The sequence below is a fragment of the Miscanthus floridulus genome, chromosome 6, assembly GCF_019320115.1.
Source record: "Miscanthus floridulus cultivar M001 chromosome 6, ASM1932011v1, whole genome shotgun sequence".
NCBI lineage: Eukaryota > Viridiplantae > Streptophyta > Magnoliopsida > Poales > Poaceae > Miscanthus > Miscanthus floridulus.
The window spans coordinates 116,941,871-117,011,023 of record NC_089585.1 but is presented as its reverse complement, the minus strand read 5'-3'; the positions used below and the strand labels follow the sequence as shown (position 1 = coordinate 117,011,023).

Genomic DNA, 69,153 nt, shown 5'->3' with positions numbered 1-69,153 from the left:
ATGGTTGTACTCTGCTCTGTCTCATATGTGTACACGGAAGAGTTCCGGACTATGAAAACTCTTCGTATTCTAAGAATTGAACATCGCACCGTTTTTGGATACGCTACTCTAACTCGTAGGGATGGAGAGAGATTGGATCAGTCAGATCCTCATCGGGCGGTTCTTCTGACAATGATGGACCAAGAAACCTTCCTCTCTTTAATATTAGAGAAGAGGAGAGTAGAGAAGAGAAGCAGAGTTGAGAAATAGAGGGCCAGGATCACTTCATACATATATATCATAATATAAATTATATTTATATTATATAATACAAGTAAATGCAACGCATACAACTTATTTACGAGACAGTCTGACATACAGACCAAGTCTCTTGGCCGAAGGTACAGAGGATGTACACAGCACTTGTTCAGGTAGGAACGAAATAGCACCGATGTTCGTCATAGTGGATCAATACACGAGCATTAAGCAAGCGCACCAGGAACGTGATAGCCTTAAAAAAAAACAAGCACAGCAATCTCAAGTCAGATGTGGTATATAACTATATAAGCTTTTTACTGTCACACACAGTAGGCTACTTACTTCCGCACTGGGCGCCAGGCTTGAGGGGCCTCTTGCAGTAGCTGGCGACGTAGACGACCTTGTCCATGCAGACGATCGTCTCCACCGTCGGGGTGACCTTGGAGCAGAGGCACGGTATGTTCACCCTCTGGACCACGCCGCAGCAGGCCGCCGACGGCGGGATCTTGGGATCAGCCGGGAAGCGGACGTAGTCCTGGCAGTTGGTTATCAGGTCCTGCAGGTCCTGGTCGCAGCTGCCCGTCGGCGGGTCTCCGGCCGTCGTCGTCGTCGCCGGCCTCGCCGCCGCTGCGGACATTGCAAGGCCAAGCAGAACCATGCACGCGAGGAACAGCCTTGCCATGCTTCTCGTTGCTACGGGCCGGCGCTGCTGCTGCTACCGCGCTAGTGTCAGCTTGTAACTGTTAGCCTGCACTAGCTTGGTGTGTGGTTTTTGCCGAATGGGTGACTGGGCTTAGGCATCATCGTATAACAAGACAAAGTACAATGGTGTTTGCGTCGCATATGCCTTTGATTTACAGCAAGTTCAGCCGTTCTGCCACGGCAAAGCACGGATCGGAGGTATATAGAAAAATTCTCAGAGCCGATGATCACTCTTGACTCGAGTCTGGACGCTATATACTGCCTTGGTATATCCTCCATCATGCATGCTAGTGCGGTAATGCCATTGAGGCATATGACTAAACTAATTCCATGGCTCCAGCTATACGATATTCTGAAATATAGATATAGAGTGTTCCGTTCTCTCAGAAAGTGAAGAGTTATTGAATTATCCACCATTCACAGAAAACTAATTAACACGTCATCTGTCCAAATTAAATTCCAGAAATTGACACACTAACTTGTCGTTGCAACTCCGAACAGAAAAAAGAAAACTAAATGGCGTCCAGATGATGGAAGATCTGCTATATTTACAAGGCGTATGTCGATTCCTCCACTGAATTCAGTTCAGCTTCATTTTCTTTGTCAGCGCAGCTGGACGACAGTCGAACTGTGTTGGCGTATATTATGCAGAGCTTAGATGTTGCCGTAATGGTTTAGCATACTTGATGTCGAAACAAATTTTAGTTCCCTATACTCTCGATGATTCCAAAATCCTCTTATGTCAAATGAAATATTTGTAATTTGCTAATTCACCAAACATCATGCTGATTCCAGAAACCTCTTATGTCAAATGAAATATTTGTAAATCAAAGGCACGTCGAGAATGAAATGCAGTTACGATCAAATCAAAGGGACTTCTATAAGAACTTTGCTAGTAACAGTTGGGTTTAGAGGGAGAATGGCGGCGAGCGCCGAGCGGTGTTAGTCGCAGGACGGCAGTGACGCGGCACAGATTTAAGATGTACCAAGATGTCGGTTTCTTTTCCCGTATGTTCTCTTCAATTGTGTATACAGTGCCAATATTTACAACGGCTAACCTTCAAAGTTTTGTTTAGGACTTGTTTGGAATGCTGGTTTTAATTCCTGTACTTTCAGAAATTCAGAAGTAACAAAACTGTAGATTAAAACTTAAAAGTTCAGGAGCCCATGTTACGCTGCTAGCTACAACTACAGTATGGCACTTGTGGATCAATATCCTCCACAGAGGGAGATGGAACTATATCGATGTAGAGATGTCATGAAAAAACATACACTACACAGATAGCTATAGAACTTAATTAGACAATGCCCTTATGTGTAATTCAGCGCTATTTTTCTATAGCATAACAAAAATATAAGTAGCTCCAGTTCCATCTTCTTTTCCATAAACTGCAGCTACGGTTGAACTGGCTGGTTCCGTAGCCTCCTTGCCGGATCTGGCTTCACAATTTTAAATTGGTCCCGAACCTCCATCGTACTTGAGCTTACAAACTGAAGAAAACAGAGAAACAATTGTTCAGAGAGAAATGCCAAAATGGTGCTCTTTCGGAATTTTCTGGAATTTTCGTTATTCAATGCCACTTTAATCTCTGAAGTACTATTTCAATCAAACATGTGAGAAGATAGAAAACATTGAGAAAAGGAAAGGAAATACAAAAACTGACCTGAACCAGCATATCAGCTCTTGTGGCATGCACCCTGGCATAGCCGAACTCTGAAACTCTTGATAAGCTCCACTTGTCCAACTGATTATTTGGAAATCAAGGCAAGATTGTTAACAAGCATGTATAGTATTGGATATCAATTTATAGTTATAAACTTAAAATTATCTCCCAAATCTTAATGTTCACTGGATAGTTATTACAAGAAATCTCATGTATATCATACTTCTTCAAGATCATGCACTACTTGCGTTGGACAACAAAAGACTTGTTACTATAATTCTTACCACAATCTTAGGGAACTTGTCCAAGCTAAACCCTCCAGCTCCAACAATGGCATGAACAGGCGCAGTATATTTGCTGTTGTCATAAGTATCAATTCCACTTGCATCCTTCTTTGGCTTGCCTTTGCATATGCCCCGGTATACTGCACAAGTCCTCTCATAGTTGTGTACATGGCCAAAGAAAACCAAATCCACCTACACACCCAAAAACCAAAACATGCTACTATGGTTAGCGTATTCAGATCAGCTGGTCATTTCTTTTCATACCAGCCTGATGTAGTTAAGAATCTAAAAAAAAGCCTGATGTAGTTAAGTTTCAGTTTTCAAGTGTGATTTCTTACCTGGTACTTGAGCAAGAGTGGCTCAACAGAGGCCACAAAAATTGGATCTACATTAACTGGTATTCCGACATGGGAAGAATACATCGGTCTATGCCTGCATTTTTCATTGAAGTATGGTGATTCTGTTTTTTGTATCTGAATAGCACATATTACAGATTCAAGATAAACAAAGTACAAAATGAAAGGACTTAAGTTTGTAATTTTACTGGGCCAGCATGATCTGTCCGTAGCCAAGCTACTTCAAAACAAACATGTTTGTGTAACGAAACTCACCCAATGAAAATTACCCATGGTGTCCTCGATCTATTGACTGATGACAAATCTTGATTCATCCATTTGTACTATTCAAACAATAAACTTTTCAGAGAGACAATACATATATTTCTAAGTCTGAACAATACATGAAAAGTTCCAATTGATTGTATACCTGCTCTGACGTCTCTGACCACTTATGCTCAGTTGACATCACGACAAAGTGAACACTCCCTTGCTCAATTGAATACCATGGCTTATCCTTACTGACAGCTGGCATGTGGAAATATGACTCATATGCAACTCCACATTCGCCGCCTGAATCTGGGGTCACATATACAGAACCAGACTCTGCATAATCCCTGAGGAAGACAACTCAAGTTCATGCTCAACGATGGTGCATTTCACGACGCAAATCAACTGTTCAGATTACACTGCAAACATAAGATTTTAAAAGTAGCAGTTACCTTTCGTGATTGCCAATAGCGGTCATGTAGGGAACTCGAGAAGCGACTGGTGCTATGAGGTTTAGGAAGAAGTCCCATTCAACCAGAAAGCCCGTAGCATAGCTTATGTCTCCTATGTGGAAGACTGAATCGACCTTTCCTATCTGGATTTCTTTAGCCACTGCCTTGGCCACAGAAATCGATCCAGGCTGCAAAGGCATGCCGTGAGAATTACTACTTAAATAAATTCGTAATTTTGGAATTAATGCAACAAGAACACCGCAGAAGGAAAGTTACAATCTGAATACAAAACCCACAGTTAAGCGATTTTGTTGCTCAAGGCAACAATTTGGTCTACCTGAATATAGTGTTCCACTGATGGGTCCAGCGGAGCCTTCCCCATATCACCATAGATCACAAATGATGTCTCGGGTGAGCCCGCAGCTGGTGGCATTCTGAATTTGTTTGTGTCACTCCAACCCACAGAATCACTGCACAAGCACAAACTCAGCGTGAACACATGAAACATCCATCTCCTTTGGTTGCCAGAATGTTACTGCAGAACTGGCTGACATTTTAAAGTCAGAAACCTTACTAACACCCATGGCATTTTCTAATTCTGAAGCGTTGCGGATCAGTAGTTTTGCTTGCAAGGATCTTAGTCACAAGAGGACTTTACCTTCCGTAACGGTAGGTGTAGGCCTGAGAAGGCTGCAGCCCGGTCATGACGGCCGTGTGAATGTAGCCAGGGTCATGCCACCCGAAATCCTTGGCAGGGCTTGGTAACAAGGGGCTACCTGCACGAAGATAAGTTTGCCGAAGCAATTCCAGAATCAAACACTGTCACATTTCCCTCAGTAACGTCTGCTCTCTCATAAACGGACGATCACAACTTACAGCACATATCATTCTGCGTGAATGTTGCCACTTGAGAAGTAGCAGACTTGCCTACTCCGTACTGAGCCTGCTGCGGCCTCCGGTCGCCGCTCACCCAGGTAAGCCTCATCTGGCAACACCCAATGCATGCTTCCAGCGCTCAGATACAGTTGCCGTAAAGCTGTTGCTTTTGCAGAAAATCGCCGTAGAATGAACGAAGAAACAACGGTGGGACTGCTCGTGCTCACCGATGTGGCCGTGGAGTCGGTGCTGGAGAGGTGGCCGTAGAGCGGGCTGGCAGGGTTGGCGAACCGGAGCGCGCCGGACCGCTGGAGGACGCACGGCGTCCGGAAGCCGCCGGAGAAGAGCACGAACTCGACATCGGTGCGGAAGTTGACGACGTGGAAGGTGACGGTGGCGGCGCAGGTGCGGACGCTGCAGGCGCCCGACGCGTCGCGCTTCTGGCATGCCGCGGTCTTGCAGCCCAGGTAGCCAGGGTCGCGCGTCAAGTACTGGGCCTGCACAACCCCCCGGTAAGAGGACCGCGTCAAATAAGATCAAGCTCAATTCGGCCCGAAACATGGCGTCTTTAGCAGCCCATATATAATTTGGCCCATTATTTGAGACGGCCTTGAAGGTGCGCGAGAGCATGTCTTTACACGCTGCCAACTAGTACTAGAGTGCTTTCTAAGCTCCAACTACACACCTTGCCCATTTGAACCATGCAACGCACGTCATGCATGTGACAATATACCATACCATACGGACGACCAATGTTTGCACGCTAGCTTAGGCTTTGCTTCATATTCATCATGGATGCCCATTCTTGTGAGACATGTTGCATTGGGCCGCCGGTACCGAAAAATGTCGCTATGATCAAATACTTAACCACCTAGACTAGAGATGCCTTTTCGTAAACTCAGCAACCTCTTAATGAAGAGAACGACTTGAACATGACAGAACGAAATTTGTATAGCAATTCGTGGCAACTAGTACCCTTAGAAGAACGAACCAGCGAAAAAAACAGAAGGGTGAAGCAAGCAGCTAGCCGTGCATACAATGCGAAACTTGCCTTGACAGGGTAGTGGCACAGAAGCGGGAGATGCGCTAGATCGCCGGTCTGGACGTAGTTAGCACCACTCAAAGGGCATCCGGAGACACTGCGCATGCACCAATTCACGGAGAGACGACGGCGATCCGTTATCAAAAATGAATAAACGATCGAAACAGCTAGCAGTCAATCAAAAATGTTGCTAACTTGTTTCTAAATTTACCTGGAGTAGTTGGAAGGCGTGATCATGGCGACCCAGTCATCGGCGTCGGGCCTGAGGACGCCGGCCACGGTCACCCTGAGGAACGCCTCGTCGGGGAGCGGCGCCCCGCCGGTGCTCACGCTGATCGCCAGGTACGGGCTCGGGTTGGAGCACACGCCCAGCCTCCTCCGGTTCACCGTCCTGAACTCCGACTTCCCTGCGAAGCTCTCGTGCAGCATCTCCGGCGGAGGCGGCGGTGGCGGCGTCCAGCTCGACACGGCGGTGCAGAGGCCGAGGAACACAAGCAACGCGACGCCGGAGCCGGAGACACCCATCGTCGCAACGTACGCACGCGTGTGGCTACGGCCGCGCGCGCACAAAATGTGCCTCAAGCTAAGATATAAAGCACCGGGAGGAGCTGATCGATCGAGGCGGCGTTTAGGAGACTACTAGCGCCATACCAGCACTGGCAAGGATGTCTTCCACATCTCCCGTGTGGACAGTTAATTAAGACTATTATATTAGTGGGCATATAGCTTTGACTGAGGGCACGTTTGGTTACCCTTATTAAAGCTTAGCTACTAAACTACCAAACAAACTGACTAAAAATAGGCTAAAGTAGTTTAGTTACATTAGTCACCCAAAAATAGCTAAAAGTGGGTTAAAGTACCCAGTGAACAAGGGCTGCCTCTCATTATTACTGGTCCCCACCCTGATTTAGGCATTCATTAAGGATAGTTTGTTCTTTGTTGAACTGCTTTAATGGTATTTACTTACTTTTAGTCAATAGAAAGGGTGACTAAATTTTAGTCACTAGTTTTAGTAGCTAAATTTTAACCAAGAGGAACCAAACAGGCCCTGAATATAAAAAGAAAAAGATACTAGATGTTGTATCTTCATGTTTATAGCCTTGACTCGATATCCAGTAACAAACTGCTTAGTTTGCATTGAGTTGTATAACCCCATTCCAAAATAAATCAATTCCTGAGTCAAACTATCATAACATTGATCAACATTACATAAAAACTAACATCATTTATGATAATAAATAAATACATTATAAAAACCTATTAATGATATATCTAGTGATATATTAATTTAATGTCATAAATATTAGTTCTCTTTTGTATATTAGTCAAACTTAAAATAGTTTCACTGCAACAATTCTAGAAGTTGATTTATTTTGAGATGGGTGGAGCATGCATGTGGACAATTCTTTCACAAAGGCCACAAAAAATTATTAACTTTGGAAAGCAAGAAACAACAACATGATATTGCGCATTATATAATTTATTTCTATATATCAATTAAATGGTATCCATAGGGTTTTAGAAACGCACTTTTGATATTGGAGTGTGATATTAGGAGTACGTAGCTAATTTCCGAAGGGTCCATATATACACATCGGCATTTTACCCTCTCGACACTTAAATTGACCATTAGATCTCAATCCAATTGTTATTGTATTGTCATCTTCACTATCTCACCCTCTCCTATGCATGTCAAGCTAACAACATTTTTGACCATTACATCTGGATCCAATTGTTATTGTATTGTCATCTTCACTACCTCGCCCTGTCCTTTGTAGGTCAAGCTAACAACATGCTCGCCCCTGCTCCACCCATCTCACATTGTCTCGAACAGCACCCCTCCCCACACACACCGAGAGATCTACTACCTGGTAACCTATTGGAGCAAGTTGCCCCCGCCCCTGACCCTCCTTGTCAGCAATCCTCCCTCACCCAGACTTGTGGCGCTCTCGCACCACCGCTCCACCCACCTATAGATGATAATGGGTCCCGATCATTGGTTCTTCACAGAGAATTTCCCTATTAAGGGACGGGGATGGGACCGATTTAGTTCCCACGAGGATTTAAATGGAGAAAATAAATCCCCGTTGGGTTCCACATGGACGGGGATGGGGAACCACCCCAACCCCCATTCTCTACGCACCCGCGCCACAAAATGCTCTTACTCTGAATTACATCTTTGGCCTATTAAAATCCTACTATATCTTCCTAATTGTTAGGAATAGAGATTTTGGTGAAAAAATACCCTCCAATAACTTCTTACTTAGATATCCAAAGATAGCCATCTTCTATTATAGATGTAAGGAAAATGGGGCCTAGGCCCATTTACTTTGGATTTTGGTGTTTGATGACCAACACAACTAAATTGGACTAATGAATTTGCAAGTGATTGTTTTATAGTTCAATAGGGTGCAAGATGTGACTTTGACGAAGGCAACGTGATGATCCGATGATCAACACCATAAGCAAGACCTTAGAAGCACAAGAGAAGACCCAAGATATCAAGCAAAATCCAAGCATGAAGATAGGAACCAAGCTGTACACAAGATCATGAAGAAACGAGCTCACAGAAGTGACCGGACACCCCGATCAAGAGGCTTGGCAGCAGTAGTGACCGGACGCTAGACTGGACGCTGGCGGCAGATCGACCGGATGCAAAACAACAGAGTCCGGTCGAGTACAGAGAGGTTCCAGAGCGGCGAAAATGCGACCGGACGCTGATAGCGTCCGATCAGTTGATCATGGCTCTAACAGTCGGGACGATCGAACGCGTCCGGTCAAGACGTGATCAATGTCCAATCAGTAGCAGAAAAGCGAGATTTCGTCCCAAACAGGCCCTGAATATCCAGTAACAAACTGCTTAGTTTGCATTGAGTTGTATAACCTCATTCCAAAATAAATCAATTCCTGAGTCAAACTATCTTAACATTGATCAACATTATAAAAAACTAACATCATTTATGACAATAAATAAATACATTATAAAAATCTATTAATGATATATTGTGGGGGTATGGCCTCCGGTATCCTCAAGACAAGACATGGGCCGCACCATCAGAGGTGGCCTAGCCCACAAGATCAAAGCGTGCACGGCGCTGCTCGACGTGCACCGCAAGACATTATATAGTACCAAATAGGATACTTACCTTATAACCCTACCCCTCTAGAGTATATAAGGAGAGGCAGGGGTCCCCTAGTGGACAGATCGATATATCTCATACTCAATACAATACAACAAAGACACAAGACGTAGGGTATTACGTCGATCAGACGGCCCGAACCTGTTTAAATCGCTATCTCTGCGCCTTGTGTCACCATCCGGTTCCTGATCACGCGCACCTCCACCGACAAATCTACCATCGCGGGATACCCCTCGGTGGACTGCCGAGCATCTTTTATCGACAGTTGGGGCGCCAGGTAGGGGTGTGCGCTTGATCCCATGGCGAGCCAGATGGACCTCAAATCAACAACGCGTTCTCGTCGTCAATCTCGTGGAGATCCATGTCGGTCCACGACGATGATTCATCGCTGGCTACACCAGCCCCCGCGACAGTAGATCCGATCTCGGAACCACCTCCGAGGTCGTCTTCACCAACAACTCACCGCCCGCCAGGTGCTCGCCATCAACGCCAACCAGATAACGCCATACGTCACCGACCAGACATTCTGTCTAAAGCTAAGCCATGTTTTAATATTCTTCTAAATATTCTCCAATCTCCGTATGTCGCCATGACGTTTCTCCGAGCTGTTTTCTCCATGTTTGCTCTCCAAACAATTTTCCAAACCCCTCAAACAGTCATGTTGATGCTCGGACGCCTCTAGAGACGGCCCTATCTCCGGCTCCTCCCTACACGTGCACGAGCGTCTGCCCTCTGCGTTATGGGTGGTCGGCAGTGGCTCCTTAGCGACGCTTGTTCCTCCTACACGTGCACGGGCTCCGCGCTCCGCGTTATGGTTAATAGGCTAGCTAGGGCTAGAGACTCAGCTACACACTAACTGTTCGGGCGATTTATATTAAATACATCTTTGCTCTAACTGATCGCCAAGCTACATACGCTAATTTTTCTCTAGAGTTCATATATCTTTACATCATGTACTATCCGTTCTACATGTTTGTATTGCAGGATCATCGTCCAGGTAATCAGATCACCTGGTGCTCGAGCTTCCCCACCGATCAACTGGTCAGACCACTTGGTTCATGGATTCCATCGCTGACCAGTTGATCGAACTGTTCGCCGGTCGCTTCTACTCAATGCTCACTTCGCCGCCGACCAGTTGACCAGACTGTTCGTCGCTCGTGCTTCATCGCCAGCTACGTCATGGACTCCTCGGCGCTCGGTTTCTTCATGCTTGAGGAGTAAGTGGGCACACTTCACCACACGGACATCGTCAGCTACGCTGGGGACTCCTCAGTGCTTGGACCTTGCTAGCTTCGCCTAGGACTCCTTGGTGCTCGAACATCGCCGCCTACGCCGGGGACTCCTCGGTGCTCGGATCTCGCCAGCTTTGCCGGGGACTCCTTGGTGCTCGGACATCACTAGCTTCACCGGGGACTCCTCGGTGCTCGGACATCACCAGCTTCACCGGAGACTCCTCGGTGCTCGGTCATCGTCAGCGACGCCGGGGACTCCTCGCTCATCGGTGCTCAGACATCGCCAGCAACGCCGGGGACTCCTCGCTCCTCGGTGCTCGGTCATCGCCAGCGACGCCGGGGACTCCTCGCTCCTCGGTGCTCGGTCATCGCCAGCGACGTTGGGACTCCTCACTCCTCGGTGCTCGGACATCACCAGCGACGTCGAGAACTCCTTGCTCCTTGGTGCTCGGTCGTCGCCAGCGACGCCAGGAACTCCTTCCTCCTCGGTGCTCGGACATCGGCAGCGTCACCGGGGACTCCTTGGTGCTCGGACATCGCCGCCTACGCCGAGGACTCCTCGGTGCTCGGTCATCGCCAGCGACGCCGGGGACTCCTTGCTCCTCAGTGCTCGGACATTGCCAGCGACGTCGGGGACTCCTCGCTCCTCGGTGCTCGGACATCGCCAGCGATGCTAGGAACTCCTTCCTCCTTGGTGCTCGGACATCACCAGCGACGCCGGGGACTCCTCGCTCCTCGGTGCTCGGTCATCGCTAGCAATGCCGAGGACTCCTTGCTCCTCGGTGCTCGGTCATCGCCAGCGATGCTGGGAACTCCTCGATGCTCAGACATCGCCACCTACGCCGGGAACTCCTCGTTGCTTGGAGGTCGCTAGCTGCGTCGGGAACTCCTCAGTGCTCGGACATCGCCGCCTACGTCGAGGACTCCTCAGTGCTTAGACGTCGCCAACTGTGTCGGGAACTCCTCGGTGCTCGGACATCGCCGCCTACACCGGGGATTCCTTAGTGCTCGAACATCGCTAGCGATGCCAGGGACTCCTCGCTCCTTGGTGCTCAGACATCGCCAGCGATGCCGGGGACTCCTCGCTCCTCACTGCTTGGACATCGCCAGCGACACCGGAGACTCCTCGCTCTTTGGTGCTCGGACATCGCCAGCGACGCCGGGGACTCCTCGCTCCTCGGCGCTCGGACATCGCTAGTGACGCCGAGGACTCCTCGCTCCTCGGATCTTGCTACAACTTCTCAGTGTGCTATCAAGCTACTCCATGCTATTCAGATCAGGGTGCTGATCTTGGACAACACATCTAGGGTCTTGATATGCGCATGTCGGATGACGTCGGCAAAGCTTTCAGACTTCTTTTTCTTTGACCCTGCTACAAGATTCATTCTTCATCTTCCAGCAGGCTCGGGGACTAAGTGGGCACACTTCACCTTACGGTGAATGTGCGCTTTTCTCATCTCGAGGCTATGCTCGGGGACTGGCTACCTGCTCGGCTGGTCTTCTACTTTCTAACCCTGGCACCACGTGACTACATCACCTGTTGTCAGGCTCGGGGACTAGCTGTGGGGGTATGGCCCCCGGTATCCTCAAGACAAGACATGGGCCGCACCATCAGAGGTGGCCCAGCCCACAAGATCAAGGCTTGCATGGCGCTGCTCGGCGTGCACCGTAAGACATTGTATAGTACCAAATAGGATACTTACCTTGTAACCCTACCCCTCCAGAGTATATAAGGAGAGGTAGGGGTCCCCTAGTGGACAGATCGATACATCTCATACTCAATACAATACAACAAAGACACAGGACGTAGGGTATTACGTTGATCAGACGGCCCGAACCAGTCTAAATCACTGCCTCTGTGCCTTGTGTCACCATCCGGTTCCTGATCATGCGCACCTCCACCGACAAATCTACCATCGCAGGATACCCCTCGGTGGACTGCCGAGCATCTTTTATCGATATATATCTAGTGATATATTAATTTAATATCATAAATATTAGTTCTCTTTTGCATATTAGTCAAACTTAAAATAGTTTGACTGCAACAATTCTAGAAGTTGATTTATTATGAGATGGGTGGAGCATGCATGTGGACAATTCTTTCACAAAGGCCACAAAAATGATTAACTTTGGAAAGCAAGAAACAACAACATGATATTGCGCATTATAAAATTTATTTCTATATATCAATTAAATGGTATCCATAGGGTTTTAGAAACGCACTTTTGATATTGGAGTGTGATATTAGGAGTACGTAGCTAATTTTCGAAGGGTCCATATATACACATGGGCATTTACCCTCTCGACACTTAAATTGAACATTAGATCTCAATCCAATTGTTATTGTATTGTCATCTTCACTATCTCACCCTCTCTTCTACATGTCAAGCTAACAACATTTTTTACCATTACATCTGGATCCAATTGTTATTGTATTATCATCTTCACTACCTCACCCTATCCTTTGTAGGTCAAGCTAACAACATGCTCGCCCCTGCTCCACCCATCTCACATTGTCTTGAACAACACCCCCCACACACAACGAGAGATCTACTACCTGGTAACCTATTGGAGCAAGTTGCCCCCGCCCCTGACCCTCCTTGTCAGCAATCCTCCCTCACCTAGACCTATGGCGCTCTCGCACCACTGCTCCACCCACCTATAGATGATAATGGGTCCTGATCATTGGTTCCTCATAGAGAATTTCCCTATTAAGTGATAGGGATGGGACCAATTTAGTTCCCACGAGGATTTAAATGGAGAAAATAAATCCCCGTTGGGTTCCACGTGGACGGGGATGGGAAACCACCCCAACCCCCATTCTCTACGCACCCACGCCACAAAATGCTCTTACTCTGAATTACATCTTTGGCCTATTAAAATCCTACTATATCTTCCCAATTGTTAGGAATAGAGATTTTGATGAAAAAATACCCTCCAATAACTTCTTACTTAGATATCCAAAGATAGCCATATTCTATTACGGATGTAAGGAAAATGGACCCTAGGCCCATTTACTTTGGATTTTGGTGTTTGATGACCAACACAACTAAATTGGACTAATGAATTTGCAAGTGATTGTTTTATAATTCAAAAGGGTGCAAGATGTGACTTCGACGAAGGCATCATGATAATCCGATGATCAACACCATAAGCAAGACCTTAGAAGTACAAGAGAAGACCCAAAATATCAAGCAAAGTCCAAGCATAAAGATAGGAACCAAGCCATACGCAAGATCGTGAAGAAACAAGCTCACAGAAGTGACCGGATGCCCCGATCAAGAGGCTCGGTAGCAGCAGTGATCGGACACTGGCCTGGACGCTGGTGGCAGATCGACCGAATGCAAAACAACAGAGTCCGGTCGAGTATAGAGATGTTCCAGAGTGGCAAAAATGCGACCAGACGCGTCCGGTGGCATGTGACCGGACGCTGGCAGTGTCTGATCAGTTGATCGTGGCTCTAACGATCGAGACGACCGGACACGTCCGGTCAGGACGTGATCAGCGTCTGGTCAGTAGCAGAAAAGCGGGATTTCGTCCCAACGGCTACTTTCTCAGCGTGTCTTATAAATAGACCCCCCAACCGGCCATTTGAAGAGGGTGGAGCTGAGGAAACATACCAATGGTGTTGATACACTATTTTAATGATCTCCAGTTGCATAGTGCTTAGTGTTTTATTAGGTGATTAGCGTAGCTGTTTTGCGAAGTGCTTAGGTTGATTAGACCACCGCTTATGCGCTTGCTCTAGGTTTAGGCCTAGTGTTTAGTGAGGTTTGCATACCTCTTACCACTCAATGCTGGCGCGCACCATTGTTGTATATTGGAGGGGCTTGTAGTCTTACGAGATCACACCAACCGCATTTGTGGTGTGGCCGCCACCGTGTATCAGAGAGAACAAGGCTCGCGGCGTTTCGGTCGGAAGCTTGATAGTGAAGACAGCGGGGAGCATCTGGGAGAGGCTTGTCGGAGATCCACTTGCGTGTGGGGAAGGCCCGAGGCTATCCACGGAGTTACCCGACCAGGAGCTTAGCCCTTGTGAGGGGCTCCAACAAGGACTAAGGGGAAGCTTGCGTGCTTCTTGATACCTCGGTATAAATACTGGAGTCATCGACGAGAGTTTGCATATCTCTACCTTACTCTTTAGCTTCTACATTTACATTGATTATATTACTCCTTGCGGTAGATATAGCAATACACTAGCAAAACCGTAGTTGCACATTTAGATAGTTTATCTATTGCATATGTTTTGCTAGGTTTAGAAAAAGAGGCCATAGTTTAGAGTTAGAATTTTAAGTTGCCTAATTCACCCCCCCTCTTAGCCATCATGGTCCCCTACAAGTGGTATCAGAGATGGTTGGCTCAATTTGGACCTTTGGCTTAACCGTCGTTGATCGACGCTATTTAGAGTGGTTGTGATAGATACCTCTAGGCCTTCGCACTTTGACGGCACTAACTTCTCATATTATATAGCAAGAATGGCTTGCTACCTTGATACGGTTGATTTGAGAGTTTAGAGAGTCACTTGTGACGGGATGAAACCCATTAAGAATCCAAAAAAAACCCACAAAGAGTGATGAAAAAGAAATGCATTTCAATGCTAGAGCTAAAAATTGCTTGTTTGAATCATTTAGTATGGATGTGTTTAATCAAGTGTTCACTTTAAATACAGCACATGAAATTTGGTTAAAACTTTAAGAGCTCCATGACGGCACATCTAATGTCCGTGAGCAAAAACATTGTCTAGCTAAACAAAATTATGATTCCTTCACAATGAATGATGATGAGCTTGTTTGTGATATGTATTCTCGTTTGAATCTAATTATCAATGAGCTCCATTCAATAGGATTAATAAAGCTATATGATGCAGACATCGTGAGGAAGATCATCTTCGTGCTACCACAAAAGAAATATGCAAGCATCATCACCATCCTTCATAACATGGAGAACTTAAGCACCATGACCCTGGGCATAGTCATTGGCAAGATAGTGGCATTTGAAATGTCACGTAAGATGGGTCAAGAATAAGCCTCTTCATCAAGTAAAGGCAAAGCTCTCGGATGTAGCGAGAAAAAGAAGATGAAGGGCAAGCAAGTTGAGACAAGCTCAAGCTCAAGCTCCTCAAGTGAAGATGAAGAAGATGAGGACGATGATGATGATGAAGATTCAAGTGATGATGATCAATCTTCCTCCTCCACCTCTGACCTTGAAGAAGAATCAATCAAACTAATCAACAAGATGGAGAAGATGATCCAAAGGCTCAATGTCAAGGGTGTGCCCATCTAAATTCAAGATCTCATTTTCACCAATCAAAGAAATGAGCAAAGAAAGAGACAATGCTATGGATGCGGCGAGTTGGGCACTTTGTGGAAGTTTGTCCAAACAAGCCCACACCCAAGACAAAGAAAAAGACATGCAAGAACCAAGCCCTCACATCAATAAGGTCATGGGATAATTCTTTAAGTGAAGAAGAACACCATCACAAGAGGCGAGGCCGCAAATACTCATCATCAAGCTCTTCTCGTGTGTGCCTTATGGCATGAGGTAACGAAAGCTCATCCTCTAGTGAGAGTGATAGTGATGATGAAATGCCTTCTTATGATAAAATTATGCAACAAAATCTTAATTATGCTAAAGTTTGCACTAGTCAACAAAAGAAGCTCAAAAAAATAAAAGAAAAGCTAGATAGTTCACAAGAAGCATATAAAACTTTGCTTGAACAATATGAAACTTTTGCTAATCTCAATATTGAACTATCTACTAAAATTGAGCAACTTAAGGCTAGTGCAACAACAAATACATGCACAATCAATGATGAGCAACTTGTAAAGAAAAATAAAAAATTAAAAGAAAAGTTAGCTAGCTCACAAGATGCTTATAAAAGTTTGCTTGCTAAAATAAAAACCATGTGCAAACATTGTAATGAGCTAACTAATAAAGTTGCTAATCTTGAAGCCGTTAGGACAACCCCCACCAAGGCATCTAAAAAAAAAGTTCTATCTTTAACATGTCTAAAAAGGATGCTTCTACTTCTTGTAATGATTTATGTTTAGACTCATCTTTGTGCAACCAAGTTTGTGTTGAGAAAGTTGTTGTTGATACATGCACACAAAAGGTTGCAAAGGAGAATGAGCAACTCAAGCAAGAAGTAGCTCGCCTCACCAAGGACTTGACTCAAGTGAAAGGCAAGGCGAAGCAACCCCAACTTCATCAAGATAACACCATCAAGGGAGTAAGAAGCTTGATGAACTGCAAACCGTGGTTTGCTACGTATGCCACAAGGAAGGTTACAAGTCCTATGAGTGCAAGGTGAAGAATGGGGGATGAGCAAAAAAGAAAGAGAAAAAGCAAACAAGCAAGCTCTCCAACACCCACTGTTCGCCTAAACGGTCGTTTAGCCCGTTTAAACACCGTGTAAATGCTACACGGTGATGCACCATTTCCGTTTAATCACCCGTTTACCCCATTTAATTGGCCGTTTAGCCCGTTTAATAGGACGTTTTGCCCGAATAATGGCTAAACGGTAGGTGACTGACTGTTTACCGTTTAGCATTTAGGAAAACACTGGCAACACCTACACCAACAAGGTGGACAAGAAGGCCTCCACACCATACTTGTTAAAGAAGAAGAAAAATGACAAGGTGGTGGCCACAAGGTGAACAAGCAAGCCAACAATGGGGTCAAACAATTTTGGGTGCCAAAGGAAATCATTTCCAACATGAAGAGCACCAAGAAGGTTTGGATCCCGAAAAGGAAGTGAGAAGTCCGATGGACTTCAAGGAATTTGGAGACTTGGCAAAGTATGGGTGCATTTTCATGGGGTGCATCATGATGGACAAAATCATTGCCAAGTGGGTTAGTGAATACTATGGACCCAAATTCCCCTTCCCATGTTAGGTAACTAGATTCAATTTTTTTTAAGTAGTATCAATTTGCATTTTCTACAAGTGGTATTTCTTACAAATTGGTATATTTAAGCATCTAGTTACTTTTCATGCCTATGTTTGCATTTGCATGCTTATATTTTTTGTCATGCATACACTAGGTATATCTTATGGTAGGCTTGCTCAATTTTTTTCTTAACCCTTGAAGCAAACCTATATGGTTTAAAATTGTTTAGGAGCACGGCACATAGCTTGTCTTACAATTGTTCATCTAATATATGCCAAAGTCCAAATTGTAGATAATTTCTCCTAAATATCATCTTCGAAAATAATTTTCACATTCATGTGATGTCATCTTTCAAGTGGTATTATTGATTCTAAAATCAATGTGCATGTCTTCTACAAGTATTCCACACTTATGTGCACAAATTTAGGGGGATGTTACTCTACAAGTTGGATGCCTTGAGACTAACACCTTTTCAAGCTTATCATATGTGTAGTAGTCTCATTGTAAAGAAAATGGAGTCTCCGGAGTTAAGCATCATACTTCAAATATCAACCACCTATTGCAAGTGGTAGAAATCAAATTGGTTTCCACATGTGGTATTTTTAAACCGATGTCATCATGTTGATTTCATTTTGATATTCATATGCTTTCTCCATGCATTATATAGATTAAATTCCCTTAAGCAATAATTTACCAACTATGCATATACTTTGCCTTCTACCATATGTACGTATATATTTAGGGGGAGCTTAGTTTATATAATGTGAGAGTCAAATTTTGTGACATATTCCACTCTACATACAAAGGATCACAAAGTTTGACCCTCCCTTGTGTTACTAATGTCTTCCTTTTCGGTGCTTGATTCCAAAGGAGGAGAATTTGGAGGACCAAAAGCAAGCATTAATTTGTAGGATCAAAAGCTATACAAGTGATAATGGTTTACAAGTGGTGTCTACAAGTGGTAATGGTCCGAGAAAGGGAGGATAGTGGATTATGGATTGCCTATGTAATGGAGAGAATTTGTAGGAAGCAAGGCTTAAATCCATAATGCCACATGGGAACATTTGCAAGGGCAAGATAAGTTTTTATGTGATATCTTTTAGTCTTACAAGTAGTATCTTTTTAACATCATATAACCTTGTCCCTTACAATGCATCCTAGCAAGTAGGTAGTTTTTAAATTTCAAAATTCTATTATTTGCTTGCTTTGGTCGTGTTGTCATCAATCACCAAAAATGGGAAGATTGTAAGAAAAATGAACCCTAGGCCCATTTACTTTGGATTTTGGTGTTTGATGACCAACACAACAAAATTGGACTAATGAATTTGCAAGTGATTGTTTTATAGTTCAATAGGGTGCAAGATGTGACTTGGACGAAGGCAATGTGATGATTCGATGATCAACACCATAAGCAAGACCTTAGAAGCACAAGAGAAGACCCAAGATATCAAGCAAAGTCTAAGCATGAAGATAGGAACCAAGCCATACGCAAGATCACAAATAAACGAGCTCATAGAAGTGACCGAACACCCCGATCAAGAGGCTCGGCAGCAGCAGTGACCGGATGCTGGCGGCAGATCGACCGGACGCAGAACAGCAGAGTCCGATCGAGTACGGAGAGGTTCCAGAGCGGCAAAAATGCGATCGAACGCGTCTAGTGGCATGTGACCGGACGCTGGCAGCGTCCGATCAGTTGATCGCGGCTCTAATGGTCGGGACGACCGGACGCGTCCGGTCAGGACGTGATCAGCGTCCGATCAGTAGCAAAAAAGCGGGATTTTGTCCCAACGGCTACTTTCTCAGTGGGGCTTATAAATAGACCCCCCAACCGGCCATTTGAAGAGGATGGAGCTGAGGAAACATACCAAGGGTGTTGATACACCATTTTAGTGATCTCTACTTGCATAGTGCTTAGTGTTTCATTAGGTGATTAGCACAGGTGCTTTGCGAAGTGCTTAGGTTAATTAGACCACTGCTTATGCGCTTGCTCTAGGTTTAGGCCTAGTGTTTAGTGAGGTTTGCATATCTCTTACCACTCAGTACTTGCGCGCACCATTGTTGTACATTGGAGGGGCTTGTAGTCTTACAAGATCACACCAACCGTGTTTGTGGTGTGGCCGCCATCGTGTACCGGAGGGAACAAGGCCGCGCGTTTCGGCCAGAAGCTTGATAGTGAAGACGGTGGGGAGCATTCGGGAGAGACTTGCCAGAAGGCACGTCGGAGACCCACTTGCGCGTGGGGAAGGCCCGAGGCTATCCACGGAGTTACCCGACAGGGAGCTTGGCCCTTGCGAGGGGCTCCAACGAGGACTTGGGGGAAGCTTGTGTGCTTCTCGATACCTCGGTAAAAATACCGGAGGAGTTTGCATATCCCTACCTTGCTCTTTAGCTTCCGCATTTACATTAATTATATTACTCTTTCTTGCGGTAGAGATAGCAATACACTAGTAAAATCGTAGTTGCACATTTAGATAGTTTATCTATTGTATAGGTTTTGCTAGGGTTAGAAAAAGAGTCTATTGTTTAGAGTTAGAATTTTAAGTTGCCTAATTCACCCCCTCTTAGGCGTCACGGTCCCCTACAACGGATTTCTCGCTAGTCAAAGATGGATGGAGAGATTGACTCTCTAGAGTGCACACAAGATATTGAAAAGTTATTGGAGAGCGAAAAGATATAGAAAATAATTTTTATTCAAATTGTTCTCCGTATGATAATTTAGAAAGTGAGTTTTAGAAAGACTCTTGGACATTTAAACTAGATGTCTCTTGTAGAAATGTTGCTTGTTCAATTTATATTCATTTGATACTATGGATTAGCTTTTGCTCTTCAAATGCTACATTTCATAATAGGAACAAGTTCCCGCGGGAATAAATTCCCCACGTGGTTATGGGGATGGGGATGGGAGGAGAAGCTCCCCGTAAGCATCCCCGAGGACGGAGACAGGGATGGGGATGGGGAGCTATCCCTCAGCGGAACCGTTAGCATCCTTACACCAACCAACTGCCTCTAGCACCAATGTGACCTTCCTCCACGCACTTGTCTTCCCTTTGAAGCTCCAAATCCCAAGAGGCACAATCCAACCGGAGATGGACAGGTGGGGGCCTTTCGAGAAATGGAGAAGAGGGTGAAGATTAAGTGAAAGAAAAATCTATGTATAGAAGAGGAAAGAAAGTAAGAAACACTCGATCATCATATAATAGTTTTATTGTTAATTTAAAGAAAAATGAGAAGCTTCATCAAATATCTAGAACTTCTATACTCATGAGAGTTTGAGCAGTAAAAGGATTCTCGAGATAACCACTTTGACAGCACAATTGATGATGTGCCAAATTGTAGTTTCATCTCTTTGTTCTTCTGTTTTGTATTATTGAACTACATTGTCCAACCATATAGTTCATGTTAGCTATATATTTTAGGCTAGAGGATTTAGTCACTTTAAGAAGTTTCAAATGAAGCAAACTAAGATTGCTTCAGTGGCTATATCTTATTGGCCTTTGAGATTCCTTCAGAGTAAACAACCATTATAAGAATTAAATATTAATATTCTCTTGAGACATGATGCAGATTTTAAATGGCTGTTTATGATATCTTAGTACTTAAGACTATGGATTTATGATATCTTAGTACTTAAGACTCTGACCTAAAATTCTTATTTTTAAAACTACAAAAGAAATGCTAATAAAATATATAACAAGCACAAGAGTTTCAAATTACCTTGAGGATAAAAAGTTTACAAAAATTACTAATATTAAAAAAATGTAATTTAATATAAGCTTTTTGATGTAATAAACGCAAGATATGCAATTTAAAAATATATAATAAGCACAATAGTTTCAACTTAACTTGAAGATAAAAATATGTAATTTAAAAAATCTACAACGGTTAATAAGATTAAAAATAAAACCGAATAGAGACTACAAAGTATCTACTATGAGTATTGCGTTCGGAAATGAACAAAGGGAAAAATATGCAATTTAATCTAAGTAATTTTTTAATAGTCAAAGGTATTAAACATTAAATAATACTTATGTCTCCTTTCGCACAAGCTGATGGACTAGTAAGGGACTAATTTAAAAGGATCATCTATTGATGTAAATGTTGTAGATACACAGGTACCTGTAGAATATACAATAATATGTTATTTAGCCCCTATTTACAGTATACAAAAACAAATAGTATATCTTCTTCCAAAAAAAGGGAGAATAGGTCCAGTTAAATCTTCTTTCTATTGTGAGCACCAGCTATTATTGAAGTATCAAGCTCGGTGTCTTGTTTACCGTAGCTCCCTTCACAATCCTAAATTGGTCTCGTACCTCCATCGAACTTGAGTTTACAAACTGAATAAAAGAGGTTAATAATTATTCAGACTTCATTGCAGATGCAGAACCATTTTAAAACACTAAGGTGGTGTTTCTTTTTTTCAACATTTTCTGGGAGTTAGTTGTGTTAACGCTTAACTGAGGCATTTTCTTTATTCAACCACTTCAATATTGGGAGAACTTATAAATATGCTAAAATAGAGGGACGGAAACACAACACCTGGAGGAACTCACCTGAACCAGCATATCGGTTCTTGTAGCATGCACCTTGCCATAGCCGAACTCCGAAACCCTTGATAAGCTCCAGGCCCCCCCCCCCCCCCCCCCTAAATATTTGGACAATGGGAAAAGAATATTAACGAGCATATATCAACATCATTCAAGATAATCAATTCCAAATCTTCTCTCGATTCCTAACATTAACTGAATCATTGTTAACACCCTGCACCTTCAAGATTCTGAAGTGCCTGCTTTCAACATACAAGCCTGGTTAATTGTTACCATGACTCTTACATTGTTAGGGAAGCTGTCCAAGCTGAACCCTCCTGCTCCAACAATGACATGAACAGGCGCGGTATAGTTGCTGTTGTCATAGACGTCAATTCCGCTTTTGTCCTTCGTTGGCATGCCTTTGCAATCACCCTGGTATACCGCACAGGTCCTCTCATAGTTGTGTACATGGCCGAAGAAAACCAAATCCACCTACTCACCGCAGAACCCAAACATGTCAGCATGTTGTCATTTTTCTCAGGAATAATGTGGCACGGTCCGTTCTAAATTTTTGAATTTTAAGCGTGATTTCTTACCTGGTAGTTAAACAGGAGTGGCTCAACAGAGGCAACAAAGTTGGAATCCACGTTGGGCAGTATACCACTATGGGAGGAATACATCGGTCTATGTCTGCAATGGCCAGTGAAATGCCAATTGTTATTTCTTGCATCTCGCAGAACAGATTCCAGAATCTAGAGTACAATATAAACAATACAAGAATAAAAAAGGACCGGTCTCATGCTGCAGCCTTTCTTTCCCCACTTGATCAGTCTTTAGCCAGGCTATTGTCAGGAGAGAAATGAGTAATTCACTCACCCAATGAAGATCACCCATGGTGTTCTTGATCTATCAACCGATGACAAATCTTCGTCAATCCAATTATACTGCTCAAAAAACAAAGTTTTTTTTTTCAGAGAAGGTTTTGTGTTTCCAAGACTTAAAACAGAAGTAGAAAATGTACAGATAAGATCATACCTGCTCTGACTTCTCCGACCACTCATGCTCGTTGGACATCACAATGAAGTGAACGGTCCCTTGCTCTATAGAATACCATGGCTTATCCTTACTGACAGCAGGCATGGGGAAGTATGATTCGTAGGCGACTCCACATTCACCCCCTGAATCAGGAGTCACATACACAGATCCAGAGTTCGCGTAATCCCTGAGGAAGACAATAAGACATCACCAGTTCATGGTAGCAATTGTGCATTATATATTTCTGTCACCGTGTAAATTCACTATTGTTAAAAATTGCACTGGAAGTGCAAGATTCTGAATAAAGAAAGTCACCTTTCGTGATTACCAATAGCGGTCATGTAGGAAACTTGAGAGGCCAGTGGCGTGATGAGGTGAAGGAAGAAGTCCCACTCAACCAGGAAGCCTGTGGCGTAGCTGATGTCTCCTATATGGAAAATGGAGTCCACGTTTCCTGTTTGGATCTCTTTAGCCACTGCCTTGGCCACAGAAACCGATCCAGGCTGCAAAGGCGTCCCATGACCATTAGAACCAGACCCAGTTAATATTTTCCCAGACTTACTACAACCATAACATGTCATACGAGAATGTACAGACTTCGCAGAAAAGATCCAGCCTTAGAGCAGTTTGCATCAACACTGTATTTTGATCTACCTTATCCCCTTTATTGATTAAAATAAACGGCAGATCCTGCCAGTTCACTTCCAAAAATATTTCGATCTACCTGAATGTAGTGTTCCACTGATGGGTCTAGTGGAGCCTTCCCCATATCACCATAGATCACAAAGGATAGCTCATCTGAACCCGCAGCTGGTGGAGTTTTGAACTTAAGTGTGTCACTCCAGCCCACAGAATCACTGCACAAATAAGAAAGCCACTAATTGTAGATCATTTTTTTCAAGGATCTTAGTCACGTTTGGAGAATTCAAGATCTACCTTCCGTAGCGGTAAGTGTAGGACTGAGATGGCTGGAGCCCGGTCATGACGGCCGAGTGGATGTAGCCGGGGTCATCCCAGCCGAAATCCTTCGCAGGGCTCGGCAGCACGGCGATGCCTGCACGCAGGCAATTTTGTCCGAGGAACTGACGTACAGCGCAGACACCAGCGATATTACATTTGTTTTCATATTTCTGTCCGGATTCGGATTCGAATATAAATAGTGTCAACAATGTCGGATAGGATACGATTGGATATCGACATCATAAATATGCGATTTGAGTATTCGGATACGGATACGGTATCGGATTTTGGATATCCGGACTCGGATACGGACAGATCTCAACTCCTCTAAACGGATTCGGTTTTGAATACGGTCGGAAAATATCCGTACCGTTTTCATCCCTAAGTCCGGGCCTTGCAGGCGCCCGACGCGTGGCGCTTCCCGCGCCCCGCGTTCTTGCAGCCCATGTATCCGAGGTCGCTTGTCAGGTACTGGGCCTGCACTTCCGTGTCAGGAAGATTCGAAGCTGAATAGGAGTATCATGGAAAGATTCCATTTGATCTCTACAAAATTTTGCCGAAGTTCGATTCAACTCCTTTATTTTTTTGAAACGTTATTTGACTCCTTGATTGAAAACCCAGTTTTTTTTGAACTTCTTCAACTTTTGAAAGGAAAAATTTGATAGCCATTTTGGCCAACATGATGTCACATGGACCGTTCAATATGGCGCACGTTAGATGCAACAAATTTTGTTCTAAAATATTTAACTTTTTATTTTCCAATATACATTTCTATTTTCTTAATACACTTTTTTTTCTTTTCCTAATACATCTCTGTCTCTCTCATTCTTATTTTTGTGCACCACACCTTTTCACTCCTTCAGATTTAATAGGAAATATTAAATCTTTTCCTATTAATACACCTTCAGATTCCTCAAGAAATAGGAAATATATTATATGCAATAAAGGATGTTCTAGCTAGTGGGCCTGTCTGAGTTAGCATAATCAAGTAGCTAGATTATACAAAACAAAAAAGGATACAACCATACCCATCTTCAGATGTCGAGCAGTCAGTTATGTTTGTATTAAAAGAGATCAAATATGAGGTAGTTATATGATATTTGTGTTGTCGTCGAAGTCAATTGAACTTCTGTCAGGGTTAGACTAAGTACCAAATAATGAGAGCATCCACTACAAATAAACACTAAAAGAAGACTGCATATATATTGTTCAAATAATTTCAGGCTAGGTATGATAAGCTAGAGCATGCATGATTTTGAGAAATTTGAAGCTGATATCATATTTTATATTTTACTAAGCTAAAAAATGTTTTCTAAAATTTTAGAAACTTTAAATGCGTAGTTTATTTTCCTAAAAACATTTGGACATTTTTTAAAATTGTATCTAACCTTTTTTGATAAAGGCTAATTGATCTCCCTAAACTATCAACCTAGTCCAATTTAGCTCCATTAAGAATTATGATGACATGGCGTCAAGTAAGATGATTGACATGGCGTCACATTGGCCAAAATAGTTGTCAAAACCATTTGGGGGAGCAAATTAAGATAGTTTTAGAAGTCAGGTAAAAAAAAAATTCAATTGAGGGAAGCAAAATATACTTTGCCAAAATATGGAGGAGATCAAATGGATTTTTTTTTTCCAAGTGTTATTCCTGGATCAGAATTGGGCTTAAGAGGCCGATGTACACTCTAGGTCCAATAGATGGGAACGGCCCTAAAGATCATGTGCAAGGTGTTTACGAGTTTCCCCGTTTGAACCATGCACGCACGGATTGTCTATCACGCTATATCTTTTATGTCGTTGTCAATACTTAGTTAAGCTAGCACATGTCTTCTCATAAACTCGGCAACCTATTAAAAAGACAAATCTTTGTACTTGAACTGACAGGAGGAAGAGGTTCATATATATGTAAAGCAATTGGCAAATCGCAACATAAAAGATATAGACTCACCCTACCCCTACCGGAACAGTGGAACCAGAGCGTCGCCATCGTGTTGTCGAGCAGAGCTACTATGATTTTTATTATCGAAAGGGACTCAGTGACTGACGGGTCTAATTTTGGATTCAGTATGAACAAGAACAGAGAGAACTGGCCAGCTTATAAGCCGTATTTTTTCAGCCAACGAATAATATTTTTCTCTCACGATAAATCAGTCAAATGTACTTTCAGCCATGACTTATCAGCCAAGCGAACATGACGATGAAACTTGTCACAAATTTTCAGGTCCTGTTCTGATCGAATCAAGTTCCCATCAGAGTAAAGTGTCAGTTAACATAGATTTCAAATAATTCAAGCAAGAGGAAAATGCCTTTATCCAGATTAATTTTTTTGCGACAAAAAAAGAATTATATTAGATAATAGCTCAGTACATCAACACGTTACACGTACTCTGGATTATACAAATATCCAGAAACTGATTCTCATCTAAATTATACCCACGCTGTGAATAGCTCCAGATCTCAAAACTAAACCTGTACGACGCTTTGCAGTATGGATGACCGCATAGACAAACGCTCGGCAAAAGGCCTGAGAACAGATACCCAATGAACGGCGGCCAACATTCATGTAGCCGGAGTTGAGAAACTTCTTCTTTCTGGTGTCTTTCTTCTTCTTCTTCTTTTTTTGTGCCACCGAAGAATGAGGAAGACTGATCTGAAACTTATCTCCCTAGGCCTTCATCGTGGCCAGATCTAACCACAATAAAACGGAGAAGAGACCGGAGAAAATTATTTCATGGCGGCGACATCATCTCCGCCTTGATGTCACCGTCCAGAAATAAAAGTCTCCATGTCATCATACCGGTGAGGATGCTGACGTCGTAGTTGTCGCCCTCATCTTCAACAGAGCCACCATGGAGAAAACGATTCCACTCTGCCCTCTCGCCGTCGCCGGAGAGGAGGAGGAGATAAATCCCCCAAACTAAGAAACTTGGCATGGAGAGACCCTAACCCTAAGAACTCGATCTATTGAAAAAACTTATTAAAAACAATGGATCCATACTCCCTGCGTCCTCTGGCGATATGCCCGGAGGGGGGACCAGCGGTGTGTGGGGGTGGGGGGGGGGGGGGGGGGGGGGGGGGGGGTGTGCGGCGGAGGCGCTCTGAGTCGCGAGACGCGGGGCGGACCAGGCCTTTATCCAAATTCTTGAAGTAAATCCTGTAAACTCCCACAATAATCCTGTGTCCAAACAACCCATACAGGTTAGGCTTCTAACAGGACTACGCCATCAAGACTGCCCCCAAAGCACGAGGAAACCTCAAGAAATAATGATCTCTTGATATGCATAGACATACTTATGATTATTTTTTCTGCTGAAATGACCTGAACTGCCCATGAACAAAAAAAAAAAAGTTGCCCCAGTGACCAATGCTGATTCTCGACAAAAAAAAAAAGAATGAAAGAAAAGAAGTATTCAATTTGTAACTGCTACTGCGAACTGTTTTGATACAGATACAACGACTAAAAATACAAAAGAGAATTCCAGGTCACCGATCTTTGGGTATAGCACACAGAATCTGCAACCAATCCCGTAGTCCAATAAAAGACAGTGACAGAGATGGCACCTGGACAGAAGTATTACTGACGCTGGAGCTGGAAACAGTTAGCAACAAAACCACGTGAATATAGTTTATTGGCAATGGCAATAGTGGGAGCTACGTCCCTTAGCACGGTCAAGAAGAAAAAACAATAGTGGGAGCTGAACCCAAACTTTACTTACTTTCCTTTGAGTACTCTTTTGAAGACCATATCAGCAACATGAAAATTTCAAGCTCAAATTCCATCTATCAACTTCAGTTTAATAAGAAGAGTGAAACCCAGATCACAGAACTGCGACTGCAGGAAGTGCATTTGAACTTCAAAGTCATCAAGATGCCAAGGAATTCAATAATGAGCTGGGCTTGCTTAAATAATTCCGAGTGTTTATTTGTATGCACATGCTGTATAACCTAAATCCTTCTTCCAATATTTCAGTGTATCAACCCACTGGACCATATAAGTACAATACATCTCAATATAATTCCAAAATTTGAGCGGAAGTTTGTATTCATCTTGTTAATTTCCACTTTTGGGTTACATCAAACAACAAGTAGACCTGTCCTATGAATACCTCCACAATGAAACAAATCAAAGAGTCTTGTGTTCAGTATTTCCGCCAAATATTAGAGGTATGGAACCAAGTTAAGAATCAACTGACTGCAGCAGATGACAAACCCTGGGGTCTTCCACTTTGACAGAGCTCAAACCTCTGTTCTTCCACACATCACGCTCCTCCACCAGCCTCCTAATCTTCAACACATCATTCCACCGTCCACCCATAGCATAAAGGTCAGATATCAACGTATATAATCCAGCGTTTTCATCATATATCTCCAGTGCCAATACTTTCTCCATTCCCTCGACGGCGATCTTAAAATTCTTGAACTTCTTGCATGCCGCCAACAATGATGTCCGTATGATGACATTTGGTTCCACTTTCATGGTTTTGATAACCTCATAAGCATCCTCCAACAACCCTGCCTTTGCATAGAGATCAACCATGCACCCATAATGATGTATGGTTGGCTCAAGGCGATATCTGTCAACCATAAGCTTAAACAGCTCCCTCCCTTTCTCCACCAGCCCAGCATTCACACATGCGCTGAGCACAGCTGTAAATGTCATCTCATTGGGTTGCACTCCTCTTTAACACATCTCCTCAAACAGATGAACAGCTTCGATGTTGCGAAATTGTGAAACCATACCACAGATCATAATTGTCCAGTGCACAACATTCCTTTTAGTCATCTGAGCAAACACACGGGTAGCGTAGTCAATGCGGTTGGTCTTGGTGTAGCAATCAATGAGTGTCGTCCCGAGGTGCATACTAGCAGGGATGGATTGGCGTACAGCATAACCGTGAATGGCCCTGCAGAACAGGGGTAGAAAGCCAGCTGACGCGCAGGACGTGAGGCGGGTGGCGAGCATGGCAGAATCCACAGCAATATCAGTGGTGAATGTCATTGTACGGAAGAATGCAAGCCCGTCAGCGAGGAGACCATTGGAGAAATAGCAAGCGAGCATGGTTGACCAAGACACAACGTCTTTGTCGGGGATGCCATCGAAGAATGTGCGCGCAGAATCGAGGTCAGAGGAGCGGCACAGTGACGCAAGCATGACGTTGAGGACGTAGAGGTTGCAGGTGGTGGAGGGTATTTGATCGAAACAGTTGGTGGGCAGCTGGCGGGGAGAGGAGCGAGTAAGAGCGAAGGAGCGAGGAGGCGACGTGAGGGTAGGCGAGGAGGTTGGACCTAAGTAGGTGGACGTGGAAATGGGAGAGGAGTGGAAGGGAAGAAGCGGCGGAGAGTGGCTTGAGGGTGAACATGGCGGCGCGCCAGACGAAGTAGGATGGTTCCGAGGGGCGGAGCCGGAGGTGGAGGAGGGAATAGAGGTGGAGTGCCGAGTACGGACAGGACACGCTGCGGAGGGCGTTGAGGATGTCGCCGGCGGCGAGGTGATGAGTAAGGAACATTAGGGGGGGGGGGGGTGCCGGTGTTGCTGCGCGGCGCTCGCGCCGGCGCCGCCGCGGCGTGTTCGGATTGGAGTCAGGGCACGCGGGAACCGTGGCGGTGGGCAGTGGCTCGGCCCGGCGCTCATCGGGCGGGACGGTAGGGCCGCGTGTGGGCCGCCCAGTCAACAAGGCCACACTGCTGCAGAAGAGAGGCCCGTTTAGTCCTCTTCTTCTAGATAATGATTTGTCAGTTACCTGTACCATTTCGGGCATGCGAGGAACACGAAGAAGTTGACCGCACCGATGAGGAAGTTGTCCAGGCGATTACCTCCGAAGCTTTTGATGATACTGCTGTGGAAGTGTTGATAGCGGAGATTAAGGCGCTGGTGTCTTCTTGTTTCATTAGTTTCGAGCGTTCGTTTAAACGCCCTGTCCGCTTGGTTTATAAATCGTATTTTTTCAATCAACGAATATTATTTTTCTCTCACCACAAATTAGCTAACAATATTTTCAGCCACGACTTATTAGCCAAACGAACACGGATTTCAGAACGTAATAGACTAATAGAGTCGCTCATGAGTGCTGGGTCATATGTGTGTATTCAGGGAGAGGAGCAAATCACCACTTCCATTCCTGAAAATGTTTATGTATTTGTCGCTGACGAGAGATTACATCCAGGGTGGAAAAAAAACCATGTTGAGATTCTCGGCGAGACGGCGAGCCACCACCCGTGGTCTCCTAGCACGGGGTCGGCCGTAGCGAGGTGCACCACCACCACGATGACCAGCAGCCCGTTGAGGTACAAGGACAGCGCCAAGCCGCTTTAGAGGAGCGACCCGGCGACGCTGCGCATGTTCTCCGGGAACTGCTTGTAGTAGAACTCCATCTAGCCCACCTGGTTGAACGCCTCCGAGAGGCCCAACGCCGCCAGCTGCGGCACCAGCCAGAACGCCGACGCCGGCGAGACGAGGGTGCCCAACAGCGGCTCGCGGTTCGCCTCCGCCTGGAGCACGGCGAGCTCGCGCCGGCGATGAGCATGGCCACGACGGAGAGTACCATGCCCACGCCCATGCGCTGGAGCAGCGTGATGCTGCCCTCGACGCCTGTGAGCCTGCGCAGCCACGGCACCACGAGGCGGTCGGCGGAGTTTCAGTTGATCTCGACCGAATTTCGGTCTCCGAGTCAGGTACGAAATACGAGTCCTTGCCGTACAAGATTTGTCAAATACAGGTAGATGAATTTGAAACTTTTGAAATAGTATATATAGGGGTAAGTCATGAAAGCATAAAACAACCTGCACATAGCAGGGAGAGGGAAAATAAATAAATAAATAAATAAATATATATATATGTGGTATAGTTGACATCCATATATCAAGGAAACTAACTAGCTTTCTTGGCAATTAAGTTTCCTTCATGTGAGATGGACTTGGACTCTGCTTGTCCCATCAGATCCTTTAAGATATTTTTCCTTCAGGCTGACTCCCAACAGATCTATATTTAGTTCCTACCAAGAAAAGGTCTAGGGGTGGTTTCCTAGCCTACAAATATGCAACTTGGATTCCCTAGATCCCTTCTTTAGAGAGCAGGTGCTAGGGTTTTGTTTTGTCATTGTCATCAAGGTGAAGTGCCAAAAGCAAATTGGCATTGAAGGAGTGATCATATCAAGAACCCTTAAAAACCTTGGGGTAATTGTTTGATCTGATCCATATCAAAAGTAAGATCTGCAGTTGGAAGGCAAGAAGAAAAAAGATCTGGTCATACCAAGACCATTCAAAACCTTGGAGCCTTTTCTTTTATCTGATCTATCTATCTATCTATCTATACCAAACTACAGTTGGGAGGCAACTAGGAAAAGATCAAGATTGGACTGCATTCCAGAGGTAAGATTATTATTTTTGTTTAGAGTGTGTTTGCCTTTTTATCTCTCCTGTTCTTGAAAGACATGATTTGGCTGTGTTCCTTCTTCATATTTGCTTCTCTGTCTTCCATCCTCAAGTTAAGACATGATTTGGCTGTGTTCTTTCTTCTTCATATTTGCTTCTCTCTGTCTTCCATCCTCAAGTTAATCTATATTTAGGACCCTTCCGCTTCTCTAGGATCTCTGTATTTTCAACCGTTCTTTATGCATGGACGGTTGCTTTGTTTTTTTGTTCCCTTGTCACGGTGAGGCCATCGCGGTTGCGCGGCGCTCGGCGTCGGAGTTGACGCACTCGCCCAACAACGACAGTTCTTCAGGCGTGAAGCGGTCTTTGGAGGTCGAGCGGCGGATGCTTGAATGAATTTTGTTTTAACCAATATTAACCATGCTAACTGAATGGACATCTAATACATTTGTCATCTGAGCTAATTGGTAAACTGTGATCTAATTTGTTCATGAAAGATGGCCTCTAAAGTAAAAAATATATAAATTGCCGGACTTTGGGTTTCTTTCCTTTCTCGAGCTGCAGCACCCTCCCATTTTCCGTCCTATCATGAGGTACTGTAGCACTGAATCTATGTGAAATACGACTTGCCTTTTGCTATTGTTTCAATTTTCAATTTAGAATGGCTAATAAAGTAAAAAAAGATTGGAGCCTATGCATTGGGTGATGAGTTGCTGACGAACGCTTATCTGGACTCTAAATAACCTTATGAAGATACTTATTAAGCGGCTAGGAATAATTGTTTCCAATGGAGTTTGGGACTCTCTTACTTAAATGCTCAATGATGTAACACTCACTCTCTCTCATGAAGAGCCCTATAAAAAGTTTATTGATTATATATGTGCTAGCTAATAATAAATTAAATCATTAAAATGTTAGCTTTATCTCTCTTTATTCTTATTTGGATGTTCCAGGACATGTGCAGTTAGGCTGCAATTACTCGATTTACAGGTGGGAAAATTTTGGCTTTTATTTGACCGAACCACGGGGGCAAAAAGGAAAAGATATATTTTATCCTAGTGCTCCTCCTTTGAGACTATTTCTCTCTTTTCCTCTTTCTTTTCCCCTTCTCTAACTCTAGCGAGATCAGATCCTACCATCTCCACCTTCGATCATTTTTAGCCCTCTTATCCAACTCCGACGATATCCGATACCATCTTCTCCATCTTCGGTGACTCTTCGTCCACGACAAGGTTAGTGTTTTAATTTAAGGTTTGGGGTTAGGGTTAGGGTTAAGGTTAGGGATTAGGGTTCATAGAGGTTCAAGGACAAGGGAAGAGAAGTTCCACCTAGTTGTGATGGCCATTGAGGGGCGAGATGGCAAGGCTAGGCGTGCCGCAAGCTAGGCTACAATAGAACGTCCGTGGGGCACAATCAGGTGCGTGGTAGCGGAGCTATGTCTCATCCAGTGAAGGGGTAAATTAGTTGTTATCTGTGGTTACAAATTTGGCAGATTAAGGAAAATTTGGTGGTGGAAGTGGAGAGATTGTGGGTGAAGGAGAGGAACAAGAAGGATATTGGTCGTAGATCCCAATCTATTCCTTAAGAGTTTGCTATGGTTATCCATGGGGCAAAGAAGGAATACTTTCCCTTTAGTAGTCTATTCTTTCTCATTTTCTTTCTCTCTTTCTTTTTTCTTAGCTTCATTTGCTTTGTATTGTTGCTTTGTTTTTTAATAAAATTTCAGTAGGGGTGCTTTACCTCTCTTGTTTGCCTAAAAAAAATCTAATCTAAAGGACTAAATAGTGTTGAGAAATAATGAATGGCTTATGTGGTTTGTGACAATTTGACCTTGCTGAAATTTGACAAGCTCTAAATGGCTTATGTGAGTTGCTGACATTGTTTTGATTTGTTTTTCGGATATTTCTTCACCTTTTGCGAATTTTCTTTGTATGGAACACTTCTGCCAATACTGTGCTAGCTTTCTTGATTTTCTCTGATTTATTAAGAATTTATTGTCGTTTTTTTTCTAAATGTCGTAGTTATGATGTATCTCTTGGCATTCTCGATTTTACCATACATATGCATTTCCTCACTAATCGCTCCTACTGTTTGTCACTTGAACAGCAACCATCTTAAGGAAGTGCCGACAGACTACATGGACGCGGAGAGAGACATCAAGCCCTTCGTCTCCCCTATCGTGGCCACCACCATCCAGCGGAAGCTCCACGGCCCCAGCGCTTGTCAGCCAACGGCATTGCCACTGGAGTGCGGTGGCACTCGAGTGTTACCGCAAACTCAGCCTCAAGCGGCATGCGTCCTGAACCAGGCCGCTTCAGAGCTATCGGGTGGCGTCAGCGACCGGTCCATTAGCGCCGACGAGGCACTCGAGGGTACCTCGGCTCGTCGACCTTGCTCTGCACCACCACCACGGTTGAGTAGGAAGTTCTGGGGCGCCGGCGATTATGATGCAGCGAAGGGGAGGTCTGCGCCACAGCCTCCGAGTATGTCATAATGCTGAAGGTTTTCGTGTGAATTCTATTAATTCTTCGTAGCATACCTCTTACACTCGATGTTGATCACTGTGCTTCCTTGTAGGTCTTCAGAATCGTATGTGCGTCCACCCCGAATTTCTCCACTCCAACGCAACTTCACATAAATGGCCGTTCGGAGGTATGCTTTTGTGTGGTTTCAGACTTCTTTTTTAGACTACAGTCTTAGTTATTGTTGCATTGTGTCTTACATTCTTTGCCTTGTTACAGCTGTGGCAGAGTTGTTGGACAATGCGGTGGATGAGGTAATTAAACATAATTTTTGTTTTTTAAAACTTTAAACAGATTTATTGTTGAGCCATATTGATTATTCATAGGTAAACGTGTGACTGGATTTTTGTGTCAAACAGATAGAAACTGGTGGTGCTACAACAATATTGTTGGACAAAGTCATCGACAAACGACATGGATCACCAGCTTTACTAATTCAAGGTTGTGATTGTTATATTATAATTAATGTGATAGCATTATTTTAAATGATATTTGATTGGATTAATAAACCAAAATACAAACTTATAAACTTTACGGTTTTTTATGGAGTTTGTAGGAACTACAGAGTTTGCTCATGCTTGCACTATAATGAAGCTTACTTTAAAAAATTAGGCAAATATGGATACACGTATGAATTTAAAACTGACAGAGTGCATAATTTCCGGCTACCATACAGATGATGGTGGAGGCATGGATCCTGATTCTTTGAGGCGGTGCATGAGCTTTGGATTTTCAGAGAAACAATCAGGATCTTCGATTGGACAATGTATTGCCAACTTTTGTTTTATGATCTGCAAGTCATCCCCTGAAACCCATTGTCTAACATTTTGGCATTTATCACTTCGATTAGATGGAAATGGATTTAAGACTAGCACAATGCGGCTTGGAGCAGATGCTATTGTTTTCACTCGCTGCACTAAGAGCAGGTACCATAGAACCTCACTTAAATTTCTTTCCTTTTGTGAACCACTTTTTTTTGTCAATTGAAATAATGCCAAGTTATTACTTGTTTTCAGTGGGCCTACACAATCCATTGGTCTCCTCTCTTACACTTTCTTGGTGGAAACAGGACATACAGATGTTGTAATTCCTATGGTATGCTGTGCGATTTTTTTATTTGGTTGGCATTGGCACCACTTCCCTTGTTTCTGATGATACATTTTCTCTTCTTAGGTGGATTATAAATGCAATCTAATGAAAGGACAAACTCAACGATTGGAGCATCATGGTTCGGAGCAATTCTCCTCAAATTTGTCAGTGTTGTTGAAATGGTCCCCTTTTGCAACAGAAGAAGAGCTTATGCAGAATGTATGCTAAACCTGCCATCCGATTGAAGTCTAGAGATACAATGTTTTATTTACTCGAAGAAAACACTATAAAACTGACAAACTTAGACTTGAAGGTATAAGCTGGATAAATTGTTTTCCATATAAATACATGACAACTGTGTTTAAAAAACATTTAAATAAAATAGTAAAATTCAACAGATTGATGTAGCTACTACAACCTCATTTAGTATTTGTTAGTAATATATAGGTTATCTAAAATGCTAATGGTTGTTCCAATCTATGGTTGATGAACAGTTCTGTGACATTGGTCCACATGGCACCAAGATTATAGTGTTCAATCTATGGTCCAACGGTGATGATAATTTGGAGCTCGACTTTGACACGAATCCAGAGGTAACCGTCAAATATACCACTTCAATGATTTAACATAATTATTGTTTTTATTGTTAAAGTAACATCCTTAACTCTGATGATTGCATCTATTGGAATACTGTGGCCAACAATGTAAACCGATCTTATAAAATTTGCTGTATTTTGTTGATTGTTTTTCAATAAATAGGAATTTATTTTCTTGTAGTTGTTTATGTTGTATATTGTCGGAGTGAGTATCATAGTTCTTGTTGAATTTATTGGAATACTATTAGAATACAGATTTTTGGTGTTCCCTGCTGGGTTGCTCTTCATAGTTCTTGTTGTTTGTTTGTATTTCAGGATATTATGATAAGTGGAGCGCCAAATCCAGAAGAAATTAGTAACACTGTAAAAAGGGCTAATGAGAACCATTTGGCAAATCGACTACGCTATTCTCTTAGGGTGAGTATCATATAGTTTAACACTCCTGCACAATACCAGTGAGTTGGTTGCTGACATAGCATTCTGCAGGTCTATGCTTCTGTGTTGTATCTGCAGCTACCAGATTACTTTAGGATCATACTTCGAGGGCAAGAAGTTAAGCGTCGTCGCATTGCCGCTGACCTAATATATCCTGAATGCATCAGTTATAAACCCCAAAGTTGCGGAATAAAAGAGGTTTGCCTTGGTTTATCTTTTCTTAGCCTCACCACATGACTTGTTGGTTTACTCTTTATACTGTATGAATTAAGAGTTTCATACTCTTTTCGTGTTTCTAATTTTTGCATGCACTCTCTTTGGTTGACTCAGGCTGAGGTCCTTACAACTATTGGATTCTTAAAGGGTGCCCCAACTATTAGCGTGCACGGATTTAATATCTATCATAAAAATCGCCTTATTTTGGTGAGCTTCCTGACCCCTTGCATTGATTCACTTTGTTTAACGATGCATAAACATAGAAAATATGATTTACACGGTTATCTTTGTCTAAAATGTACTGCAGCCATTTCATAGAGTTTTGAGTACTGCGAGCAGCAAAGGTAGAAGCGTCTCTGGGGTATTGGAGGTAGACTTCATCAAGCCCACTCATGACAAACAGGACTTTGAGAAGTCACAGCTGTTTCAGAGGCTGATCAACCGCCTGAAGGAAATGACCAACGAGTACTGGTAAGTCCCAGGTTCTTGATACCTGTTCTTCCCAATTTCCCAAATCTATTAGCACCAATTCTTACTTCGCCTCAAATATCACCATGTAAATGTCTCGGTTCTTCCTCAGGGATCTCTACAGTGAGAAGATTGGATACGTGAAAATGCCACGCGTGAGTGCAGCTCCCACTCCTCCTCCTCCTCCTCCTCCTCCTCCAGTAATGCTGCCGATAGCAAATGGCGCCGCTGAACCATCAGAGAGGAGTGCACCTGCTCCTGCTCCGACGCAATGCTTGAGATCGCACGGCAACTACGTGAATGCAGTTCCAATCGCCTTTGCACCCCCTGGTTTCCACTCAGCACCTGTCAAAACAGAGGCTGTTGCACCTGGAGCGCCTATGGGCTACTCCCCGTCCTCCTCGCCAAACGTGCAGACCATGCAAGTCATCAACCAGACAAAATCGCCTTCCATGGCCCCTGGCACCGATTCGGTGGAGACAAGAAAAAGGAGGAACGACGATGCTACCATGACGGTCGCGCTTAAAAGGAAGGCTGTGGAGGATTTGGCTGGCAGCAGCTCCGCTACTGATCAGGTTAGTACAGACATCCACCTTGCTGTTCGTCCGTGCTAGTACCTTGTTGGTGCACGTACTTTATCGCCTTGATTCTTATGCAATCTGTATGTTGTATTGATTTCTCTGGACAAAACAGGTATCCCAATATATGGGAGAGCGAGAGCTGAAGGAATTTAAATTCATGAAGTTGGAGAACCGGATGCTCCGTGAAGAGTGAGCCTCACAATCTTGCTTTGGTGTCATCCTATATACTACTGGTTTTGGCAAAGCTTCTAAGTACTCGTGTTTTGTTTTGCATTTTTTCTCTCTGTATGTAGGTGCTCAGAATTTGAGATGGCAGAGAAGGAACTACGACTCAAGGTAAATTCCCTGCCCACCCTGTGCAGTCATGATGATCATTAGAGCACATAGTAAGAATGCATCTTCCCTCGACTGAGGAGTGTCTGACGAACCTGACCTCTTGTGCCGAACAGGAACAGAATCTACGGCTCGAGCTTGAGAAGGCGCAGGAGCAATTCAAGAGCCTGCTGAACGAATACGTTTCGTTGTCTGCTGTGCCGACACAGAAACGATAGGCATCGCTTCCGAAGTCACCGGCCGCGGCGTCTTGGTCGTGCACTCGTGCTAGCTCTTCACGACATTGTCGTGGCCATATTCAGCATCCAGAGAACCGAACGCTAGCATGGAAGCAGTGATTGATGCTCTTGGACGGCCGGCCGGTGTACACATAGCGCGAAAGGCGTGTGTACCAAGCTCTCAGAAACTCGGCTTTGGTTTCTTCTCCCGTGTCCAGAGTAACTAGATCCTGTACAGACTTGAGAAAAAAGAGGTCTCCTTTTCTGTGTGACAAAAAGTTCTAGTACATGGGAAATTGGGAAACTGAGATGTAAAATGGAAAAAATGTAGAGTGTTAGTTTTCTGTAGAGATTGGTTCCAGTGTAGCCCAGGAAGGCACGGCACGCTCGTGGTTCCTATTGCAGTTTCAGTCTTTCAGATTTCAGATACTTCGTGTCGAAGAAGTCACCCCCGGGCCGCGGTCTCTTCAAGCCGCAAAACTCCAGTCCACTTCTCACCGGGCCCACAATGCTAACGCATAGCGACGGAGCCACATGAGGCACGCCGACGCGATCTGTGGCTAGATCGCCGCTGCCTGCCTAGCCGCCCGCCGGCTGGCCGCACACACTCGACACGCGGTTCGCCACGGCCATTCCACGGCGGATCCCCACCAAACTTCTGCTGCGCGCAGCGCCGCAGCCCCCCCTTTCCTAGCCCCGATTCCACCGGCCGTTCCTTCCTCCTACTCCACCACCAGCCGCGGCACACCGGCGGACCCGCCCCTCGCGCTCGCGCGTGAACCTCCCGAACTCCGCCAAATTCCCCCAAACCCAGCCGGTCGGACTACCCCGCAAGTCCTCGCCAAATCGCCCCCAAATCAACCGGGCCGGCCGACACAAGCCGCGCAACCCGCGGCGATGGAGCTGGCGTCGACCGACCTCGCGGCGCTGGGCGCGGCGGAGCTGGTCCGCGTGTCGGCGTCGATCCCGCGCGCGGCTCCCCGCACCTTCGCGCTGCTCACCGCCTGCCTCGTCTTCCCGCTCTCCTTCGCCGTGCTCGCGCACTCCCTCTTCACCCACCCCATCCTGCGCCGCATCCAGGGCGCCACCCACAACGAGCTCGCGCAGTGGCTCAGGCTCTTCGCCTACCAGTTCCTCTACCTCATCGTCCTCTTCACCTTCTCCCTCCTCTCCACCGCCGCCGCCGTCTTCACCGTCGCCTCGCTCTACGCTGCCAAGCCCGCGTCCATCTCCTCCTCGCTCGCCGCGCTGCCCCCCATCCTGCCCCGCCTCCTCCGCACCTTCCTCTGGGTCTCCCTCCTCATGCTCGCCTACCACCTCGTCTTCGCGCTCACCGTCCTCCTGCTCATCGTCGTCTTCATCCCCAACGCGTCCGAGTCCGCGCCGCCCTCGCTCTCCTTCGTCCTCTTCCTCGTCGTCGTCGTCTTCGTCTTCCTCGGGATCCACGTCTACATCTCCGCGCTGTGGCACCTCGCCAGCGTCATCTCCGTGCTCGAGCCGCTCTGCGGGCTCGCCGCCATGGCCAAGAGCAAGCAGCTGCTCCAGGGCCGCACCGGCACCGCGGCCACGCTCGTCGTCTCCTACTTCGCGGTCTGCGGCGTCACCTCGTTGCTGTTCCGTGCCGCCGTCGTTAAGGGGCGCGCCGAGGAGGGGAGCTTCGGCCTGGCCTTGCCCGGGCGGCTGCTTGTCGGCGCCGTGCTGGTGTGCGTTCTTGTCTGTGTCAATCTGCTGGGACTGCTCGTGCAGAGCGTCTTCTACTACGCCTGCAAGGCCTTCCACAACCAGCAGATTGACCGGACTGCATTGTATGAGCACCTTGGAGGGTACCTTGGGGAGTACGTGCCACTCAAGAGCAATATCCAGATGGAGAACCTTTGAGATTGGAGCATAGGGCAAGGGTAAGCTATCATACTAGCAGTTTCCTGTGGATCTTTCTCAAAAGATGAGTGTGGTTTACAAGGAGCTATCTGGTCTTGTTGTTTCTAGTACCCTGTAGTAGTTTATAATCTATATAAGTGAAAATGCTCAGTATGGAACCAATCTATATGGAATGGAACAGAGATGCATGAACAAGGTTGCCTGTGCTCTTTTTTTTCCTTGCTTTCCTGTGAGTCATGCTATTGTTCGTGACTTTGATTCATGATTTAGAGATTGAGGGTTAACATGCACTGACGCACAACTGGTTTCCTCTCTGCTAATGTGAGACTGTGAGGCTGTTCACCTCGGATGGTGCTCTTGATTATGCTCTGTGGGATCTCCGTCCCTCCCGCGATCCATACCGTTTGGTAAAAAATTGCATTATAGATGCCCATTGTTACTCTAGACAATCTCTGTACATCAAGATCACGAGTTTCCCATTAGGCTTCCTATATATACCTCATGTGTTGGAATGTTTTGAAACATGCTTGCAGAATCCGTATTAGTTCATTCTATTGGGAAAAAGATTGTGCTATCGACTCTTAATCTGTATCTTAATATCTATGATCATCATGTACTGCTTGGACTTTTATGGAATGCCATCATCATTATTGAGAACTTGGCCACTAGTTGTTTATCCTTGAAAGAATTTAAGACGTGCTAGGTTGTGTCTGTTGATTGGCTTGGTTGAACTACAACATTCTGGTATAATGATCCTTTTTTGGGCAAAATTTACTCATCTGTGATTTCCATCCTTTCTGAATACTACAAATTTTGTTGGTAGGGTAGGGTGGGGCTTAGGGCCTTCGTGTCAGTGAAGTTACATCTTGAATGGTCTTGTAGTGCTAATGTTGCAAACCATACAGTCATATCACTGAGTACTATTTAGGAAATGGAGCTTAAAGTGAAAAGCACAAATCACTCTTTTTTTCTGAAGCCACATAAATGATGGCTGATGAATCAGTCATTCTAGTTGATACCCTACATGAAAGGGCTTCATGCTACCAGGATTACATGGTGCATAATTCCCTGAGTTGCTTGGGAATTGGGACGAAAATGTTTTCTTCTTGTTGCTGCAGCTGCTGCCCAACTGCCCCTTTCATTTGGACAAAGCCAATGCTACACCTCCTTATAGACTTTTCAGGTGATTGTACTTGGCACGTCTTGGACCATCTCCGGCAGCTCCCCTATACAATTCACTCAATAAGATGATAATGGAGATAACCTAGTACCGTTTTTTGAATTATTTGAAGATATATTTTTGCAGACTAACAATTACCTCCACGAATACGTGGTACCTAACCACAATTTATTTATTTTTTCTCTCTTTTTCTTCCCTTTTCTCTATCTGTAGCAGCAGTGAGGCATCTTCTTCCCTACCCCCACCGCACGGTCACCGCTAGGCACTCCCCGACTCCCACCGAGTCGGCCTCGTGCCCTGCTCCGATTCTGCCACCCTGGCCTTGGTCTCCAGCCGCATCGGACTATCCTGGTCTTGACCTCTGCCGCACCGGTCCCAGTCTCTAGCCTGATGCCGTCTGCGGTTGGATCCGTCTCCATCCTGACGCCATGGCCTCGTCCTACCTTCGACCTCATGACTTCAGCCTCACGAGCACATCCAACGTCATGGCCATGGCAAGTGTCGCCATCGTCTTCAGCATCGGAGCCGCCGCCACCTCAGGCTGGCCGCACGATCGTTGCTCCTCTTTCCCTCCACACAACAGCGTGGCGCGGGGCTGCACGGACTTGGCGCACATGCCTGTGGCGACTGCGATGCAGGCGAAGAGGGGCAAGAGGGAGAAAGGCGAGGAGAGTGATAGTCTACTAGGGGAGATGCAACTCCTCTATTTGTCAGGGGATGAGGGAGATCATCGCTGGAGCTAAGGAAAAGACTTATATCCTTCAACATAACAGTTTTATGAGAATGAAGAGTGGTGTCGGAGACCGTTGGAGATGCTCTTTACATTTTTTTTATCACTTCCATAGTGGGAACGTCGTGTATAGCTATTGTGCCTGCTTTTTGCCTCAATTTGCGTATGTTGTTCAACTTCTGATGAGACATTTGTTAATGCCAAGTTGGAATACATTGTGCTGTGTGACGTCGTATCCTTACTCGCTGATAAGTGATAGCTGGAAAGTGAAATGGTCATGTAGCCGACTAGCCGTCTTGCGTTTGCAGTTTCTTCTTGCAGTTGAACATCTGATGCAAAACGAGTGAGCTCCTTTTTTTTTCTGTGTATTCCTGTGTTGAACCTCGTGTTATCTACTTGTGCTTTCTGGTGTTTTGGTTCTTACTGTCTTCATGTTGATCATCCCTCGTCGCTGATAGCCCGATACTGACTGCCCCTGTGCTGGACTGGGACTGCTGGTCATGAGTTGTGCCTTCTGTGAGGCTTTGCCGTTGTGGTGTCTGTGAAGATCCAATTTTTCCCGTTCTATTGAGGATCTTTGTATGAATTGTTACGGAGCTGCGCTTGTGTTCTTTGGGATCTGTTTTCGCAAATTTTCGTACCGTGCTTTCCATGATTGAATATAATCAAGTCCTTATAGGAAAAAAAAAAACATAGTTAACAGCATAAAAGAGTGCATTTCTCATTTTTAAAAAATAAATAATTTCAAAATTAATCAAATCTATAAAAAACCCATACCAAATAAATAGCATTGGACTTATCGTAGAATATATTTTTACTGTAAACTTTTGAGACATAAATATTCCTATTATTTTGTAGGGACTCCTGTGCTTGCAGCATTGTTTTGAAGTCTAATTGTGATTTTATCCCTATTTTATTCAAAAACTCATATAAGTGTTTAGTAAATAAAATAATGGTTATGTTGATGAAGCCAACAAGAAGGGCACTAATTAGGCTTGTCGATTACTCGTATGAGCAAATCAACTAGGCTTGTCGATTACTTGAGAGTTGAGACAGGCTCCTAGGCAATTTTTTTTTCTTTCTTTGAATAGACAAATAATACAAAATTTAGTTTTCGGTTAGACTTTTTTGTTACTATTTATGTTGTAAGAAGTGATTTGATTCTTTCAGTGACAAGAGATGAAGCCAAATTATTTATTTTATCCAAAAAAGGATGGAGATGGTAGGTCCCGATAGAGACCGATTTATTTGCATCCCATTTTCTACACTCTTAAGCCCGGTTTATTTCTTTCACACCGAAACCTGGTTTAATTCGATCAACGGTAATTCGGGAAGCGGGCGTCCGTCCACCGGACGCTCCGTTGCTAGGCCGCGACGTGCGACTACAGCCCAACGATTGGCCCTGCAACCGTTCTAAAAAAACTCACCTCACCGCAACGCCACAATAGGGCTTCGCGACCGTGCTCTCCACCGTGCCTCCCTCTTCATCGCGCCTCCGCTCCGTCGGCCGGCATGTCCACCGCGCCCAAGCGCGGCGGCCGGTCTTACTCTGTCTCCACCGCGCCTCGCGCCCGCCGCGGCCTTCTCTATCAGACCTGCCGTGGCCTTCTCCACTGGAGCGGCGAGCTCTACACCGGTGAACTCCACGCGCCGACAAGCCTCCATTTGCAAGCAACATGGAGATGTTGCACTGAAAGAGCATGTTGCAAGCCTATATTTCAAGTGTTTCATATGAATGTTGTAAAAGTAGATCTGGATGTTGCGTATGTTTAAATAGTTGTGCATGTATGTTGCAAGATTCTGTTCCCAATGTTTTATTTGTTTTTTCAGACGTATGTTGCAAGTGTGTTTATTTGGATGTTGCATATATTTCACATATATGTTGCAAGTGTTTTATCTGGATGTTGTATAAGTTTTACAATGGTTTCAAGCGTTTTTTTCATGTGTTATTGCAAGTGTTTCAGATGCATGTTTCGAGTGTTTCTTTTATCTTCAAACGTATGTTTCAACTGTTGTATTTGGATGTTTCAAAAGTAGATTGTGTGTTGTATCTCCCTCCTCGCCTTCTGCTACCTCTCCTCGGTGTCTCCTCCCCCTCTCAATGCCGGTTGGGCATGCGAACCCGAGGCGCAGGCGGGCGCTGCCCCCTCCCCCTCTTCTCGATGCTGGTGATGTTCGGGGCGGCGTGGCCCCCACGTGAGGCACGCGAAATGGAGTGTAGGCGCGGCCGTTCGGACGCGGACGTCCATCTGGACATTCAAGCCCTAGCACTACCGTCCAATCAAATGAGTTCACCCAGTGACAATAACCCCTCATTCTCTGTCTGCTTGGAACAGAACGGTGAAGCCTAATTGTCATTTGTCACCCACCTGTCCACGTCCTGTAAAATACATGTGCCAACATATACAGCAATTCGAGAATTGTCAGAAATGTTGGTCTTTTTAAATACTCTGTAACCACGTCACACAAGTACACTCGAGCAATTCACAGAAACTCTGCAAAACATTCACTCTTTACATCCCAAGCCGTTGAGCATTCTAAAAAAATGAAATAAATTACAATATAGTCTCGAAGAAGATTCAACAGAATGGAGCTTAATGTGGCCGTGCAGACACTAAGCTTCGTCCAGTGCAGCTACTCCTGGGAGCTCCTTCCCTTCCAGCAACTCCAAACTTGCACCACCCCCAGTTGAAATGTGGCTCATAGAGTCGGCGACACCTGCCTTCTCAACAGCTGCAACGGTGTCTCCACCACCAATTATTGTACTGACGCCCTTGCCACTAAGCTCGGCTAACTTCTTTGCAATTGCCTAAAGAAGAGAATTCATGGTCAAGTTTCTTTATACAATTTCCTCAGAAGTGTCATAGCAGAAACGATGGCGTCACATAGCATTACCTTGGTTCCAACTGCAAACTTGTCAAATTCGAAAACTCCCATGGGTCCATTCCAAATGACTGTCTGAGTAGTTTCCAGGGCAGAACTGAATGCCGAAATTGAATCTGGACCTATGTCCAGACCCATCCATGCATCAGGAATTGCAGATGCAGGAACAACCTGAAGAGCAATCTCATGTTCAGACCATCACTGTGTGCTTACAATGATACAAGAGCAGCTGGTTTTTCCAAAGTTTCATGCATGCCTTGATAATACTACTAGAAATAAAAAATGTAACCAACCTGACTGCTAGCATCAGGAGCAAACTTATCAGCGATGACCACATCAATTGGCAACATAAGGGAGACACCCTTCTCCTTTGCTTTTTTAAGGAGAGAGGTCGCAAGCTCAAGCTTGTCATCTTCAACCAAGGAAGAACCTATTGAGTATCCTTGTGCCTTGTAAAACGTGAAGATCATACCACCACCCAAGAGAAGGATGTCACATTTCTCCAGTAGTGATTCAATAACTCCGATCTTAGATGACACTTTGGAGCCACCAATAATAGCAGCAAATGGTCGTTTAGGGTTTGAAACGGCTCCTACAAGGTAATCAAGCTCCTGCGATTTTATTTTGTGTATGTAGAAGATCAGGAAACTGAAGAGGTAGACCTGTTCATGGAAGAGAAATACAGGAAAAGAAAAAAAATAATGGCATTTGCTCTTAAACTTTCCTTGGTCAGGATTCATATATTGACATAAAAGACAAACCTTCTGCAAAAGGAACCCTGCCACAGAGGGCTTCAAGAACTTGGTAACTCCCTCAGTTGACGCATGTGCTCTGTGAGCGGTTCCAAAGGCATCGTTCACATAAATATCTGCTAAGGAGGCAACCTTCTTTGCAAACTCTGGGTCATTCTTTTCTTCCTCCTTGTAGAATCTAACATTTTCAAGGAGCACAACATTACCATTTGGCAGTGCAGACACCAATTTCTCAACTTCTGGTCCAACAACATCATCTGCCTTTTGCACCTATTGTGCATGTGCACACGATATACTCAACATAAATAAAGCAATAGATGAGCATTAATTTTGACATTGTATCATTGTGAAAGCAAAAGGTACCTGTATACCTAGAAGTTCAGACAACCTTGGTACAAGGGGAGCCAAGCTAAACTTGGTAGTAACACCCTTAGGGCGACCCTGCACATCCACAATGGGGAAAACAAAGAATGAGAAAATAAAATAAATGTCATTTAATAAAAGTTTAACCCTTAGGGAGACCCTGCATACCCGCTCCTCGTCAAACTTGCATTGTGATAACTGTTGTCTAGTAAAAGTTTCACCAGCAGCAAATACAAAGTGCAAATCATTCAGAACTTCTAGTTCCCCCGAAACAGAACTACTACCCCTACATAATCCACATTGAAATATTATGCCAGATCTGAGACATGTAAACTTGAACACTAGCTTCCCTGACGCTTTAACTACATCTCTTGGTAATTGGATTGTGCAGGTTCAATTATTTTAGAAGACAGAAAAACGAATTACACAAGAATGCTAAGGAATATGGCTAGTCTAAGTAAAAGTTTTCAAAAAAATTATGCCCGTGTTATCTTAAAACACCAAAGAAGATGTCACCCAGCATAACTTCAATAGCCACAACTCAAGCACCTACTCACACAGGTGCCAATGCGACTTTACTACGTCTGAATCCACAGCTAATATATGTGTCAGTCATTCAGTCTTATTACTACGTCTGAATCCACAGCTAATATATGTATCGGTCATTCAGACTTATGGATTTGATCAAAGGATCGAACCTATTTGAGTTTGATGTACACTCATATGGGACACATATGCGTGGATAACACCATAGTAATCGAGGCTCACCAGGTGACTGGCGAGGATGACCCTGGCGCCGTTGTTAATGAGGTACTTGATGGTTGGGATGGCGGCGCGGACGCGGGTATCGTCGGTGATGTTCTGGCTGTCGTCGAGGGGCACGTTGAGGTCGGCGCGCACGAGCACGCGTTTCCCCTCGAGGTCCGCCGCGGCGAGATCGCCGACGCTCTTCTTGGCCATCGTCGCCGCGGCGCGCGTCCCCCACCCGGCCGACGACGCAGAGCGGCAGCGCGAAGCAACGTGGATCGCCAGCCGCGGGTCGTCGCCAGCGCTAGCGCCCAGGGAATGGGAGCCCAGCGACCGCTCCGGCGGGCACGCGGCGGCGAGGCCCGTTCGGCGTAGCGTCGCGCCGGGGCCGGCCGAGGCCACGGCCCGGCGGACCGCCGGGCGAGCCAGGGAGAAAGAGGCCGGCGCTAACGCCGACGCCATTGACAAGGCCGTGGCAGGCGTGAAGCTGGAGGGAGGGTTTTGCGCAGGCAGGGAAATGCCGTGAATGAAGGGGAAGGGATCTCCGCTGATCGCTGCCGCCTGAATGTTTCGCTAACGGCGAAGGAGGCAGGCAGGCAGGCACACAGCACAGCCAAGGCCAAGCCCGGCCGAGGGGAAACTGGGAAAGTGGTGATTCAAAGTGGGTGACTGGTCTGGAAAGAAATTAGAATATTAGATACTCCTTGTGCTGTCATCACCGTTGGAACAAAGATAGACGGTCTTGGTTGAGTACCTAGGGCACCGACAAAAGTCGTCTATATAAAATAAAAGGGGGAAAAGTACTTTTCCTCAACGATAGTATGATTTTCTCCCACGTTTATAAAATCAGAATTTTAATCTCCTTAACTTTTAAAATATTTGATTTTTATTATCTTGGGTGGCTTTATCTAGCATGATGCAGTTGACGTGGCGCCACATCAACCGAACTACCCCCTCTGTCACAAAATACTTAATCTTATATCATTCAAATTTTGTTCCAAAATAGGGTATCTAAGATCCTAAAGCGTCTGTTGTTGAGAGACGAAAGAGGTATATAGGAGGATAAATTGAATTTCGTTGATGCTTTACAAGGGTATAAATCAAACTATAAATATTTTTTAAAAATATAAAAAATATTTCTTCTAAAATGGTTATGTAATTAAAAAATCTAAATCTAGTCTAATCTTAGAAAAATCATTGAGAAAATATTTTAGCTTATAAATTATGAAAACAAGTTTTAAATTTTTTTTCTAAAATCATGCTTTATCTTATGACATCTAGATTGAAATTATTTAAATATTTATAAACTTTTTTATGTTTATTTGCTAGCAAATGCTCTCGTTATCTATCGGTGTTGACCAATCAAATTATGTAGGAGGCTAAGTAACACGAACTACTCTCAGTAGTAGGTACGTACTATTGTTGTCTATTGTTTTCTTTTCTAAAATTTGTTTTTGTGTTGGTGATGTTTGTGGAGTACGTGATACCTATGAGTCATGTCATCCACATTTTGATGGCAACACTTCATCAGCTTGTTCGGTTGACTGGTTCATTTCGTTGCTGATTCGTGAAGAAATACTGCTGGCTGGTTTATATGAGAGAAAAATACGATCGTTTACGACAAGCCACAGCCAAACGAACAGGTTGCATGCTTTTCTACACTAATATGATGATAGATAGAATCTAAGTGACGCTAATATGATCAAGTGACACTTGTGTTCATATTAGAGACCTATTTAATATAGCTTATAGGTTGCTTATAGCCAAAACAAATTGAAACTAGATGCCAAACAACATGATTTTAGCTTTTTCTGGCCATGCATTTCCCCATAACCCCATTTGCACTAAAATGCAAAAAGTACTAACTTATTTTAACCGTACTTTTTCTCCATTTGTGCAGCTTCCCAAGGAAATGCTTCTCTCCATAGTTGTACCAAATAAGGTCTAAATAGGATAAAGTATAATGTAGTTACATGGCACTTATGTTGTCGTCAAATACACTTAAACTTTTACATAGTCCAAGTCATCGACCTATACCAAGATCCTGTTTGGATCCATTCGCTGCTAATAGTTAGCTGGCTTAGCTAACTATTAGCCAATATTAGCTAATTTGGCTCAACTAGTAAGATTATTATGTATTAGCTAACAATTAGCTAAACTATTAGCTAGATCCTATTTAAATTTACAGAAGCTAACTATTAGCTGCTTGACCCAAACAAGACCTAATTATAATAGTAATAGATACAAGCAAAATTGTTTTGCGAATTATGATCAAGTGACACTCGTGTTCATATTAGAGACCTGTTTAATATAGCTTATAGGTTGCTTATAGCCAAAACAAATTGAAACTAGATGCCAAACAACATGATTTTAGCTTTTTTCTGGCCATGCTTTTCCCCATGACCCCATTTGCACTAAAATGCAAAAATACTAACTTATTTTAACCGTACTTTTTCTCCATTTGTGCAGCTTCCCAAGGAAGTGCTTCTCTCCATAGTTATACCAAATAAGGTCTAAATAGGATAAAGTATAATGTAGTTACATGGCACTTATGTTGTCGTCAAATACGCTTAAACTTTTACATAGTCCAAGTCATCGACCTATACCAAGATCCTGTTTGGATCCATTCGCTCCTAATAGTTAGCTGGCTTAGCTAACTATTAGCCAGTGTTATCCTAAACGCTAAACGGTAAACAGTCGGTCACCTACCGTTTAGCCCATTATTCGGACAAAACGGGTGTTTAAACGGAAAAAACGGCCGTTTAAACGGTCAAAACAACCGATTAAACGGAAACAGTGTACCATTGTATAGCGTTTAAATGGTTTGTAAACGGGCTAAACGGCCGTTTAGGCGAACAGTGCTATTAGCCAATATTATCTAATTTGGCTCAACTAGTAAGATTATTATGTATTAGCTAACAATTAGCTAAACTATTAGCTGGATCCTATTTAAATTTACAGAAGCTAACTATTAGCTGCTTGACCCAAACAAGACCTAATTATAATAGTAATAGATACAAGCAAAATTGTTTTGCGAATTTCCTAGTCTGGTGTGTGTTGTAGAAGGAGATACAGGGCCCCACATTGATCTTAGGAGCCTATCTGCTAACCTGAATATATAAATATATAAATGATGACGAGATGTGTATCTATTGAATGTGTAAATTATATTAGTTTTCTTTGTGTGATAATAAAAGGAAGCCATGTGCAGTGCACGTTGGTTCCACAATTGTTACACAAGCAGCACGTTCGCGAGTGTTAGCCCTCGATAGTATGGTTCAGTCACGGTCAGATTAACTGATGTCAAAACGAGAAATCTAACGGGAACGTAGGAGTTTCACGGGAATTATATAAGATTTTCACATGATTCAGTTTATTTTTCACATGAAAAATATGGGAACCGAAAAAAAAGTCCCACATTCCAAAGGGGCCTAAATGTTATCAACAGACCATGTACACCAGTACACCACCAATATATCAGTCAGCCCACGGGCTGACGGGCCCCTGCTTCTCCTTCAGTCCGAACACGCGCACCAGCCGAGCTTACGCTGGTGTTTAGCCACAGTCGATGCACAAAATCTTGGCCCTCATTGGTGCATCAATGCTACCAAATGCACCAGCTGTTTCTCAAAACACACACACACACAAATGCACCAGCTCATTTTCCATCCGTCTTTCGTCACAACAATAAACCCAGCTTCACAAGGGCGTCTCATTCTTGTTATATATAGCCTAGAGGGTTGGCACATCGGCGGCGCTCCCTGGAGACCGATCGAGGACAGCCATGGCGAACGACAGCCTCCGAGCATTCCTGGTCCTCCTCGTCGCGAAGGTCTGCCTCCTCGTGGCGATGGCGGCGTCGGCGGTGCAGGGCAGGCCTGGGCCTGGGCCCACGGCGCTGGGGTCGGTTCCCGCGTGCTGCTTCTCCCACCCCGAGTGCTGCTACGACCTTGCCAGCCCTCCGGGTGATCTAGCGTGATCAGGGTGACGGTGATTGTTGTTTCGATGCCCGTAATGAGCTAATTCTGTTTCTAGCTCCGTCATTGTACTGATCGCTTGCGTAATAAAATGGGAGTTATTTTTTTTATCTTAATAAAATGGGAGTTATGAGTATGGACTGTATGGTTTCAGGTCAGGTTATGTGTCTATGTTCAATTCTTTCAGCAGATCATTTTGCCGAGGGAGATATAACATTGTGGTTCAGTTATTCTGAAGATTTTGTTGCTCGTTTTGCCGAGGGAGATACAACTGTGGTTCAGTAGCTTTCTTCAGGAGCTTCAGGCGACTCTTCTGTTTCCTCTTTTTTAGTTCTCTGTTTTGCCTGTACAAAACCTTCTCTCTTTAAATTAATGTATTAAGTAGGGGGCCAAAACCCCTCCTGTTCGTTCAAAAAAAACTGTGGTTCAGTTACTCTGAAGATGTTGTTGTTCGTTTTGCCGAGGGAGATACAACAATGTGGTTTAGTTATTCTGAAGATTTTGTTTAGATAGAGAAGTTCACATGCAGTGGAATCCATATTTGCATATTGCAAAGTACTAGTCTTTTCGGTTGCTGCTGGTAGTTTTTATTGGTTTTTCTTTTCTTTCCTTCTTTGGCTATCTTTTTGTATTATTTTTCTGCCATGTTAATAAATGTGTACTTGTGCAGTTGTGCGATTCGTTTCAGCAAAAAAAAAAGTCAGGACTTCCACAATAATTTGCAATCTGTGATTTGAAATGTAATATAGAAAAAAGAGTAAATTTTAGGGCCTATTTAGAGCGTGAGAAAAAAAATCTCTTTGCCTACATTTTTCCTATGAAATTGAACTGCTATGAAATTCCTGCACGATTCTATGAAATTATTGTGTTTCAAACCGGCCCTTACAATAGAACTACAAGTCTATATAACCAAGATCCACATTGTATGGTCTCCAATTTTGCAGATCTGCTGCCAATGAACTCCCCTGTGCCTTTCATCTCTGTGTACATGGTCATAGATAGAATCAAGTGACGCTAATATGATCAAGTGACACTTGTGTTCATACTAAGGACCTATTTGATATAGCTTATAAGTTGCTTATGGCCACAACAAATTGAAACTAGAAGCCAAACAACACGTTTTTAGCTTTTTTGGCCGTGCTTTTCCCCATAGCCCCATTTGTACTAAAACACACAAAAAAAAACTAGCTTATTTTAGCCACACTTGTTCTCCATTTGTGCAGCTTCATAAGGAAGCGCTTCTCTCCATAGTTGTACCAAATAAGGTCTAAATAGGATAAATTATAATGTAGTTGCATGACACTTGTGTTGTCATCAAAGACACCTAAACTTTTACATAGTAAGTCATCAACATAGACTTAAGTCCATGTTTGGATCCATTAGCTGCTACTAGTTAGCTAGCTAACTATTAGCTAGTTTAGCTCAACTAGTAAGATAGTTGTTAGTTAGGTATGTATTAGCTAACAATTAGCTATACTACTAGTTAGACCCGATTTAGATCAAAAGAAGCTAATTATTATCAGCTATGTATTAGTTGCTTGATCCAAACAGAGCCTAATTATAGTAGTGAAGCTAAGACCCTATTTGAATCCATTAGCTGCTAATAGTTAGCTAGCTCATAGCACATAGCTAATATTAGCTAGCTAACTATTAGCTGCTATTACCTAGTTTGGCTCTACAAGTAAGCCAGTTGTTAGTTAGGTATCAGCTAACAATTAGCTAAATTATTAGTTGGACCCTATTTAGATCCAAATGAGTTAGTTATTATCAGCCAACTATTAGCTGCTTGTCCAAACAGAACCTAATTATAATAGTATTAGATATAAGAGCATCTACTAGCAAATAAAAGGCAAAATGGTTTTGCGAATTTCCCAGTCGAATCTAAAGGCAAAATGGTTTTGCGAATTTCCCAGTCGAATCAGGTGCGCGCTGGAGGAGATGCAGGGCTCCTCATTGATCTTAGGAGCATCTCTGCTAATCTGAATATATAAATGGCGAGATGTTATTTATTGAAGTATATTTTACTCAAAAGTTTTTGCCAAATGTGTATATCATATTTGTTTTTCTGTGTGATAATAAAAGGAAGCCATGTGCAGTGCACGTTGGATTCAACAGTTGTTAGACTTGCAGCACGTTCGCGAGTGTTAGCTACCCCTCGATAATATGGTTCAGTCACGGTCAGATTTACTGATGAGGAAACGAGAAATCTAAATGTCATAAACATACCATGTACACCACCGATATATCGGCCCACGGGCTGAGATTTTTTTTTAATTTTAATACTTTTTGAAACTAATCTTAAATCTAACATGGTCGAGGTTTTTTAAACTAACACTTTTGGCCGCGCCTATTGCCCTGGTGCGGCCAAATGCCTGTGCCGTGCCATGTAAGGTGGCGCGGCAGAGGGCTGACGTGGCGACGACCGGAATCGCTGACCGCTGACGGGGCAGGGCCTGCCGCGCCACCGATCTTGGCGCGGCATTGCCGCGCCCTGATCCGTGGCGCGGCAGAGCCGAATAAAACCGACCGCCGCGGCCTACGTCCGCCAGTGGCCGAGCAGCCGCCGTTGCCCGAGCAGCGCAGCAAGGCCGCCTGGCCGCCGCGGCCGCGTCCGCCCGCGCCAGCCCGCCGCCGAGCACATCGGCCGCCCACGCCAGCCAGCCCGCCGCCGAGCACGGCACGGCCGCCCGATGCGGTCGTCGAGCCCGCACGGCGGCTTCCCGCCGAGGACTGCGCCCGCGCCTCCCTGTCCGATCTAGCGCACTGCAGTGAGGTACTCCCCTAATAAAGTTAGTAAAATTATTAAAGTATAATTAGTAGAGTTAGTAAAGTTATTTATTTTAGTTAGTATAGGTAATATAATAAGTTAGTATAGGTAGCAAAGTTAGGTAGTTTAGTTAGTACAGTTATTGAGTCTAGTTATACATTGGATTTAGTCTAATTAGTTGTTGTAGTTAGCCTTGTATAAATGTTAATATTAGATTAGTTAGTATAGTTATAGTTAGAATATGTATTAATATTACTATGGACATTACGTACGACGGGGTTTTCAAGAGGCGTTTGAGGGATCCTTACATTCCTGGGACTTAGTTCATTATATCGAACTTATGTCGAACGAATATTGTCGTCGAAAACTTGCAGACTCATAAACCAATGAAAATGTTATGTGGCAACTTGTCGTCCATTTATTTGCTTCATATTCGTTTCAACTTGCGCACGGTCGTGGCACCACTTGTAGTTTTGTAGAGCACCGACAACAACTCAATTGAAGCTGGATGTTGTTTGTCCGCGTCACTGCCGCGCCATCGTCTATGGCGCGGCACTGACGCGCCGTGGACTCTGGCGTGGTAGAACCTGGGCTACGGCGCAGTCGAACCAGTGGGCTATGGCGCTGTATTCGAGATAATTTCACCCGATTACGTTCATTTTAGAAATTTTGAACGCACGATACAAATAGATGTGATCACTCAAGATCGATCATGGGTAATCCGAGTACATGACACATGGGTACGATACATCAGTAGTTCAAATGGAATATAAGACAACACAATGAAATTTCTACTACATAGCTACATTGATCATTAATAAAGCATAGAACTAACAGACGACGCAATAAAAACCCTCAGTCAAAAACATACTGAGTAAGCAACTCGTCGTCCGAGTACCAATCCTCAACCACAACCCTGTTGCTGTGGCTAGGCTCACCTGCATTGCCCTGATATGCCTTTCGCCTGTAGTAAGCGGCCTCCGCTTCATCTGCGGCCTCTGTGGCCTGAGTGAAGAACGCGTCGTCATCCTGCTCCGCCTGCAAGCCCGCCTCTGCTAGAGCAATGAGCTCGCTCAGTCTGTTAGTGTCGTCCTCAGCCTCCTCTGCGTGCAAGCCCGCCTCTGCTAGAGCGATGAGCTCGCTCAGTCTGTCAGTGTCGTCCTCAGCCTCCTCCGTCTGCGAGCCCGCCTCTGCTAGAGCGATGAGCTCGCTGAGTCTGGCAGTGTCGTCCTCATCCTCGTCTCCTCATCAGACAACACAATCGGTGATTCAACGGTGCGACCAGCTCGCTTTCTATGCTCATCTAACTTCTTTTCCTCGTATCTTGCACGAGCCACCTCTGCAATATGGTCCTCGCTGCATCCAATCCCTTCATTTATAAAATACAATCAGTTAGCAACACGACTATATTACATTTAAAATCAGGCAACGAAAAAAAGGCTTCAAAGTACTCACTAGCACATAATGAAACAACATGCTCGTTCAAGACCCGCATCTATACTCTTGTCTCTAATGTCATCCGTCCTTGCCTCCTTCCTTGCCCTCTTCTCCTCTAATGTCATCCGTCTTTCTAATCCCCATTTGATAAGCCCAACGTCGATCGGGTTACAAATACCGCGCTGTTTAGCAAACTCATGCATCTTGTCTTTGTGATGTTTAACGAAAAGGTTGACGTAGTCAGGTCCATATCCCCTCTTTCGTGCAATTACTTGCTTCCCCTTCAGTTCATCCAAGAACTTAGCTTGACCATTATAATATTCCCACCTATATTTCCTAGTACTCTGTTCAAACGATAAATTATATCATATATGTCTTAGCAAAAGAAACAAAATACGATTTCATGGTTATCACAAAAATAACCAACCTCATCATAGTCAATCATATGGCCGCAATAATGGCCTATTCGAAGCTTCGAAGGGACTAGACCGTAGTTGGATTTAACACCACATTCGCACTTGACTGGCGGTGCTTTGTAAATTAACATTTCTTTCTTATTTTGCTTTGCTTTTGGAGGTTCTTCGGTCCATTTGTTCTTAGGATCATACAACCATTCCTTGAAACGACACTTCGCCATTGAATACACCTAAATAATGTGACATTAGTACATGACACATATAGCTCAATATTTCAACACATACACTTTACACTTACTTCATGCTTGTTTGGACACACAAACTCCAACGTATTGTCAGGGTTTATCACAGCTCGGTCTCCGCAATGGCACAGATAAGGTTTCTTGAGTCGTCTAATTGCGGCTAAGTGCTTCTCCTTAGCCGTCATTGGAGGGGGATTAGGGGGAGGTGGGACCCATCGCTCGAAGTGCTCTTATGGATGTCGTCCTCTCCACCAATCGTTGAAAAGGAGATACCTAGGGTCAAACTTATCTACACAGTCGATCCACTGAAAGAAAAAAACACCTCTCATGGTCCTACACAACAAAAATTCAACAAAATATTAGTAATCTAGTAATACAAATGAAGAAGAAAATATACGGAAATAATTACTTACATTAAAACAACTGCACGTGTAGAAGCAACGAGCCGTTGTGTCCGGATGTCTCGATTGAAATACGTTGGCCGGACGACCACAGTCACAGTTAGGGACAGAGAGTTCAAGAGGGACGGGGGCATCTTTGCTAGACTCGTCGAGGTACAATTCTCTAGGACGACCCCGTTTTCGCCATAACTGCTCCCAAAATATGTCTTCTATCTAATAAAACGGTTAAAATTAAACATCAATTAAAACAACGCAAATTAATGTAAAATATAATCATTTACAATGCAACTAAAATAATATAATCAACAATTATAGCAACAAAAATATACATGGTAAACATACTTCTAACTAAATAATTAACCTTAACATTGAAAAAATCAAACTAATATCTTCCTTTAAACCATAGATCATAGTTCCCAAACACAATTTTTCTCCTAAACTTAGTTCCCATTCATAATATACTATCTACCATTCAAACGAAAATAAAATGTGCGTCATTACCTTACACGAGGACGAGGAGGGAGGGAGGCGGTCGGGGAATGGAAGGGAAGAGAGGAAGGCGGCAATGGAGGGCCGGGTGGGGGCCGGGTTGCCGGCGTTCATGGCGTGGCGGGCGGCGTGCTCGGCGGTGGGCTGGCGTGGGCGGACGCGGGCGCGGCGGCCAGGCGGCCTTGCTGCTCGGGCAGCGGAACTAGCGGTGTCGGTTTTATTCGGCTCTGCCGCGCCACAGATAGGGCGCGGCAGTGTTGCGCTAAGATCGGTGGCGCGATAGGCCCTGCCCCGTCAGCGGTCAGCGATTCCGATCGCCGCCACGCCAGCCCTCTGCCGCGCCACCATGCATGGTGCGGCACAAGCATTTGGCCGCGCCAGGGCAATAGTCGCGGCCAAAAGTGTTAGTTTTTTTTAAAAAAACCCGACCGTGTTAGATTTAAAATTAGTTTGCAAAAAAGTGTTAAAATTAAAAAAAAAATCAGGCTGACAGGCCCCTCCTCCTTCAGCCCGAACACGGACCAACCGAGCTGACGCAGGCGCTTAGCCACAGTCGATGCGCAATATCCCTCATCGCATTTGTGTGCTTCAATGCTAGCAAATGACTTGTCAAAAAAAATGCTAGCAAATGCACCAGCTCATTTGCCATCTGTGATCTGTCGTTCGTCACAGAAATAAACCCAGCTTCACAAAGGGCGGCTCATTCTTATTATATTGGGTTGGCACATCGGCGGTGTTCCCTGGAGACTGGAGACCGATCCATCGAGGACAGCCATGGCGAACAACAGCCTCCGAGCGTTCCTGGTTCTCGTCGTCGCGAAGGTCTGCCTCCTCGTGGCGATGGTGGCGTCGGCGGTGAAGAGCAGGCCTGGGCCCACGGCCCGGGATACAATTGCCGCTTGCTGCTTGTACCACCTCGAGTGCTGCCCGTAATGATCTAATTCTGTTTCTGGCTCCGTCTCCGGGTGATCTGGCATGATCAGGGTGACGGTGATCGTTGTTTCGATACCCGTAATAATGAGTTTTCTGTTTCTGGCTCCGTCATTGCACTGATCGCTTGCATAATAAAATGGGAGTTATGAGTATGGTTTCTGGTCAGTTTATGTGCCTATGTTCAGATTCTTTCAGCAGCTCATTTTGACGAGGGAGATACAACATTGTAGTTCAGTTAGGGGCTGTTTGGAAGCCTGGTTTTGGAGCAAAAAACCAGTGTAAAATACAAGCCCAATAATTTTCCAAGCCTTGTTGGAAAAGTCTGCTGGGATGCGTTGTAAAACTAATCGGTTTACGCCTGTATCGAGGTATTACACCCGGAAAAATAAAATCGCCTCCGCAGCCCACACAAAAAATACGGCGGAAGTCGGGTGGTCTCCGTTGTCGTCGTCCTCTCGACGCCCATCAGCATCATGCGACTCTTTCAGCTGCCGATGGCGTGCTCCCTTCTCTCTCTCTCTCCATGATTCCCTCCTCGGCTCCCCCCTTCTACTTCTCCATTGATCTCTCTTTTCCAGTTCAATCCGCAGCACCAACAATGTTACGGCTCTGATCTGCTCTGGCAGCCTCGATCCTGACTCTTGCAAACCTGGATCTGGGATCTGCATCGAGCTCATGCAAGGGAGACGACGCAGTCGCTGCAAGTCCTTGTCGGAGCTTATAATCCTCGTTGCAAGCAGTGCGCCATTGCCGCCACAGCCTGCAGGGCGACGATGAGGACCTTGAGAAGTTTGATTCAGCATCGCTGGCGGCGAACCAACATGGCCAAGCATGAGTACCACTATTCTAGTAATGGAGGGGGCGCCGCGCAATGGGTAACCGTGTTAGTCGCTGAATTCTTACTCTTGGTAGCAGAATTTTTACTCTCATCGAGAGAGGATGACACTAGGAGTTGAAATAATTTTCTGGTTTATTTCTCACACAAATATCATGCCAACCTAAGAGGTTGGGGATACGTATTTATAGGCTGCTAGCCAGTCAAGCATATGTCAAGATGCTAGTCTAAGATGCTGTCCTAGATGCTGTCCTAGATGCTGTCCTAGATGCTAAGATGCTGTCCTCCAGTCAAGGATGCTGTCTTTGATGGGCAGCAAGACCACCATGCTGCTGCTGCCCCACAAAAGACCTACACAGAGACTTATCCATCATTCTCTCCCTAAGTCTTGTGTGTCGTCTTGTGGGAAAGTTGAATCATCCCGATCCTAGAGCAGAGCTCAAGGAACTTGATCCTCCCAAGAGGCTTAGTAAGCAGGTCCGCAAGCTGGTCCTTGGTGTTGATGTAGCTTGCCTTGATGCTCCCTTCCTCCAAATAGACTTGGATGAAGTGGTACCTCACCCAAATGTGCTTACTCCGTTCATAAAAAACGGGGTTCTTTGCAAGGGCCAGAGCGGACTTGCTGTCTATCCTGAGCTCCACCGCTCTATTATCTCTGCCGAGGAGATCACCAAGCAGTCGAGCGAACCAGAGCGTCCGAGTCGAAGCGGTGGAGGCCGCTATGTACTCGGCCTCGTAGCTAGATAGGGCCACCATCTGCTGTTTGACCGACTGCTAGCTAACGAGGCACTTGCCGAGGAGGAAGAAGATCCCGCTCGTGCTCTTGCTAGTGTCGATGTCGTTGTACCCAACAAAGTGTGCAACCCCAGAGCACCTAGGGTAGTAGAGACCGTGGTCGAGAGTCCCCGCAACGTAGCGGATGATCCTCTTTACAGCCTGCTGGTGCTCCGTTGTCGGTCATTGCATGAACCGACTAACGTAGCCGACGGAGAATGCCAAGTTCGGCTGTGTGTGAGCGAGGTAGCGAAGGCTCCCCACAAGACGCCGGTACTGCGTAGTGTCCACCTCCTCCGTCGTGCTGTTATGGCTCAGCTTCAGCCTCTCCTCCATCGGAGCGAGAGCTGGGTTGCAGTCGGTGAGCCCAGCTAGCTAAATGACGCGCTTGGCGTAGGTGGTCTGTCGAAGCGTGATCCCGGAGTCATCCTGGTGCACCTCGATTTCCAGGTAGAAGGAGAGAGGCCCTAGGTCACTCATCTAGAAGGTGGCCTTCATCTCTTCCTTGAATGCCGCCACCTCCGCATCTTTGGTGCCGGTGATCACCAAGTCGTCGATGTAGACACCCACCAGTAGAGCATTTCCTCCACTGCCCCGTCGGTAGATGGCCGCCTCGTGCGGGCTTTGCTCGAAGCCCATCCCCTTTTGCGTGGAATCCAACTTGGCATTCCACGCCCTCGGTGCCTGCCGCAAGCCATAGAGGGCCTTGCGCAGACAGAGCACCTTGCCCTCCTTGCAGGGGATCGCAAATCTCGACGACTGGTGCACGTAGACCTCCTCCTTCAAGTCGTCGTTAAGGAACGCTGACTTGACATCCATGTGATGAACATGCCAGCCCTCCTGGACAGCTAGCGCAAGGAGGAGTCGCACGGACTCCATCCGTGCCACGGGAGCAAAGGCGTTGTCAAAGTCGACCCCATCCTGCTGCATGAAACCTCGTGCCACCAAGCGAGCCTTGTGCTTGATGATGGCGCCGGCTTTATCTCTCTTCAGCTTGTACACCCACTTAAGGGTGATCGCGCGGTGACCACAAGGAAGGTCAGCAAGCTCCCAGATGCGGTTCTTCTCAACCACATCCATCTCCAATTGCATCGCGGCGCGCCATGCCACGTGTCTCTCGGCCTCTGCAAACGACCGAGGCTCGCCGTCGTCACACGTAAGGTGCAACTGCGCCTCTAGGTCGTGAGGCACCAGTCCTGGCACCGGCTGGTCGCCGAAAAGATTCTCCATTGTACGGTACCGCAATGGCTCACCGTCGTGGTACGCGTCAATGCGCTCCTCGTCATGAGAGAGCGGAGTAGCGAGCTCAACTAGGCTGTGCTCGACACGAGCTGGTGTTGGAGTAGACGTGCCTGGAGAGGTGCCTGTCTGTGCTAGAGTGCGTGGCGGTGCCGGCTGTGGTGGAGCCGGTGAAGAACTCATCGCAACTGAGGTTCTAGCTGGAGAGCATGGTGCCGTCGAAGTAGTAGGCGCCGGGGTCGGCGGAGGCTCAGGGACTGGGGTAGACGTGCTCACCGAAGAAGAGCTGCCTACTCCCCTAGCTCCATCGAAATGGACGTACTCGACAGTGAAGTCGTCGTACGCCGAAGCCAAGCCGTCGTCCACCGCCTTGTCCCACGCCCATCCTCACCCTTCGTCGAACACAACGTCGCGCGTCGTGCGCACACGCTGTGTCTTCGGGTCGATGAGGCAGTAGGCCTTCGAGCCCTACGTGTAGCCGATGAACACTCCCGGAGTGCTCCTATCATCGAGCTTGCTGATGTGGCCAAGCTCCTTGGCGAACACGAGGCAGCCGAAGACCTGCAAGTGGGAGATCGCTGACTTGCACCCATGCCAAGTCTCGTACAGCGTCCTACCATCGAGCGCCTTGGTAGGCGAGCGGTTGAGGATGTAGACGGCCGACACCACCGCCTCTCCCTTGCGCGGCTTGCCACGCTTGCGACTGCCAGTCATGGAAGAAGGCTCCCCCTTCTTCCGGTCACCTTGGCAAGCATCCCACTGCTCCCGAGTGAGAAGGAGCTTCCCGCCAGTGGTGATGGGCCCCGAGAGAGACTGTGGCTCATCGTTGTCGACGACCTTGAGACGACCTATCGTGGAGAGATCTAGCAAGGACTCGATCGAGCGAGCCATCTGCTTGTACTTCTCGGGGACGCAGCGGAAGAGCTTTTCGACAGCTCTCTCCTCGCCGTAGGTGTCATCATCAAACTGCACCATGTTCTGCAATAGAGTGTTGAGACGGAGAGCAAAGTCATCAACGTCCTCACCTGGCTTGAAGGCTAGGTTCTCCCACTCCTTACGAAGTGCCTGCAGTGTGGACTTGCGGGCGCGGTCGCTGTCGATGCGTGCCGCAACGATGGCGTCCCAAGCCTCCTTGGCAGTCCGCTTGTTGGTGAGCGAGAACTGCATCTCGAGCGGGACTACAGCGATGAGGGCATCCGGCGCCTATCGATTTAGGTCGTAGTCGATGTCGTCGTACCGACTGTCTCCCACATGTGATGCACCTAGAGCTTTACCCTCATCACCGTAGCCCACTCGACGTAGTTGGTCTTAGTGAGGGTAGGCCATCCACCGTCGGGGCCGACGTCCCTGATGACAGCCTGGAGCCTATGGTAACCACGGTACCGATCCAGGGAGAGAGAGCCACGCTGTCTGTGAAGGCCGCGCTCTCCATCAGTCCATCCGCCACCGTTGCCATGCACGCCTCCTCCAGGAGCGCCACCACTGTGCGCGCCTCCTCCAGGAGCATCGCCGCTGTGCGCGCCTCCTCCAGGAGCGCCGTCGCCGTACGCGCCTCCTCCAGGAGCGCCACCGGCGCGTCCATGCCTGTTTGGGCTACCGCCGCGCTCGTGGGCGTGCGCGGCTGCCCACTGCGCCGCCCGCGCTCGTCCTGCCTCCCTCCCCAGCAGCTCGAGGTCCGCGTCGACGCTGTCGTTAGCAGAAACAGAGCTGCTGATGCTGCCACGCAGAGCCTCGACCTCTGCTGCCGCCGCACGCGCTGCATCCGTCGCCGTCGCTGCTTTCGCCTCCGCTATGGCTGTTGCCAGCTCCGCCGCTGCCAGCCTCGACGCCCTTGCCACCGTCGCAGCGGTCTCTGCCGCCGCTCGCTCGCGTTCCTCTACCGCGGCAAGTTTGGCCTCCTGCCGACGCCGCGTGCTCGAGGCGATCGAGCGCTGAGACTGCCCTGCGGACATGACGCGCTACCGGGGGGGGGGGGGGGCTGCTGCGTGGGGAGAGGGCTTAGGCGTCGATTTCGCTGAGGTGGACGCAGCTGGACGGAAAAGCACGCGGGAAAAAAGCAGCTGCGCGCCTACACCTCCCGCCAACCCAATCCCCATCGCGTCAGTTGAGAGAGGGAGAGGGAAAGGAAGGAGAGAGGAAGAGAGAGGAGGGCGGCGACGCACCTGGAATCCGGCGTCGGCGCGGCGCAGGCGACTGTCCCCGCGTGAGTCCGGCCCATCCGCGACTCCAGCCCTATCTGCGACCGACTCCCACTCCGTCCGCCGTGACCCGCGAGCAGCCCCGCGACTGACTCCGGCCCCGTCCCCAACCACGACTTTGCTCTGCGACCGCGCGAGTGGCAGTTACGTCCTCCCCCCTCTTTCCTCTTCTGCTCGCCCTTCTTCCTCTACTCTTCCTCCCCCTTCTTCCTCTGCTCTTCCCCCGCCTCGTTCCCATGCTCTGCTCCTTCCTGTGCTCTACTTTGCTTTCTCTGCTCTGCTCGTTTCTCCTATTTATGTGTTACAGTTTGATAGTTGGAATGGATAGCTCACAGGTGTGCTCTTCTGATGTGGTTGCCTAATTGTTGTGAATAATTAATATATGCTTGACTGTTTGTCTCTCTGACGTCTGAACTTTGCTGCATAAGAGAGGTTAATTTATTGATCTGTGTCATTGTTATATGTGCCTCTGAGGCTTAAATTGTGAACAACAGTATGTGTATGGCGTCGCCTCGCCGCACGCCTAATTCGCCTAGGCATCTGGAAGAGGGTGGAGCGCCGCACCTCGCCTTACCGCCTTAAAAACTATGCACAAGATTAACAATTTCAACTGTAAAAGTTTACTAAGTTGCCAAACAGGCCCTTATTCTTAAGATTTTGTTGCTCGTTTTGCCAAGAGAGATACAACTACGTGGTTCGGTTACTCTGGAGGTTTTTTTTGCTCGTTTTGTCGAGGGAGATACAACGATGTGGTTCAGTTATTCTGAAGATTTTGTTTACATAGAGAAGTTCACATGCAGTGGAATCCATATATTTGCAGATTGCAAAGTACTAGTCTTTTCGGTTGCTGCTGGTAGTTTGTATTTGTTTTTCTTTTCTTTCTTGGTTTGGCTATTTTTTGTATTAATTTTTTTGCCATATTTATGTGTACTTGTGCAGTTGTTTGATTCGTTTGAGAAAAAAAAGGATTTCCACAAGAATTTGGAACCTGTGATTTGGAGTAAAAATGTAATATAGAACAAGAGTAAATTTTACAATAGAACTACAAGTCTATATAACCACGATCCACATTGGATGGTCTCCAATTTTGCAGATCTGTTGCCAATGAACTCCTTTGCCTTTGATCTCTGCATCCAGGGTTTGCTAGATGTACGGGAGAAGACTAAATCACAGGAAATACCGAAATAGGGACGATTAATGGTTTTACAGGCAAAAGTAGAAACATAATCGAAGTTAGGAAGCAAACAAGAATCAGCCTCAGGCATATGCAGTCTTATATTAACTTAGCATGACAAAAAAAAACATAGGACATGAGAAATAGTAATCGTAATGGCCTCCACAACCAAAAGCTGCAACACAACTGAAAATGAGAAATTGTAATCGTAATGGCCTCCATAAACAAAGCTCCACACAACTGAAAGTAGACAAGCAGACTAGAACCATCATAAGAATTGATATAAACTAAGTTTACTGGGATGACGGAATGTAGGAAAACTGATATATTTAGTGCAGCTTACAGGTTGGTATAGCTCATGATACAAGTGTGTATATTGTTCATATATAGAAACATTTCTCAAAGTCATTTCAATATTGACATAGTCCATTGAAGCATATCCTCAAGCAACACTGATACAATATAACTGTAACATACAAGGGGAGAAAAACTTCAACCTCTGGTGCACCGATCAACACAAAAGCAGGGAGGAAAGTAATATAGCTGTAACAATCCAAGTTTTAGCATATGAAAGCAACATGAACATGTTCATCGCTGCAGTATAACCCAGGCTGTTGAGTGTACCCTTGCTTGGACAGCAGCTCACGTGCTTTCATCACGAGATCCTTATTTGTCACCTTCCCGTGCTTGCCTTCAAGAATGGTCTGGATAGCATTGCTCAGAGCACCAAATGAGACACCCTGCGGTGTGGTTGCATCCGCTGATGTTTGGTTAGTCTGGCACCCACTGATCAGAATGCCATTGTTTGGTGCCCAGGCCTTGGTCCCGGCATACACCTCATCAACACTGTGAACCTCTTGCTCTAATGCTGGCTTGAAAGCCTCTTCCTCATTCCCTTCGAGCTTAGCCTTCAAGAACTCCTGAGCGAGGGCACCAACCATGCCCAGGACACCACCACCACTGCCATGCTCACCTGACTCGTCCTGGTGGAACTTTCCGAGCATGACCTTCATGAACTTCTTGATCTTTGGGCTGGCATCATCGCCAAAGATGTTGAACAGCGTCATCCGGATTGAACCCACATCAATGTCATCCTTCCCAGTTTGTTCCTTGAGCATCTCTATCAGAGTCGAGAGTGGTAGGGAGCGGTTTTTGGTGCGGCCATCTCCAGTTGGCTGTGCGTAAGCGTCGTCCTGGTTATCACCCCCATGGTGGCTATGAGGGATGTGAATCCCCTCAGACTCTAACAAATCACGGGCAGTCTCTTTGAGAAATGACCGGAAGCCGCTGCCAGAACCAGAATGCGGACGCTCATCAGGTTCACGGGACTGGGTCTTATTCTGCCTGGTGCTATTACCTATCTGCTCCTTAGCACTGTCCAGCAGGCCACCACTATGGCAAGAGTCAGAGACGATGGTGAATAGGCAGCCCTCAGGGACCTTCTGCACGAGTTCCCGGAAATCCTGATCTGCAGATTGAAACAAGTTAGAACTTTGATGCTGAACTTTGTCCATGAAAAATGACAGCATGAGCTGAACTTCAATTTCATAATCCTTCTGTAAAGACATTTGATCTTTGCAATCAAGAAATGTTCAGTTATACATTATACTTGGATGGAACTAAATGATTCACTAGACTAAAAACCCTTCATTGCTAATTAAGTTATCTGAGTAACCTATGTAACTGATTCGTTGCCATTTGCATACTAAAAATTGTGCTAGCTTTTTTTTTACTAGTTATTAGTGATCCATGTAATCTAACTCTAAGATATAACCCCTCCACACATTGTAACGTACTCTATGAAATTGCTATACACGATTATAGCATCATAACAAAAGCAGTCGTATCTGAAATTCAATCAGATAGTATAACCACTAAAGATATTATCAGATCAGACTTATACAAAGTTCCCGCAGTGCAAAACTAGCAAATGGGGAAGCCTAATCATCAATCTTAATCATGAATCTTAAGCACGTGCTTCCAGATCACAGGATAACAAAACTACAGAAGTGCTGTCAACTATTTGGATTGGAGAAAATCCGCGAACAGATCCACATCAGGTAGGTGTTGACCAATTGCTTCCAGGCTTAGATTCACATCTCAAGGCAACAGACTAAACGCTGATCACATCATTTTACCATTTCCAGAGTAGTACGGCAATAAACAAAAAGAGGAAAAATGAAGCACCGAGGAGAAGAAGATCAATGGATCCCCCGATCGCACCTGTGATGAGGTTCATGTCGCAGGGCACGATGCACTCATCGTACCCGGTGTCGTCGTGCTGCCCCGTCTCGGCGGGGAGCCGCGTGCCGTGCCCGCTGTAGTGGAAGAAGAGGAAGTCCCCGGGGCGGGCATCCCCGACGAGGCGGGCGAGGGCGCGGCGGATGTTGGCCCCCGTGGGCTGCGGAGCGGAGCGGTCGGCGTCGGTGAGGACCCGGATGTCGGCCTCGTCGAAGCCGAAGCGGTCGACGAGGCAGCGGCGCATGCGGTCGACGTCGTTGTAGCAGCCCTTGAGCTCGGCCTTGGTGCCTGGGTAGTTGATGCCCACCAGCAGCGCGAGCTTGCGGCCGCCCATCGTGTGCCGCGCCTGCGTGGATCGCGCTACCCTGGTGGCGGTGGGTCGTCGCCGGCGGGGGTGGCCGGAGTTGTAGTAGTGGACGCTGATTCGTCGGGCGCTGGTCGGGGAAACGGCCCGGCCTTTTTTAGGTGGTGCGTCCTGCGTCGCGTCCCGTTCGCTTCGACATTTAAGCCGTACTTTTTTTTACGGTATTTTCTCTCGCAACTAACAGCCGAACATAGCAACGTGTCGATTGGCCTTTTGCGTTTCTGACCTGAATCGTAGGGATTCGGGATTGGTGCGGGTGTGCCGGGTGGCAATATTTCGCCGCGTCCATTGGATTGTCATCGTCGGTCACTTGGCTCCCGTCAGCGCGTCGATGACTCGATGCAGATTTTTACCTGCCTCTCAGATGGTGTAGCTCAAAACACGCTCGCATTTTTGTGTCGGCAGCAGGTTTGGTACACGACTTGTAGCATGGTCGTAGTACTACCACATCCAATGGCCCAATCTCATCCATTTTTATCCAAAGAACCTGTACTTTATTATCAAGGCCGCGTTTAGTTGGGCCACCGAATCGGCGCCACCGGATTCGGGTTGGCACTGTAGCTACTGTAGCGTTTTGTTTTTATTTGGTAATAATTGTAATCGTTGACTAATTAGGCTCAAAACGTTCGTCTCGTAAAGTACAACCAAACTGTGCAATTAGTTTTTGATTTCGTCAACATATAGTACTCCATGCATGTACCGCAACTTTGATGTGACGGAGAATCTTCTTTTTGTATAGTGCCAAATTCTGAAATTTGGGGCAACTAAACATGGCCCAATATAAACGATGACTGAATTGTGTAGTTTGTGAGATGGGAACGCCGTAGATTGATGGTTATGCTGAAGTTTAGAGATCAGCGGGTGATTGACGGTGAAGTTCTGAAGGGTCGTTAGACTTGCTGCAGAAAGTTGATGTAGATGGCTAATGTCTGAACTGAAGCGCCGGCTTGATCCTCAGTGAATACCTTATCCTGACAGATTGCCCATGCTTGGTAGTGTACTTGCCAGATGCGATGGCGTGTGCAGTTATCTAATGAAATTCACAACTGAAGCACGGAGACCATGGACACTTGTATCGCCAAGGCATATTCAAGTATCGACTCTCGCTCCTGAATGCATCTGGGGACTACTCATTCAACTTTGACTTGATCTCGTAATTTTTTCATGACACTTGCCTTCGATTTTTGTAATGATCTAACGGATTAGATTGAAGCAAAAAGGTTCATGCCTAATAAAAAATGATAATTAAAGGTAAGTGTAAATTAAAAAAATAGCAATTTGGTTTCCATGCAAGTTGGAAAGAAAATACCTAACTAAACAGTCTCTACAAAATATAATTAAAGGTAAGTGTAAATTAAAACTACAAAAAGTTAATAGTTTAATATCCAAAATAAATTGGGATGAATAAAATATATAAATAAATAGTCCATGTATATTATAGTAAATAGCTGAATTAAATTACCAAACAAAATTGTAGTTTGATTTCCATATGTGGGAATAAGCACCTAAACAAAAAAGTTATTGTATTACTAAAGTAAAGTTTTAAAATACACCTCTCTCTTTCACTCATAAGGGCTAAGTCACATTGGTCGTATAATTCTATATTGTAATAGGTTAAACCTATCAAAAGATAATAATAAAAAAATCAAGAATCCAATACCTATGTCTTGGCACGTCCATAGAATAATAGTGTAGATTCAACCAATGTCCCAACAGGATTTGCAATGATAATAAAAACAACAAAATGCAAAGAATGTATATGAGAGAAATTATACTCATGCACGCGCGAGCTATACGATCGGACACAAATGATTTGACAGACCCATGAAGATAACCCAAGAACCTCTTTTCGGTTTTTCCTTCGGTGGCTCTTTCTCTACCGTGCTCTGCACTGAACTAGACGACCAGAGGAGGATGAATATGAGCCGATTCCAAGTTTCTTCCCAATTCGGCCTATGTCCAAAATCCGACCCCAAAACTCCAAAACTGCAAGAGGTGCTCACACAAGTCGATCGATGACTAGATGAACCCTAGGCAATAGCACGAACCCAACGGAGAAGGAGCGAAAGCAAAACGAACAAGAACTAGAGAAAAACCTGAACACATAGTTCACACCGGACCAGTTTGGTGTGCATGAGCCTGACAGCACGCGTTCCTTTGGGACAAAAAGCGAAAACCCTTTCAAACAGTGTCCAACAATTAGGAAATTTTAGACACAAGCTCAAAACACCTTAGGGAAGGTCTCCACCAAAACTGAGCTCAAAACACAAGGTCGAAAATAACAGACCAAGTCAGTGCATACCGGACATCAAACTGGACCTGTCCAGTATGAATCAGCCTGCAGGAATTTTCTTCAAAAATTCATAACTGATTCAAATCAACTCCGATTGAGCTCAAACTTTGCAGGGGTTCCAGAGGGTGTTGAGAGGATATCCTAAAAGCATCAACACCCAGAACTCACCCAAACTCCCACGATCTCAAAATCCATCAAAGAGGTTGGGGTTTTCTCAATTTTCCTCAAATAGGTGGATTTTTGTGCTCGAGTTGAATCTGCCCAAACCACTTAGTGGGAATGATTCTTAGATGTTCTTGCACGTTTTGATCCAACCCAAAAGACCCCAAGAGCTTAGATTCAAAGAAACCACCAAAACAAGAGAAGGGGGATACCAGGAGAGGAAGAACACAAAAACGAAATCAAAACGAAATTGACTTAGATCTTAAAGCCACAAGGACGGGAGGAGGTAAGGGCCTTCATTCCCACAAATTTGAGTCTTACAAGATTTGGTGACATAGATTGCAGTGCTAGTTCATGTGTGGACCTTTACGGTAGACTAAGGGGAGGGGAAACCTAACAAAAATGAAAAATGGCTAAAGAGGTGAGGTTGATTGGGGCAACCCTCCTCTTATTATCGAGGCTATTACACATTTCCAATATACTCCTAGGTAATTAGAGCGAACCACCTAATTCGAAGAGTATTATGGTCCAACTAGAAATCTGTTGATCCGATGGCCACTGAAGGGACCGTGACGCCTAAGAGGGGGGGGTGAATTAGACAACTTAAAATTCTAACTCTAAACTATGGCCTCTTTTGCTAACCCTAGCAAAACCTTATGCAATAGATAAACTATCTAGATGTGCAACTATGGTTTTGCTAGTGTGATGCTATCTCTACCGCAAACGTAGTAAGGTAATCAATATAAATGCAGAAGCTAAAGAGCAAGGTAGAGATATGCAAACTCCCGTCGACGACTCCGGTATTTTTACCGAGGTATCGAGAAGCGCGCAAGCTTTCCCCTAGTCCTCGTTGGAGCCCCTCGCAAAGAATCCCTCGCAAGGGCTAAGCTCCCGGTCGGGTAACTCCGTGGATAGCCTCGGGCCTTCCCCACGCGCAAGTGGGTCTCCGATGTGCCTCTCGGCAAGCCTCTCCTAGATGCTCCCCGCTATCTTCACTATCAAGCTTCCAGCCGAAACACCGCGAGCCTTGTTCCCTCTGGTACACGGTGGCAGCCACACCACAAACGCGATTGGTGTGATCTCGTAAGACTTCAAGCCCCTCCGATGTACAACACTTGTGCTCGCAAGCATGGGGTGGCAAGAGGTATGCAAACCTCACTAAACACTAGGCAAACACCTAGAGCAAGCGCATAAGCGGTG

The 69,153-nt window shown here is 45.4% G+C and overlaps 7 protein-coding genes and 1 pseudogene across 8 annotated transcripts; 2 read left to right on the top strand and 6 right to left on the bottom strand.

Annotated features, from left to right (window-relative positions):
- Positions 1–461: 461 nt before the first annotated feature.
- Positions 462–919, bottom strand: LOC136461079 (uncharacterized). Its single transcript, XM_066460536.1, has 2 exons — positions 580–919; positions 462–490 (listed from the first exon to the last, which is right to left on the bottom strand). The coding sequence occupies exons 1-2, from the start codon at positions 917–919 to the stop codon at positions 462–464; spliced, it is 369 nt and encodes a 122-aa protein (XP_066316633.1).
- Positions 920–2,075: 1,156 nt separating this feature from the next.
- On the bottom strand, positions 2,076–6,511 carry LOC136459222 (probable inactive purple acid phosphatase 27). Its single transcript, XM_066459102.1, has 13 exons — positions 6,074–6,511; positions 5,872–5,959; positions 5,048–5,317; positions 4,821–4,929; positions 4,603–4,720; positions 4,282–4,414; positions 3,945–4,132; positions 3,653–3,839; positions 3,499–3,566; positions 3,226–3,319; positions 2,888–3,079; positions 2,604–2,684; positions 2,076–2,430 (listed from the first exon to the last, which is right to left on the bottom strand). The coding sequence occupies exons 1-13, from the start codon at positions 6,385–6,387 to the stop codon at positions 2,335–2,337; spliced, it is 1,938 nt and encodes a 645-aa protein (XP_066315199.1). The 5' UTR covers positions 6,388–6,511; the 3' UTR covers positions 2,076–2,334.
- Positions 6,512–20,592: 14,081 nt separating this feature from the next.
- On the bottom strand, positions 20,593–23,721 carry LOC136461078 (probable inactive purple acid phosphatase 27). The gene is made up of 10 exons (XM_066460535.1): positions 23,623–23,721; positions 23,411–23,543; positions 23,002–23,189; positions 22,687–22,873; positions 22,528–22,595; positions 22,248–22,341; positions 21,924–22,143; positions 21,676–21,767; positions 21,400–21,459; positions 20,593–20,625 (listed from the first exon to the last, which is right to left on the bottom strand). The coding sequence occupies exons 1-10, from the start codon at positions 23,667–23,669 to the stop codon at positions 20,593–20,595; spliced, it is 1,122 nt and encodes a 373-aa protein (XP_066316632.1). The 5' UTR covers positions 23,670–23,721.
- Positions 23,722–27,826: 4,105 nt separating this feature from the next.
- On the bottom strand, positions 27,827–29,156 carry LOC136461077 (pentatricopeptide repeat-containing protein At1g33350-like; annotated as a pseudogene).
- An 898-nt stretch (positions 29,157–30,054) lies between these two features.
- LOC136456699 (protein MICRORCHIDIA 6-like) lies at positions 30,055–38,173 on the top strand. The gene is made up of 19 exons (XM_066456638.1): positions 30,055–30,321; positions 30,972–31,017; positions 33,127–33,503; positions 33,598–33,672; positions 33,762–33,796; positions 33,902–33,983; positions 34,219–34,308; positions 34,393–34,468; positions 34,559–34,637; positions 34,716–34,850; positions 35,126–35,224; positions 35,543–35,644; positions 35,714–35,860; positions 35,993–36,085; positions 36,186–36,349; positions 36,459–36,921; positions 37,040–37,116; positions 37,221–37,263; positions 37,377–38,173. Exons 3-19 carry the CDS (start codon positions 33,158–33,160, stop codon positions 37,476–37,478), a joined length of 2,208 nt encoding a protein of 735 aa, XP_066312735.1. The 5' UTR covers positions 30,055–30,321; positions 30,972–31,017; positions 33,127–33,157; the 3' UTR covers positions 37,479–38,173.
- A 60-nt stretch (positions 38,174–38,233) lies between these two features.
- LOC136456700 (uncharacterized) lies at positions 38,234–39,551 on the top strand. The gene has a single exon (XM_066456639.1). It carries the CDS (start codon positions 38,376–38,378, stop codon positions 39,354–39,356), a length of 981 nt encoding a protein of 326 aa, XP_066312736.1. The 5' UTR covers positions 38,234–38,375; the 3' UTR covers positions 39,357–39,551.
- Positions 39,552–43,696: 4,145 nt separating this feature from the next.
- Positions 43,697–46,613, bottom strand: LOC136459220 (phosphoglycerate kinase, cytosolic-like). 2 transcript variants are annotated; one of them, XM_066459100.1, is made up of 6 exons: positions 46,033–46,613; positions 45,265–45,342; positions 44,911–45,171; positions 44,443–44,811; positions 44,162–44,320; positions 43,697–44,075 (listed from the first exon to the last, which is right to left on the bottom strand). In XM_066459100.1, the coding sequence occupies exons 1-6, from the start codon at positions 46,471–46,473 to the stop codon at positions 43,881–43,883; spliced, it is 1,503 nt and encodes a 500-aa protein (XP_066315197.1). In that variant the 5' UTR covers positions 46,474–46,613; the 3' UTR covers positions 43,697–43,880. The 2 variants fall into 2 exon arrangements, with proteins under 2 accessions (XP_066315197.1, XP_066315198.1); XM_066459101.1 differs by having other exon boundaries at positions 44,443–44,760.
- A 16,590-nt stretch (positions 46,614–63,203) lies between these two features.
- On the bottom strand, positions 63,204–65,646 carry LOC136459219 (metacaspase-5-like). Its single transcript, XM_066459099.1, has 2 exons — positions 65,117–65,646; positions 63,204–64,361 (listed from the first exon to the last, which is right to left on the bottom strand). The coding sequence occupies exons 1-2, from the start codon at positions 65,466–65,468 to the stop codon at positions 63,454–63,456; spliced, it is 1,260 nt and encodes a 419-aa protein (XP_066315196.1). The 5' UTR covers positions 65,469–65,646; the 3' UTR covers positions 63,204–63,453.
- Positions 65,647–69,153: the final 3,507 nt, after the last annotated feature.

What these genes read in the sequence shown, in the direction of transcription:
- LOC136456700 (XM_066456639.1), top strand. Translation starts at nt 38,376, where the DNA reads ATGGAGCTGGCGTCGACCGACCTCGCGGCGCTGGGCGCGGCGGAGCTG.
- LOC136461078 (XM_066460535.1), bottom strand. Translation starts at nt 23,669, where the DNA reads ATGACCGGGCTCCAGCCATCTCAGTCCTACACTTACCGCTACGGAAG. An exon ending in TACACTTACCGCTACGGAAG is followed by an intron (nt 23,544 to 23,622) that starts GTAGATCTTGAA and finishes TTATTTGTGCAG; the next exon opens with TGATTCTGTGGGCTGGAGTG. An exon ending in CACTCCTGTTTAACTACCAG is followed by an intron (nt 22,144 to 22,247) that starts GTAAGAAATCAC and finishes TGCGGTGAGTAG; the next exon opens with GTGGATTTGGTTTTCTTCGG.
- LOC136459222 (XM_066459102.1), bottom strand. Translation starts at nt 6,387, where the DNA reads ATGGGTGTCTCCGGCTCCGGCGTCGCGTTGCTTGTGTTCCTCGGCCTC. An exon ending in TACACCTACCGTTACGGAAG is followed by an intron (nt 4,415 to 4,602) that starts GTAAAGTCCTCT and finishes GTGCTTGTGCAG; the next exon opens with TGATTCTGTGGGTTGGAGTG. An exon ending in CCATGGGTAATTTTCATTGG is followed by an intron (nt 3,320 to 3,498) that starts GTGAGTTTCGTT and finishes TGAAAAATGCAG; the next exon opens with GCATAGACCGATGTATTCTT.
- LOC136459220 (XM_066459100.1), bottom strand. Translation starts at nt 46,473, where the DNA reads ATGGCGTCGGCGTTAGCGCCGGCCTCTTTCTCCCTGGCTCGCCCGGCG. An exon ending in CAGGGTTCCTTTTGCAGAAG is followed by an intron (nt 44,812 to 44,910) that starts GTTTGTCTTTTA and finishes TTCCATGAACAG; the next exon opens with GTCTACCTCTTCAGTTTCCT. An exon ending in AGTTTGCAGTTGGAACCAAG is followed by an intron (nt 44,076 to 44,161) that starts GTAATGCTATGT and finishes TCTCTTCTTTAG; the next exon opens with GCAATTGCAAAGAAGTTAGC.
- LOC136459219 (XM_066459099.1), bottom strand. Translation starts at nt 65,468, where the DNA reads ATGGGCGGCCGCAAGCTCGCGCTGCTGGTGGGCATCAACTACCCAGGC. An exon ending in CGACATGAACCTCATCACAG is followed by an intron (nt 64,362 to 65,116) that starts GTGCGATCGGGG and finishes TTCAATCTGCAG; the next exon opens with ATCAGGATTTCCGGGAACTC.
- LOC136461079 (XM_066460536.1), bottom strand. Translation starts at nt 919, where the DNA reads ATGGCAAGGCTGTTCCTCGCGTGCATGGTTCTGCTTGGCCTTGCAATG. An exon ending in GCCTGGCGCCCAGTGCGGAA is followed by an intron (nt 491 to 579) that starts GTAAGTAGCCTA and finishes TTTTTTTTTAAG; the next exon opens with GCTATCACGTTCCTGGTGCG.
- LOC136456699 (XM_066456638.1), top strand. Translation starts at nt 33,158, where the DNA reads ATGGACGCGGAGAGAGACATCAAGCCCTTCGTCTCCCCTATCGTGGCC. An exon ending in ACATAAATGGCCGTTCGGAG is followed by an intron (nt 33,673 to 33,761) that starts GTATGCTTTTGT and finishes GCCTTGTTACAG; the next exon opens with CTGTGGCAGAGTTGTTGGAC. An exon ending in CAGATGTTGTAATTCCTATG is followed by an intron (nt 34,638 to 34,715) that starts GTATGCTGTGCG and finishes TTCTCTTCTTAG; the next exon opens with GTGGATTATAAATGCAATCT.